This window comes from Macrosteles quadrilineatus, unplaced genomic scaffold (assembly GCF_028750875.1).
Source record: "Macrosteles quadrilineatus isolate MER2022 unplaced genomic scaffold, UCM_ALF_1.0 Scaffold_1__1_contigs__length_201487025, whole genome shotgun sequence".
NCBI lineage: Eukaryota > Metazoa > Arthropoda > Insecta > Hemiptera > Cicadellidae > Macrosteles > Macrosteles quadrilineatus.
Window position 1 is genome coordinate 13,088,177 of NW_026542594.1, and position 72,089 is coordinate 13,160,265.

At 34.7% G+C, this 72,089-nt stretch overlaps 5 protein-coding genes across 5 annotated transcripts; 2 read left to right on the plus strand and 3 right to left on the minus strand.

Annotated features, from left to right (window-relative positions):
- The first annotated feature begins 7,648 nt into the window (after positions 1 to 7,648).
- LOC128983595 (cuticle protein 5-like) lies at positions 7,649 to 10,008 on the plus strand. Its single transcript, XM_054402940.1, has 2 exons — positions 7,649 to 7,678; positions 9,385 to 10,008. The coding sequence occupies exons 1-2, from the start codon at positions 7,667 to 7,669 to the stop codon at positions 9,961 to 9,963; spliced, it is 591 nt and encodes a 196-aa protein (XP_054258915.1). The 5' UTR covers positions 7,649 to 7,666; the 3' UTR covers positions 9,964 to 10,008.
- Positions 10,009 to 20,041: 10,033 nt separating this feature from the next.
- Positions 20,042 to 21,064, minus strand: LOC128994683 (uncharacterized protein K02A2.6-like). Its single transcript, XM_054419403.1, has one exon. The coding sequence runs from the start codon at positions 21,062 to 21,064 to the stop codon at positions 20,042 to 20,044; it is 1,023 nt and encodes a 340-aa protein (XP_054275378.1).
- A 1,061-nt stretch (positions 21,065 to 22,125) lies between these two features.
- LOC128994688 (uncharacterized protein K02A2.6-like) lies at positions 22,126 to 25,209 on the plus strand. Its single transcript, XM_054419415.1, has one exon. It carries the CDS (start codon positions 22,126 to 22,128, stop codon positions 25,207 to 25,209), a length of 3,084 nt encoding a protein of 1,027 aa, XP_054275390.1.
- A 5,352-nt stretch (positions 25,210 to 30,561) lies between these two features.
- Positions 30,562 to 38,239, minus strand: LOC128982224 (uncharacterized). The gene is made up of 4 exons (XM_054401294.1): positions 37,907 to 38,239; positions 37,148 to 37,451; positions 31,344 to 31,732; positions 30,562 to 30,847 (listed from the first exon to the last, which is right to left on the minus strand). Exons 1-3 carry the CDS (start codon positions 38,219 to 38,221, stop codon positions 31,353 to 31,355), a joined length of 999 nt encoding a protein of 332 aa, XP_054257269.1. The 5' UTR covers positions 38,222 to 38,239; the 3' UTR covers positions 30,562 to 30,847; positions 31,344 to 31,352.
- Positions 38,240 to 44,983: 6,744 nt separating this feature from the next.
- LOC128994697 (uncharacterized) lies at positions 44,984 to 50,594 on the minus strand. The gene is made up of 4 exons (XM_054419427.1): positions 50,486 to 50,594; positions 50,058 to 50,195; positions 48,398 to 48,591; positions 44,984 to 47,365 (listed from the first exon to the last, which is right to left on the minus strand). Exons 1-4 carry the CDS (start codon positions 50,592 to 50,594, stop codon positions 44,984 to 44,986), a joined length of 2,823 nt encoding a protein of 940 aa, XP_054275402.1.
- Between the last annotated feature and the right edge of the window lie 21,495 nt (positions 50,595 to 72,089).

Below are 72,089 nucleotides of genomic sequence, written 5' to 3' on the forward strand. Positions count from 1 at the left end.
GATTAAAATTTACAAACTTATATTTAATATCTAAATCATTAGAACAAGAAAAATATAAAAAAATAATTGAAATATTTAGTTTGTGTGATGAAGTGAAATTACACACGTTTACTGACTGTGAAATCACACCAAATGATGTAAAATCACAGTCAGTTGTTGTATTTGATGACATAAATAGTCCAAATATTACACAATTTTTCTCAATGGGTCGACATAAAAATATTAACTGTTTTTACTTGTGTCAATCTTACAGCAAAGTACACAAACATTTACGTGATAATGTAAATTTCCTAATATTATTCAAACAAGATGATTTAAATTTAAAACATGTATATCACAATCATGTTGGTAATGACTTTTCATTTGACCAATTTAAAAATCTCTGTCATCAATGTTGGGATAAAACTAAATATGGCTTTTTCGTAATAGACAAAGAAAGGTCAAAGAATAATGGTAAATATAGATTTATGTTTGACCAATTCTATCAAGAGGATGGTAAGGGTAAATAAATAAAAGACTGGAGTTTTTTAACATTTGTATTTATTATATATCTACACATACAATTCATGTTTGATCAATTTTATAATGACCAAGCGCAAGAGTATTAATGCCATCTTCAAGAATAAACCTCTTGTCATCGTCAAAGGATAGTACTTTCTTGTTCATGGTCAAGGTTTGAAGATGATGATTTGTAGATTTAATTCTTGTCACATTCTCATAGTAATCTTGTCCAGTTGCAAGACAGTTCAAATAATGATGATGTCTTAGGAGATGTTTAACTGTGGCACCATCAGCTCCTTTAGCTTTCTTCACCTCTAAAGCTTGCTTGTCTTCTTCATATAACCATTTTAGAGGAATATAAGAATATAATTTTAGTCTTAAACCACAATATTCATACATAATATGACCATCTAATTTGTCTTTAAACTTGCCAGTGACTTTTTTATTTTTATCAGAGTATAAGAAATGGTCTTTACTATATCCAGAGGTATCAAAATAGTGCAAGTCGCATTCTATTTCCTTGTAAAAGTCCTCTGTAACTATAGAATACATTAAAGAATCAGTGTCTGTCATTAGAAATCTTTTGTTCTTAAATTTTGACATATAATTATAGTGGAAATCATACATTATTACTTTACTTATATCCAAAATTGTCATGCCTAAATATATTGGTTTATTAAACTTGACAACTAATTTATTTAAATGTATAGCATGTAAATTGTTATCGAACTTTTTACTACAATCAAACCTTGGATTAGTGACATATTTTGTTAATAGTGACTCATCCTTGAGATAAATGTCACGAAACTTTCGTTGATTCATAATTGTTCGACCAAAGAGACTATTATTTAACAATTTGTAAAAGTCTTTTTCAAAATCATTTTTAGCCCATTTTCGTTTTTCGATATTAAAATTAATATAGGGCGCAAGCCATTTACACTGTCTAAATTTTAAAACTCTGTGGTATTTTGTAACAATCAAACCCAATTCCTCATATTTTTGTAATGCTTTATAATGTAAAATATATTTAGTTTTGTCATTTAAATTAGGTATTAATTTGCCATTCATTTTCTCTGGTGCTAATGGATAGTCATTATGTAAATCATGTAAGCTTTTATCATATTTTAAATCAACTTCTAAAATGTATCCAAACTCATCATTTTGATTATATTTGTAGTCTATCTCATTCGTCCAACAAAATCCATCCATGGGTAGCGGCTCGCACATCGCTGTGGAGTATAGCGAGTTACAATCTAAATATATTAAATAGACACTCTCTTGATTGGGGTCATAGTGTTCGCCCATATATTTATTATTGGCTTTAGCGTAACGTGTGGAAATCATACTGACTCCTCCTCTAATCGCACTTTCTATAAACAAATGCATGTCAATATCTTTAAACAATTGTAATTTTATACCAGTCATTCTAAGACAGGCCTCCCATGTTAGTCCAGGGAGTGAATACATATGTACAGGGTCAAGTTTGTAATCCTTTAAACACAGGTCTCTAAATGTCTCAAAGACATCAGCCAGTAGCAATACATCTGTTTTAAGATATAAATCATGATATTCTTGTAAATTATTTATATTAAAATGGGTCCACACATTTTTAGCATGTTCATATTCATTGGGAGAGATATGTTCTTTAGTTAGAGTACTGTAAAATGCTTCTTTTGGGGGTAGAGACTCTGCAAACTTATCTGGTCCCGTCATATATTCATAGGGATATACACCTTTACATTGTAGTAGTGGATTTTGTATGAATCTAAATGTGTTTAAATTGGAAGCCAATTTATATAATGGAAGGGACAGAAAGTTGTATGAATCTAAAAATACTAAATCATCAACAAAGAATGATATATATTTTTCCATATCTTTAGCTATGCAATTTAATTTACGTTTATTAAACTTTCCCAAGTGTTGCATTATTAAATGTCCATCGTAATTTTTCAAGTTATGGAAGAATACTGGGATTTTCTTTGTTACTTTATAGTTTAAATTACAATCATTGTGGGCAGCTCCACGGTATCGGCCAGATGAATGGCAATGATCTCTCACCCTATCAAAATATAGGGGCTTTTCACAAATATGACAATGTGTTGAGTTTTGGAAAGATACCTCTTGCTCTGGAGTCATTACAAGGGGAATATATATCGACATTTGACTTTTAATGAAATCATAAGTCTCAAATAATCTTTCAAAAAACACATCCATAACATTTGTGCCACTATATAACTCTTCAGAAATAATTTTTGAATCTTTTACTACAACAAATGCAAAACCTGATGGAATATGTATATTGGAGTTTATAAAGCATTCAAAATCTGCATAAATCACAAATGGGGCTTTAAGTTGATATTTATAATTTTTAAATTGTAATGTATCTTGTTTAGACATTTCCACTCGTTGGGCATCAAAGTTTTTACAATATGTTATATGACGCTCCAATTTATCATTAGTGTAAAAATGTTGTAAACACAACTTACAAAAATGCTTCTTATGGTCGTGTTTTGTAGACCGCAGCATTAACCTATTAAAATCACGAATTAAACAATAATGTGATTTACGACCTTCTTGTAATAACAATAGATCTATATGAGTATTACTATTCAGTTTGGTTGTTCTTAATGGATATATACATTTATTATTTTCAACCCCAAATACATTAACACTTATACTATTTTGTCTCTCAAATTTATCTATATCAGCTATTTTCACAGGATAATTTATGTTTGTCATATTCAACTGACCTATGTAGGGTGCATAGCTAGAGACTCTTTTAGCATTTTGATGTGTATAATTCATTGGATGTAATGCTGCTAAAATTGACCAAAGGAAGCATTTATTGTCAGAATTCTTTATATTTAAAACTGCATGTTTTGATTGAATACTTTTTGGTGTGGGGATATATGACTTTGGAGTTAGGGGTTTATACTTGTAAACATGCAACTGCCAATACTTAGTATGGTCATATATCCATCCACTGCCTTGGGCTTGATATTTATGCATCGATGCGTCAATCTTTAAAAATGCATTTTCAATTTGTGGCTTTAAATCTCTTTTCTCAATAGTTAAGGTAGTAAGGCTTCTAAAATCTGCAATACATTCTTTCTCATTAACTAATTTTCCATTTTGATCCATTGAATATTTTATAAATTTGATTCTCCTTACTAAAGTCCATTTTATCGGCAGAGGACAAGACTTGAGAGCATTTTCAAGTTCAGCTCTAATTGATTCACCAACAAATTTTATCATTGTGTATGGACAATTGTTACAAGAATTTACGTGTCTCCTAAAATGTCCAACAACATTTTTTTTACAAAAATTACAAGTCTTGTGATTTTGTAATAAATGCGATTTTAGAGCCATGTTATTATCACAGATTAAATCACAAACTTTGCACAGTTTCACCTTCATTTTATGTTTCAACTTGTAGTGCCGAATCAAGTTACTTTTGGTGGAGAACGACACGGAGCACTGTTGACATGACGGCTTCATGTTTAAGAATGAGGTCTCCGACTGATGTCACCTCTATATATAGACTTTTTTGGAAAATTTTTAAAATTAAGAAATTTTTAAAATTTTAATTTTGAAAATCAAATTTTGTAAAATTAAATTTAAAACTTTAAAAATTAATAAATTAAGAATTTTAGAAATTTATAATTGAAAATTTTATAAACTTATAAATTTTTCTAAGTCCAAACCTTTTGACAGTTTTGCACACCTCAAAATTTTCTAAGTCCGTAAAACTGTTAAAAAACGCTTATATCTCGAAAACGGCTTGAGATACGGCAAAATGGTTGAAATTCTGGCACACATAGTGGGTGTCAACTTTTGATTTCAAACAATATTACAACATAAAAAAATCAAAAAGTCAAAAAAAATTTAACATTAGTTTATATGGGTACAATTAAAAGTTACCACAAAAATATTCAAAGTCCAGACTTTTGGACCATAATGATTTTCTCTAAGTCCAGACCTCAGAAAAACCATTATTTTACGATTAAATCACCAGAGGTCTAGTACTATGTGTTTCATGCCATTTAAAGTGATTCCAGCAACACTTTATATTTTTCTATATTTCGGGCCAACTTGGGTCCCTATAGAGTTTCGAAATCTGGTGCGAGGCGTTCCGCACGGAACGCCTCGCACAGCCGTCGTACCTCGAAAATTTTCTAAGTCCAAACTTTTTGACAGTTTTGCACACCTCAAAATTTTCTAAGTCCAGACTTTTTGACACCTCAAAATTTTCTAAGTCCAAACTTTTTGACAGTTTTGCACACCTCAAAATTTTCTAAGTCCGTAAAACTGTTAAAAACGCTTATATCTCGAAAACGGCTTGAGATACGGCAAAACGGTTGAAATTCTGGCACACATAGTGGGTGTCAACTTTTGATTACAAACAATATTAGAACATAAAAAAATCAAAAAGTCAAAAAAAATTTAACATTAGTTTATATGGGTACAAAGAAAAGTTACCATGAAAATTTTCTAAGTCCAAACTTTTGGACCATAAAGATTTTCTCTAAGTCCAGACCTCAGAAAAACCATTATATTATGATTAAATCACCAGAGGTCTAGTATTATGTGTTTCATGCCATTTAAAGTGATTCCAGCAACACTTTATATTTTTCTATATTTCGGGCCAACTTGGGTCCCTATAGAGTTTCGAAATCTGGTGCGAGGCGTTCCGCGCGGAACGCCTCGCACAGCCGTCGTACCTCGAAAATTTTCTAAGTCCAAACTTTTTGACAGTTTTGCAAACCATTAGCCGGGAGCGCGCCCGAGTTCGCGTGCAAACCTCATTCAATTTTGAGAATATACATGTGAATGGATGTGGATTTTAAATTTTAATGGAGTTGTACAATGGTATTGAACATTTATATAGGGGTGTACAGTCAAAGATCAGGATTTTTGAAAAAGTGGCTAAAAAATGATCCCCATGTTATTCTTATGGGGAAAACGTGCCTAAAGCGTCGTCTCTTTGCCCTATTGCCACTACTTGTAGGTACTAATACATGGTATCTCCAGGCACATTTTTCATTTTTTTGAAATTTTGATTTTTAATGGGAATTTTCCCATAAAACCCCATAAAATAACGGAAAACGGAATTTTCTCAAAAATGGCCCGAACGATTTTGATAAAAATTTAGTAGGTTGTAGCCCTTTAAATTCTGAACAAAGTGGTACAACTCCCGTTTACCATTAAAAACCCCTATAAAATAAGAGAAAAACGTATTTTCGAATGAAACCAGTTTAGATTGAAATTAGTATAAGATAATCCTTATAATTCGAAACAACATAGTGCAACCCCTATTGCTGTAAAAATTATGGTGCAAAAGTTAATGACACTTTTGTGATTTTATCTATTAAATATCATAGTTACTCTCATCGTTTACCCATGATAAAGGTTGTTGACAAGCTAATGGGAGAAAGTATGTGTCAGATTGCTGATACCGTTTATTATATACAGGGTGATTGGTACTCAGTGTGACAAAAATCTTTTGGTGTAAGTACAAAGTAAATGCAGTGTGATGATGCATATAAAAGGTCCCAAGTCTAAAAATTTGCTTACCAAAGAAATATTTTATGTTTTTCTAAAATAACTATGTTTTTAAACTTAGTACAGCTATTTCTCAATTACCTGTAAATGGATTTGAGTAGGTAATGTCATTTTCGTGTTCTACATTAAATTTTGAATAAGACGGGGGATCAGTTGTAAAAACTCCATCAACATTATAAAGGTTTTTTTGTTTTCTGGTATTCAAACCACTAAAACAAACAAAAGAATATCTGAACCTCAATAGTGTAGCATATGGTTGGAAAGCTTATAAAATGGCGCAGTTTTTAACATATTCAGATACTTTCTTGTATACAGGGTGTGAAAAAATGCAATAGACCAATGTCTTTTAAATGTTTATTAAACATCTTCATTTTTCCTTTGAATCTATTTACAATGGAGTTTTTACAACTAACTGATACTTCGACATTTTCTATTATTCTTATTCAAAATTTAATGTAGACCACGAAAATGACATTATCTACACAAATCCATATTCAGGTAATTGAGAAATTTTTTTATTAAGTTTAAAAACATTGTTATTTAAAAAAAAAACATACAACAATTTTTTGGGAAGCTAATTTTTAGACTTGGAAATTTTTGTCACACTGAGTACCAATCACCCTGTATATATATATATATTAGTTATGTTACACTGTTATCTACTCATAGCTACTTTATTTATATGACAGGTTACGTTATGTTAATGATTATATTTTGTAGACTTTGGGACACTTTCTCACGGATTTTTCTTTACACCGCGCGGAGTTGGACAGTCAGCGTTGACAGATTTCTGACCACTGTGCGGAGTTGGGATAAGCCCGTTATCATAAATATAATCTACCTAGTAATTTTATCCTAGTAAGCAGACATATTCCGATTTAAACCTTTTATACGGACTATGGACAACACATACTGTAATTTATATATGCATTATTTTTATGATCGAACCTGAGTATGCATAGAGTTGGCTATCCATGGGATATAAAGAGTGTCTGTATTGAAGTCATTGTCCAGAATTACGTTTATATATCGAGACTAGATAATCATTTAGCTGAGAGAATTGATTTATTATGAACAGATTACGTATGACAGATATTATGTATGTATGACGGAACAGATTATGTATTATGTATGTGATTGTGAACATAGTATGTATGGTTACTATTTCAGTGCTGATTGTATAAAAATAAGAAACCTTTAAACGGCAGATGTAAGTCTCTTGGAATAGACCTTGTTACAATTATAGAGCAAAGTAACAGATTTAAAATAAACTCAACTATACAAAACATAGCAAAATCAGTTTTTAAAACCAAAATAATCTAGTAACGAATTATCGATAAGTGGCATTCGTGGTTGCTATAGGTTGTCGTTGTCACTCTAACACTTGTACTTCAGTAGTATTGGCCTAATCTAGTTTTGATCTTGTATTGCTCGTAGGTAATCACATTCTGTAGTAACCATTTGTAGTCTGCTGGTATTGGATGTACAAACACCACTAGAGGACATCCTCCCAGGATATTGCCCATACCAGCGATGCTGCGTGTGTATATATACACAGCAGAGCTCTACACATACACAGAACAGGTCATCCTCTCACTACAACATGAACACTCTGGTAAGTAAAACAATCTTGTTAAACGAAATCATTTACCTCATGTTGACATTTGTAAGTAAGTTAACGGCTCTTATTAAATTAATACATTAGTCAACATCATATTTTAAAAAACCTCATTTTTTAATGAAACAGACAAAACCATGAATCGCAAAGTTCAAGGGATTAATTTTTGTTATAACAAAAACCAATAATGTATTTAAATCATGATAGATAATGTATATGTATTATAAACCAAATCAGTCAAAACCAGAAAAATAGTTCCTGTAACATTGAATAGCATGATAACTTGTGTTTCTACTGTAAGGACTTTTGTATTTTTTAATTATAAATTACCTTTTACCAATAAATTAATGTTGAAGATTTGTTGAGTCATTCATGATCATTGTACCTCATCGTCACAAGGATAATAAACAATTGCTTTAATGTAAGCCTACAATTTTGGAGAAGATCCTACTCTGCCATTAACTAAAAGAACAGCTGGTTGCATTTATTTAATTAGAATGAAAATATTTGCATAACTATGTGGCTTGAAAATTAATTGGTGTTTATCTTAACTACATAACACTTTTTTGTAATCGTTAAATGAATTTAAAAATAAAGATGTACTCTATTTTTTATTTAATGTTTTTAAGGTCGGTTTCTCAGCAACTAAATAATAGTAGGTTATTTAATGTGCTCAGAAAATCAATGTCAAAGGAACGATTATTTGCAATTTTTGAGTTTCACCTAATATTTTAAGGGATGGCATCTGCCTTCTTCTACCACTAGGCTACTTTATGATCATTTTTTTATAAAGGGTGCTCAAGAGAGAAGATTAGAAGTGCTTGTTAAGTTCAATCACTTCCATTCCTAGGCTAATAAAAATTGCAAAATATCATGCAATTTTAGATGAGTATGTTGTTTTACAATACCAGTTCCCGTTTTTGGTGGATTATGTAAAATCTAATTTTATGTTAATGCGTTTTATGTTTTTTTCGTAAATAAATGCATACTATGAATATATTGAGAATAATATTGAGAAAAGACACTTTTATGTGAGTACATTCTGCTTGGTTAAAACATCATAGACACATACAACTGCTTAAGTCATTTGAGGGTTATAAGAACCACAATAAAACATCGTGCAAGGTTGTTATGTCACTTAATGTTACTTTAAGATAAGACATAAAACTTCATAATAAAGTTATGAGAGATCTGACAGTACTATTGGAAAATGAGGTTTAAGCATCTAAACCAGTAAACCCATGTAAAAGAAGATACAGCGGGATTGGTTTTCTGGCTAAAATATTATGTAGGTGGCTTCAGAGTGAGCAGTACGACGCTTCTGATAGACGACAGTTAACGTTGTAAATAATAAATTCTCTCTTAGTTCAATTAACTTAAGTGGTCACATATGTTTCGTGAGCGAAGCCACGATGGGGTAAGCTAGTTCTCTATAAGAATAACTTGGGATTGTTTCCCTCCAATAACCAATATCCGCACGATGCGTTTCAATATTTTAGCGCTAATAGCTTCTTTTTCAAAATGATTTACTGTAGATTTTTTTTTTTTTTTTAAACAGCTTGGTAAATAAACATTTATTGATTAATTGAAGATCTGTACGTTTTAACTAAACAAAACCATAATACGTGATTTATAAAATGGGGGGGGATATAAGTAGTTTGATAATACTTTACTTGTAATTCAGAAATTAATATTTTTTGCAGGCTCGTCTTGTATTTCTGGCTTTGTACACAAACAGTGTGTACTGCAGCTATTACCACGGACCCATCGCCAAGCCTGTCGTCCTCCACAACGGCTACCTGGCAGACACCCATGAGGTAGCAGCAGCCAAGAACGCTCATCTCGCCGCTCTAGCCAAGGAATCTCACTACGGAGGAGACTACGAATACAGTCATGGCCAGGAATACAGTGGCTCTTATGACGGACATCATGGAGACATCAGGTACCACGGTCCCACCGCCATCCCACACGTCCTGCATGACGGACACATCGCAGACACTCACGAGGTGGCCGCTGCTAAGGCTGAGCATTTTGCCGCCGTAGCCAAGGCCAAGGCTCACGGAGGCTACGGTGACCACTACAGTGGCAGATACGCCTCAGACTACGGTGCTGACCATGGACACTCACATCATGTGGCGCCTTACCATGGACCTCTCGCCAAGCCCGTGGTGCTCAAGTCCGGATACCTGGCAGACACTCACGAGGTCGCTGCTGCCAAGCACCATCATCTGGAAGCTTTGCATAAGCACAGTCATCATGGCCATTACGACTATCATTACTAACTGTTAAATTTTGGATTTCTTGAAATATACGTCAAGAAACGTCAAGCATATTCTTTTTTACACCTATTTACAATAATCCGAAAAAGTTTCCAATGTTTTTTTTGCTAATCTCGATTAATGCCCCAGAATGTACATTAATGTGGGAGATTTACGCACTACTTTCCTTCCTAAACTATTTTCCTGATCAACTGTTTTTACAATAATTATAGTTTCAACTCATAAGTAAGAAAGAAGGTACAGTAAAAGGAATTTAAAAGGGTATTACTTGTTTTGTAATGTATTCAGTACAGTACAGTACAGTAACAATATCTGTTACGTAAGCCAGTACATTCCTAAATAAGTTGCCTATCGTGTTTCAGTTTCTTTTCATACCAACTCCAATTTACATTGTGTTTTAACTCTATGATACGCTAACAGTAGCTTATAGATTAAATAGTGATGCTCATTTTTAGATAGAATAACCTTCTTGTTACATATGTTATATGTTATTAAGATTCACAGATGTTCAGATTTATTTATTATTATGTTTGTTTAATTCAATTGTGAGGGAATTTCTGTGTGTGTGTCGATTTCGTTATCTTATCGCCAAAGATAGTTCAGCAGTGCTGGGTTTAATTTCCAGGGGTCGATGTGAATCAACAAAATATTGTTGTTCTGAAATCCCACTCAATATTAATTTCGTTTCGAATAATCTAAATTATCAATCGTCTGTGTTTAATCAAAATCCTTTATTGAAAATGATAGGGTAACTCAGTGAAATGTGCGAACCAGTTGTCGCTATTCACTCATCATCGTTACCCTACCAGACGCGGAAGAAAACGTTGTCGTGTATAATCTATGTGTCGTGTTATCTGTTAATTCAATTCTCGCGTTAGAGTCTATTTCAAAAATTAGGTTCGATAGCTTGTACAGCTAGTTAGGATGCTGAATGTTCTTCGAGCAAAACTAGGATCGGTATCAAAGGTTATAGGATCAAACTAAACCTTGCTACGCTCCGATCGTTACCCTAACCCTACGCAAATGTGCTCTATACAACCAAGAGGTTAAGGATAGATAGCCTGCACAGCTAACTAGGATGCTGAATATACTTCAGCAATCTAGGATAGGTTACGGTAGGTTAATCGTTACCTAAACGCCCGTATGAACCTCGGTCGCTACCCTCAACCCCACGTAAATGCGCTCTAAACAACAAAAAGGTTAAGGGTAGATAGCCTGCACGGCTAACTAGGATGCTGAATATTCTTCAAGCAATCTAGCATAGGTTACGGTAGGTTAATCGTCACCTAAACGCCCGTGTAAACCTCGTTCGCTACCCTAAACCCACGCAAATGCGCTCTAAACAACAAAGAGGTTAAGGGTAGATAGCCTGTACAGCTAACTAGGATGCTGAATATACTTCAGCAATCTAGGATAGGTTACGGTAGGTTAATCGTTACCTAAACGCCCGTATGAACCTCATTCGCTACCCTAAACCCACGCAAATGCGCTCTAAACAACAAAAAGGTTAAGGGTAGATAGCCTGTACAGCTAACTAGGATGCTGAATATACTTCAAGCAATCTAGGATAGGTTACGGTAGGTTAATCGTTACCTAAACACCCGTATGCACCTCGTTCACTACCCTAACCCCACGCAAATGCGCTCTAAACAACAAAAAGGTTAAGGGTAGATAGCCTGCACAGCTAACTAGGATGCTGAATATTCTTCAAGCAATCTAGCATAGGTTACGGTAGGTTAATCGTCACCTAAACGCCCGTGTGAACCTCGTTCGCTACCCTAAACCCACGCAAATGCGCTCTAAACAACAAAGAGGTTAAGGGTAGATAGCCTGCACAGCTAACTAGGATGCTGAATATTCTTCAAGCAATCTAGCATAGGTTACGGTAGGTTAATCGTCACCTAAACGCCCGTGTGAACCTCGTTCGCTACCCTAAACCCACGCAAATGCGCTCTAAACAACAAAGAGGTTAAGGGTAGATAGCCTGTACAGCTAACTAGGATGCTGAATATACTTCAGCAATATAGGATAGGTTACGGTAGGTTAATCGTTACCTAAACGCCCGTATGAACCTCATTCGCTACCCTAAACCCACGCAAATGCGCTCTAAACAACAAAAAGGTTAAGGGTAGATAGCCTGTACAGCTAACTAGGATGCTGAATATACTTCAGCAATCTAGGATAGGTTACGGTAGGTTAGTTTGGATAACTAAGACCCCCACTATCCTTTAAAGATCCCAATTAATCAACAGGCTAACGCTAGCTATGCGAGCAATAAAACAGCTATCCTCATAGTTAATTCTGTTTCGTAACTCTCTCTATGTTTTAATTAAATACCAGAAATTCGTTAAGCATACAATATAGGGTAATAGGCTATAGAATGGCGTACACTGCACAAAGGATGCTGCTTGTACTTCAGCAAAAGGAGGGATGTTTGGAAGGCAACATTGAGTTTATATGACGTTATATTACACAAGCTTAGGCTATTGTCACCCTCAAATTATATAGTTCTTCAATAACAACTAGGCTAAGGCTTAACCTATTAAATCACTCCTTAACTGCGATACAAGAGGGTTAGGTAATTGAGTAGCGTATTCCGCCCAAAGGATGCTGCTTGCACTTCAGCAAAAGGAGGGATATTGGAAGGTGACACAGAGGTTATGTAATATAAGATGTGTAGGTAAAAATCCTTTAAAATACTCAATTGGCCTTACTAAGCCTTTGCTTTCCTCAATAGCCTAGTGTATGCTAACTCGTTTGGATTTTATATTGCTAGTCGGCAAAATTTCTTTGACTTCAAACTAATTATTTCACAATTTAAAATCTAAATTAAATTGCAAAAAAAATACCAATTGATCACTGATCAAAATCGAAAACCTCGTTTATCGTGAACAAATTATCGCAAATCAATTAATCAATATCGTTCGTGAATATCTAAACGTAAAACAACTAGTTTCCCTGAATCATAAAATGATATCAAGTAGGCACTATACCTTAGAGAGAGACGTGTTGATTGGGTCACAAAATGGCACAGACTGTCCGGCGGCGCCCGGTCCCAGTGGTTTTGTTGCACGTCTGGGCCGGTCATGCGCAGAAACCAGTTTTGGCAGTCCGACTCGGCCTCGGCGGCGGCTACATCGGTGCTCGCGCTAACTACTTGAGCCTCGCCTCGCCATGCTTAACCTCAAAATCGTTGATCGTTCGTACTACTATGATGATCCTCAAGTAAAAACATTTTTGTCTTCCGATTTCAGCCGTGATATGATAAAAAAAGGTGAGGTGTAAAAAATCAACCCTTACATCCTCCACTCACTTCGCGGAAACAAAAAAAAAGAAACAGAAAAGAAAAAAAAAACATTCTCATCTTCTTCTAACCAAAATTCAAATTCTTCGAAACTAAAACACAAATAACTTCAATGTCCTTCGATTTGTAGATCCTACTCCTGGGATCTAAAAATATTTGCAATCTTCTACGGAGTAAAGAAATGAAACTTCTTAACATCAAAACAAAACTGAGCTTTCTCAAATGGCTCACTTCCACGCTGGTGGGGGACAAGTCCCAACTTTCGAATATTGATCCTCTTGATCTCGTTCGTCCCGGGTATCTGGATCTTCATAGTTCGTCTTTTCCCTCGTCTCCTTGCTGGGCGATTGGGTCGATTCTCATCGGACTCGGCTCTCGGAGTGTTCGTAGGGATCACTTCAAATTTCGTTGGCGATTTCTTCTTCGGTGGGGGTGCAGGGGTATTCGGGATGGCCAATTTCTTCCGATCAAATCGAGTAGCAGCAGTCTGGTTTGGATGATCTTGACTAACCACTCGAACACTGTAAGCACAAGAGGGTTCAGGCTCCAGCCCACAAACTGTGGTGTCTTCTATCTCGGCTCGTTTCCCTGACGGCTGGGTAGAATCGTTGACACTTGGAACAGTCCGGCATGGGCCTAGGAAATCCTCTTCGATTTTCACGGCTAGTATGTTCAATTTTCTTATCATGTCCATGCCCAAGATTATAGGTGTGCCTAATCTAGGAAGGTGGACTACTTCCAGCTCGTGGTTCACACCTCTTATAGTGGATGGCAGGGTAAAACACCGGTTCAATGTCATTTCCGAGTTGTTGGCCATGACAACCTTGACTTCTTGATTTTCTAGTTGCACCTTCCGTTCAATAAAATCAGCGACCTCGTCACCTATTAGGTTTATCGTGGAACCAGTGTCAATCAGTGCTTTAAAATCTCTACCAAACATCGAAACCTTTATGTACGGCCTCAGGTCTTTCGTTACTCTTTCTGAGTTATAACAGTGAATGGTGCCTAACTGGAAGTTGGAGGTCGTTGCACTAGGTCGGATCTCGGACTCCGGCGACCTCCGTGGTCCATCGTCCGTCTCTCGTTTCCCGACTTCGAGCAGTCACAAGTTGTTGTCCTCGCTCCTGGCTTCTTGCAGTTAAAACATCTAAGTATTCTTGGTTCCTTGCAGAAACTGAAGGTATGTCCTGTCTTCTCGCAGTTCCAGCATGTCCTCGAATCGGCCGATCGCCTCTCATCATCGCAGTATCGTCGATTCTGATACTCTCTTTCATTCATGGTCCTTGCCGTATATCGATTTGCGTCTGCAGGTTCACCTCTAACTTGGTTGCTGGCCTTAGATTCAACTGTTGCCGTATGATGCGAGAATTTCGGTGCCAATCTACTACGTCCATGGTAGGCAGTTTCGGGTACCAACGCCTGGGCTGGATTCGGCGGGGGTACATATTCATTTCGTTCTCGCAAGCAGGTCTCATAATCTTCAGCGACTTTGATCAGACTTGGCAAGTTTACAAAGTCTCGTCTACGAACATACGTTTTATAGCTCGGGTGCATATTTCTATAGATCCGATCTAACTTTTCATGCTGCGAGTATCCTCCTCTCCTTCGAATCAAGGTCGAGATGGCTACAACGTAGGGTTTGAACAACTCTCCTTCTCCTTGTGTTCTCTTCCTAATTTCGTCATCTAAGTGAAGTAGATAGCCGGGAGGTAAGTACTGAATTTGAAAATCCCTGACAAAGTCCATGAAGTCACCCCAAAATTCTCGATTATTCCTATACCATAGGATTGCACTGTCTTTCAATAGCTCGGGCAACGCTTTCAACATCAACTCAGGGGTCACACTATACGATTCCATCAATTCATTCAAGCGCTCTAAGAAAGAGATGGCATCCGATTCTTTCCTTCCATCGAATCTCAAATTCCATTTCCTAACGGTATTACAAAGGGAGGCAGTGTTCGACAGTCTTGGTGAATCTACGTCACCTGCCACCGTTGGCTCTTCGCGTCCACTCGTGTGGTTAAAGCCAAAATCCAATTGTTCTGCCAAACCACCCTCATCGTTTGATTGAGTGCGTGTGAAGACTGGGGCATAAGACTTCATCCTTACCGGAGTAAGCATCGAGGTTCGCCTGTCGGGAACCCCCACAATTGAGCGAGTTGTCTGGTGTGTAGTTGACAAGGTCGCTTGGCGTGGCTTTGAAGCTTGTGTCATCAGCCGTCTGACCTCGTTAAAATCAGCATCAGGTGGGAGACCCAGAAGTTCTCGGATGCTCACGGCTTCTAACTCTAAGGATGCACCCGCTGGTGCTTCTTGAGATGCGTGGTGGAACTCATCATCCTCTTCAATCGCCTCCTTTCCAGCCCGTTGTCGTAACCGTCGAACAAGTTCTGCTCTAAGCTGATTAGCGTTCCCTTCTGGTACAGTTCCCAGCTTGCCTAGCTCGTCTTCAAGCTGCGATCTTGATAACTTGTAGACCCAGCTGACCCTTACTTCTGTATCCGAGGGTGGTCGTTGAGCTGTTCCAGCTGCCGTAGAGCTAGCAGTCGTAGTAGTGGATGTCCGTAGGTCCGCTCCTCCAGACGAGGTCGTGACCGTAGCGATAGGTTGTTGCTCGCCTCCTTGTGACGAAGCGCTCCCGTTGTCACCTTCTTCCATTATATTCGATGCCAGGAGAATCTTGAATGGTCTAAGGAATCTCTCTACGTGATAGAACATCGTTGTTCCTCAAATAAATGGTCTAAAATTCAAATTTCTACTTTTCTTTCAACAATTTCCAAATTTTCGTCGATAACTACTTATTCAGTAGTCCCTGTTCGGGCGCCATAAATATGTGAGGGAATTTCTGTGTGTGTGTCGATTTCGTTATCTTATCGCCAAAGATAGTTCAGCAGTGCTGGGTTTAATTTCCAGGGGTCGATGTGAATCAACAAAATATTGTTGTTCTGAAATCCCACTCAATATTAATTTCGTTTCGAATAATCTAAATTATCAATCGTCTGTGTTTAATCAAAATCCTTTATTGAAAATGATAGGGTAACTCAGTGAAATGTGCGAACCAGTTGTCGCTATTCACTCATCATCGTTACCCTACCAGACGCGGAAGAAAACGTTGTCGTGTATAATCTATGTGTCGTGTTATCTGTTAATTCAATTCTCGCGTTAGAGTCTATTTCAAAAATTAGGTTCGATAGCTTGTACAGCTAGTTAGGATGCTGAATGTTCTTCGAGCAAAACTAGGATCGGTATCAAAGGTTATAGGATCAAACTAAACCTTGCTACGCTCCGATCGTTACCCTAACCCTACGCAAATGTGCTCTATACAACCAAGAGGTTAAGGATAGATAGCCTGCACAGCTAACTAGGATGCTGAATATACTTCAGCAATCTAGGATAGGTTACGGTAGGTTAATCGTTACCTAAACGCCCGTATGAACCTCGGTCGCTACCCTCAACCCCACGTAAATGCGCTCTAAACAACAAAAAGGTTAAGGGTAGATAGCCTGCACGGCTAACTAGGATGCTGAATATTCTTCAAGCAATCTAGGATAGGTTACGATAGGTTAATCGTTACCTAAACACCCGTATGCACCTCGTTCGCTACCCTAACCCCACGCAAATGCGCTCTAAACAACAAAAAGGTTAAGGGTAGATAGCCTGCACAGCTAACTAGGATGCTGAATATTCTTCAAGCAATCTAGCATAGGTTACGGTAGGTTCGTCACCTAAACGCCCGTGTAAACCTCGTTCGCTACCCTAAACCCACGCAAATGCGCTCTAAACAACAAAGAGGTTAAGGGTAGATAGCCTGTACAGCTAACTAGGATGCTGAATATACTTCAGCAATCTAGGATAGGTTACGGTAGGTTAATCGTTACCTAAACGCCCGTATGAACCTCATTCGCTACCCTAAACCCACGCAAATGCGCTCTAAACAACAAAAAGGTTAAGGGTAGATAGCCTGTACAGCTAACTAGGATGCTGAATATACTTCAAGCAATCTAGGATAGGTTACGGTAGGTTAATCGTTACCTAAACACCCGTATGCACCTCGTTCGCTACCCTAACCCCACGCAAATGCGCTCTAAACAACAAAAAGGTTAAGGGTAGATAGCCTGCACAGCTAACTAGGATGCTGAATATTCTTCAAGCAATCTAGCATAGGTTACGGTAGGTTAATCGTCACCTAAACGCCCGTGTGAACCTCGTTCGCTACCCTAAACCCACGCAAATGCGCTCTAAACAACAAAGAGGTTAAGGGTAGATAGCCTGTACAGCTAACTAGGATGCTGAATATACTTCAGCAATCTAGGATAGGTTACGGTAGGTTAATCGTTACCTAAACGCCCGTATGAACCTCATTCGCTACCCTAAACCCACGCAAATGCGCTCTAAACAACAAAAAGGTTAAGGGTAGATAGCCTGTACAGCTAACTAGGATGCTGAATATACTTCAGCAATCTAGGATAGGTTACGGTAGGTTAGTTTGGATAACTAAGACCCCCACTATCCTTTAAAGATCCCAATTAATCAACAGGCTAACGCTAGCTATGCGAGCAATAAAACAGCTATCCTTATAGTTAATTCTGTTTCGTAACTCTCTCTATGTTTTAATTAAATACCAGAAATTCGTTAAGCATACAATATAGGGTAATAGGCTATAGAATGGCGTACACTGCACAAAGGATGCTGCTTGTACTTCAGCAAAAGGAGGGATGTTTGGAAGGCAACATTGAGTTTATATGACGTTATATTACACAAGCTTAGGCTATTGTCACCCTCAAATTATATAGTTCTTCAATAACAACTAGGCTAAGGCTTAACCTATTAAATCACTCCTTAACTGCGATACAAGAGGGTTAGGTAATTGAGTAGCGTATTCCGCCCAAAGGATGCTGCTTGCACTTCAGCAAAAGGAGGGATATTGGAAGGTGACACAGAGGTTATGTAATATAAGATGTGTAGGTAAAAATCCTTTAAAATACTCAATTGGCCTTACTAAGCCTTTGCTTTCCTCAATAGCCTAGTGTATGCTAACTCGTTTGGATTTTATATTGCTAGTCGGCAAAATTTCTTTGACTTCAAACTAATTATTTCACAATTTAAAATCTAAATTAAATTGCAAAAAAAATACCAATTGATCACTGATCAAAATCGAAAACCTCGTTTATCGTGAACAAATTATCGCAAATCAATTAATCAATATCGTTCGTGAATATCTAAACGTAAAACAACTAGTTTCCCTGAATCATAAAATGATATCAAGTAGGCACTATACCTTAGAGAGAGACGTGTTGATTGGGTCACAAAATGGCACAGACTGTCCGGCGGCGCCCGGTCCCAGTGGTTTTGTTGCACGTCTGGGCCGGTCATGCGCAGAAACCAGTTTTGGCAGTCCGACTCGGCCTCGGCGGCGGCTACATCGGTGCTCGCGCTAACTACTTGAGCCTCGCCTCGCCATGCTTAACCTCAAAATCGTTGATCGTTCGTACTACTATGATGATCCTCAAGTAAAAACATTTTTGTCTACCGATTTCAGCCGTGATATGATAAAAAAAGGTGAGGTGTAAAAAATCAACCCTTACACAATGTTGTTGTTTAGTTTAAGCTAACATTATGAAATGATTAAATTGAGTTTTATACAGTTCTTGTTAATAATTGTATTTAATAATTGGCGACGAGGACAATTAATTATTTCTACGTTTCTATTTTACACTTATTACATTTACTAGTACAAATAATTGATTATGGCCTCCTTACAAGGAAATGAAACATTGAGTGAACTGAAGAAAGCAAGGGCTGTTGTTAAAGGTCAGTTGACTAGAGCTGGGAGAATGCTGGAAGAATTGTCTAGTATTAAAATTGATAGTATCAGAACAAGACTCTCAGTGAAACATGCTTATTGGGAACGATTCGAGCAAATCCAGCACAACATTGAAGTAAAAACAGATGAAGAAGAACTTGACACTGAAATCACATACAGGACCGACATGGAGGATATGTATTTCAAAATAGTTGATGTATTACAACTCCGATTAAGTGAATTGGAAAGAGTCAACGAAACAGAAGAACTACAGCAGATCAGACCATACAGTGTTGATACTCAGAAATTGCGACCGCTTACATCAACAATTTCGTTCACACCCTTTCAAGATGACGAGACATTCAAGAATTTCATAAGACGTCTAGAAGTCTTCATTCACTTACATGGACAAGGAATGCATCCTACAGATAAGGTATACACATTACTTCATTCTTTAACCCCTAGCCTACATCAGAAGGTTTATGATTTATGTGCTCCAGAAGTACCTCTGGATAAGTCATATACAGAATTGGTGAGAATGTTGACAGATTATGTTGATCCACAGCCAAGTACTTGGGCTTTACAGCACAAATTCATGTCTAGAGTACAGGAGCCCAATGAAACAGTTAAGATTTATTCAGTTGAATTGCAAAAACTTACATCTAATTGTGAGTTTAACTGTGAGTCTTGCCAGAAATCAATCGCTAATACACTTTTGCGAATGCAGTTCATAAGGGGGTTAGTTAATAAAGATATTAGAGCCAAATTGCTTCATGCTTCAGGATAATTCATTAGTATCGTTTCTGTTGTGCCCTTAAATATATTAAATTAAAACCCATTTTGTTAGAGCCACTTCTTTCATTGTATTTAATAACAAAATCCAAAACTTAAAGTAAACATGAAACAATAATATATCAAACCAGATGACAAGCAAATAAACAAACTATTAATGTAGACCTCAGGACATCTCCCTCTTAAAGTTCTTCTATGAACCTCTTGGCAGGTTTAACAATTCTGGTAGGTCTGTGTATGGTTGAAGAATGATTATGTAGGTTGGATCTTGGTGTATGTGTCTGTCTTGGAGGAAGTGTCTGAGTATGGGGGTTTTCTTTATCAGGATTTTCTCTTTCTCCAGAGGAGAACATAGGGAATAAGAATTTTGCATTCCTGATATATCTTCCTCCCTTTTTTGTTTCAACGTTATATTTCCTGTTCTCTAACTTCTCCTTGATTACCCCTTCTTCTCTTCGGTCCGATACCCAAACTTTAGCGTTTTCTGGGTAATCCTTGACCTGGGTCACTCTATGTCTTTTATTGAACTGTTGTTCCTGTTTCCTCTTTTCTTCCCTTTGTCTAAGTCTATATCTATTGTGATTTGGAGTGGCTGGAAGTAGAGTTGCTTTATTCACTGGTAGATTTGTTCTTAAAATCCGTCCCATTAATAGTTGTGATGGGCTATAACCACATTCCTTTGGCGTCGTATTGTATGCCAATAAGCCCAGATGTCTATCCTTACACTTCTTTAATATGTTTTTGAAGATTTTCACACCACTTTCAGCTTGACCATTGCACTGATGATGGTACAAACAACCATCACCATCGTTTGTTGGTGATGGTGAACTAGTTTCCACTGTGAAGTCGTATTCTGATTTGAATAGTTCCCATTCTTCTGATAGAAATTGCACACCTGAGTCTGATCTAATTGACTCGGGGATGCCATGCTTTTCAAACGATGTCTTCATTGATTTAATCAATATTGCCGTTGAACAGTTAGATACCTTATATACATCGATGTATTTGGAATAATAATCCATGAGAATTATGTATTTATCATTGTTGAATTCACAAAAATCTACTCCGATTTTCTGCCAGGGTCTTTCAGGAACCTCTGTAGGAATCATAGGATGGCGAGGAGGCACTCTGTCAGCAATGCATTGCGGGCAATAGGTTACTTTTTGTTCGATGTGATGATTAATTTTGGGCCACCATACTGACATTTTAGCCCATTCTTTACATCTTTTAATACCTTGATGACCTTGATGAATATTATCTAACATTTCTTTTCTCAAGGATGGAGGAATCACTATTTGATTATTTCTCATAAGTATATCTTCATTGATCGACAATTCTGCTTGATGATCCCAGTATTCTTTTAATCTTTCATTTAATAGGTTCTTATTTTTAGGCCATCCTTGAATTGTAATATCTAACAATTCCTGTAATTCTTCTCTTTGATTTTTTTATTATTACATCTAATTTATTAGATGATACTGGGATTGATTGAACTACTGTTCTTACACATGCTTCTGCTTCTTCTGCAAGTTTCTCAATATCTTCCTCTTCAGTTTTGTTGATTGGCGCTCTTGATAACGTGTCGGCAGTTGTTAATTGTTTTCCTGGTACCCACAATATGTCGTACGAATATCTCATTAATCTCATTTTAAATCTCTGAACTCTTAGCGGCAGTTCATCCAAACCCTTACTACTTAAAAGAGGAATCAGAGGTTTATGATCAGTTTGAATTTGAAACTTCAATCCTGTTATAAAATTTTTGAAACGTTCACATGCCCATACTATTGCATAAGCCTCTGTATTTATCAATGAAGCCCAATGTTGCTGAATGTTGTGTCATTTTAGATGTTTGTCTTCTTACTGTTATATCTGAGTTTTCTGAGTCTGACATTGTAATGCAGCATATATATTAGACACCCTGTTACTCAATTTATTGGGTCTTTACCGCTGCCACCATGTTGTGCCCTTAAATATATTAAATTAAAACCCATTTTGTTAGAGCCACTTCTTTCATTGTATTTAATAACAAAATCCAAAACTTAAAGTAAACATGAAACAATAATATATCAAACCAGATGACAAGCAAATAAACAAACTATTAATGTAGACCTCAGGACAGTTTCAAGATGTTGTCAAAGCAGCGACAGCGATGGAAATTGCAAACCACGAGAGTGATCTATCTGAATACTATGCAACTAAAACTAATAGGCCTAGTACAGTACATCAGATTGAGGATAAATACAAAAATGTATCAACTAAATCGCACATGACGTCAAACCAGAAAAAGCCTTCACCTCTTTTTGAGAGTCTTAAAGGAAAATGTTACAGATGTGGTTATCAAAACCATAGGGCCAATAACTGTGAGTTTGCTTCAAAGATATGTAATAAATGCAAGAAACAGGGACACTTAGCCAGAGTATGTTTAGGATCTACAAGAACAAAAATTCACCAAGCCGAAGAAGAAGACTGTCAAGATGAACAACACGAGATTTTCAAAATAGATAGAAGAAATGGAGATAAAATTATGCTTGACTTATCAGTTGAAGGTAAACCAGTTCAAATGGAACTTGATACCGGTTCTGCTATAAGTACTCTGCCTTACTCTACATTCAAGAAACTTGAAATTAATAGGAAAATTTGTCATACACAAGTGCAGCTACGAACATACACTCGAGAAGTCTTCAAACCAAAAGGAGTTGTTTTTGTGCATTGTACATACAAGGATCAGAAATTTACAGGCAAACTTTACATCGTGGATGACAACCTTGACGCAATATTTGGTCGCGATTGGTTGCGAGAAGTACAGTTAGACTGGGCTGAACTAAAGGCAGTACAACAATACCCAAAAGTAGGTGGTCTTGACAATCTTTTAGAGAAGTTCAATGATGTGTTTGAGCCAGGTATCGGTAAGATTCCAGATCAACTTGGACACTTACAACTTGTCGATGGGGCTCGTCCGGTATTTATGAAGGCTAGGCCTGTACCGTACGCATTAAAACTGAAAGTGGAACAAGAACTTGACCGCTTAGAAGAAGCAGGAATAATTTCTAAAACTCAAGAATCTGAGTGGGGAACACCAATCGTTCCTGTAGTCAAGCCTAACGGAGATGTGAGAATATGCGCGGATTACAAAGTGACAGTAAACAAGCAGATCCAAGATGAACATCACCCTATTCCCAAAATTGAAGACATATTTGTCAACATGAATGGTGGAAAATTATTTTGTACACTAGATTTAAGAAATGCTTACCTTCATTTGGAAATGGACAGTGATAGTGCAAATATTCAAACCTTAAGCACGCATAAGGGACAGTACAGGGTACATAGATTAATGTTTGGTATTAAAGTTGCTCCTGGAATTTGGCAGAAAACAATGGACAAGACGTTGGCAGGCATAGAGGGGATACAGTGCTTCTTTGACGATATAGTCATTCAGGGAAATTCAGAAGAGGAACTACTTCTGCGTTTGGAAAGTGTCTTAGGAAAACTAAGAGAAAAAGGTTTAAGACTCAATCGTGACAAATGCAAGTTTCTCCAGAAAAGAATACATTATTTGGGCCACGTCATTGATGAAAAAGGTATACATAAATGTATGGACAAAGTAGCTGCCCTAACTAAGGCAAGAAAACCTGAGAATGTAAGCGAACTCCGGACATTTTTAGGTTTGGTAAACTATTACAACCGATTCATAAAAGACCTAGCTACTCTACTGAAACCATTACATAAACTTTTACAGAAAGGGAACAAATACGTTTGGAATGAACAATGTGAACAGAGTTTTGAACAAATCAAGAAAGTTATCTCCAGTGATACTGTTCTTTGCCACTACAGTCCAGAACTACCACTAGTATTAGCTACAGACGCATCTCCTGTTGGGTTAGGCGCTGTTATATCACACCGTTTTCCTGATGGGACCGAGAAACCAATTGCTTTTGCCTCTCGAACGTTGACGAAGCCTGAAGAAAAATATAGTCAGATAGACAAGGAAGCAACTGGCATTATTTGGGGCCTAAAAAAGTTCTTTACTTATTGTTACGGTCGCAAATTCACCCTCGTAACCGACCACAAACCACTAGTCACAATCTTCAACCCAGAAAAAAATCTTCCATCCATGTCTGCAACTCGTTTGTTCAATTATTCTCATTATTTATCAGGCTTTGATTACAGCATTGAGTTCAGAAGATCAAATGAACATGGAAACGCTGATTTTCTCTCTAGATTTCCTACTGAGACACAAAATAGTACCTGCATTGACCAAATTGATGTTTTCCTAACAAGTCAGATCAATCAAATGAGTTTGGATCATAAGTTGGTAGCAAAAGAAACTTCCCATGACACGGAAATGAATAAGATAGTACACGCTTTACAAAATGGCCAGTCTGTTGAAAAACTTGGATTTCACGATGGTGAACTGAGTCTTCATGAAGGTTGTATCCTCAAGGGATGGAGGGTTATGATTCCGAAGTCTCTTACTAAAACTGTTTTGAATGAATTACACTTTGGACACATGGGTGTATTGAAAACGAAAGCATTAGCCAGAAGTTTTTGTTATTGGAAAGGACAAGACAAAGATATCGAGGAGATGATTGCATCATGCAGAGCGTGTAGAGAAAAACAAAATGCACCACAAAAAGAAGTGAACCATCCTTGGATACCAGCTACTAGACCTTGGGAAAGGATTCACATTGATTTTGCTGGCCCTACAAATGGACTTTACTTCCTGTTAGTCATTGACGCATTTACCAAATGGGTAGAAGTATTGCCTACGAAATGTACTACAGCTACTTGGACAGTAAAGGAGTTGCGAAAAATGTTTTCTACTTTTGGATTACCAGATCTTCTTGTGTCAGACAATGGACGACAGTTTACTTCCTTAGAGTTTACTAGCTTCCTTGAACAGTGTGGAATTACACATAAAACAACTGCACCATATCACCCTTCATCTAATGGGCAGGCTGAACGTTTTGTTCAAACTGTAAAGAAATCACTTAAATGTATGGAAAATGAACCTGGGACCATCGATGAAAAATTACATAGATTTCTAATGCAGATCCGCCAAGCTCCTAATTCAACGGGAACCTCTTCATATTTCCTCATGTTTAATAGAAAGATTCGCACTTATCTAAGTCTACTAAAGCCTCGGGGAAAACACGAACCTACCTGTCCAAAAGGTATAATGCGAAGATTCAATCCTGGGGACCGCGTACAAGTCAGAAATTATTCAGGAAGAGACAAGTGGGCCTTGGGAACAGTTGAAATTAAAGATGGTAATCTTCATTATTACGTTAGAATGGATGATGGTCAAACTTGGAGGCGACACGTCGACCAGATGCTACGCACAAAACTTTAAGGGGGGGACCACTGTTACATATGTTATATGTTATTAAGATTCACAGATGTTCAGATTTATTTATTATTATGTTTGTTTAATTCAATGTTGTTGTTTAGTTCAAGCTAACATTATGAAATGATTAAATTGAGTTTTATACAGTTCTTGTTAATAATTGTATTTAATACTTCTGATGAACTTTCTGCTGACCTTGACAGTTAAAATGTAGTATTCGAATCTGCAGACTAAATCAATTATGAGTATTTGACTATTTAGGTATAATACAACCGTATAGTTCAGACAAAAGTATAATCCAAGTTGACGAATCTAAGAACTGCCAACTTTATAATGGTTCAAATACCCGATAATCGATGGTATTTTTCGCACGGCAATTAAAAAAAATAGTAAGGGGTTTAAAAGAAAAGAGAACACTTAAAGCTTTATATCTCAGTGCTTTAAGTACCTTAACACTAAAGTCCAAGTATTTATATGGATTTATTGGAATTGTAAGTAATCAAAGTCAATAACAATTCAATGTAAATAATTAACTACAATTATTATTATATGAAGTAACGTCTTCACGAGATACCTTTTCCTACCGGTGATGATTACCCCCCTCCTCCTCCGCACCAAAAAATAAGGGTTTTTTTTAAATAAATACATAAACCGTAATATCAGTTTGTGATTTTAATTTTTGTTGTCATGAAGATATTAGTGTTAATAAGACTACTCAGTTTTTGTTTGGTATTGAACTTTTCATCAGCAGAAATTTGAATTGCGTTACGAACCTGGAAATAACGCCCGCAAATCGAGAATCGCAAAATGAATGGTGTACTCATATTGCGTCAGAGGTAAGTCAGGCGCGGGCAGTGGTGTTGAGGCATTTGTATCAGTTTTTGTTTAAATTTAAAAAATCATTTAACTTATACGGATGATTATTTCAGTCTGATCGAGTTTGTGTTTTATTTGTATGTCGGTGGTGCTAGTCAAATTATATTGTTGTGTGTTAAAACGGTATAAAGTGAACCGTTGGAGCAATCCAGCGACGGCGAATTTCTGGTTGTTTGCTTTATTGCTAAACATCGTACAATTAATGGTTGCGAAGAAAATTCCAAAAACAAAACTGTGTACATATTTTAAAATTCCATGTTATTCCTCTGGAGAAAAGTAATCTGGTATAGTTTGCTAGTTTATGGATATTTATTTATTGATAAGATTTTGCAAATTTATTTATTTCATACTATACTATTAACATTATCAAAAAATGTGTTTTTTTGTACGTGTGAAATTGTCGTAAACATGTATAAATAGTGGTTATATAGTATAAAATCAATAGTATAGTGTAAACATAGCTGAGTGATTGAGTGTTTATAGTATTCGCCTTGCATTCAAAAAGTTGCTGGGTCGACTGAGAAAAGTCAAAATTATTTAATGTTTCGAAACACTGGGTCCAGCTGTCCCTGAGAATTGGACGATAAATAAACTGAGTTGTTCTAACAGTGCTTCGCAAAGGGGAAAATGTGGGTCTCTAAATCTACTTTAAAAAAGTTACACACACTTACCATTCAAATTAGGCATTACTTATTTTATTGAAAGTTTCTTGTGATTTTGCGTTATACTGTGTGGCAGGATCAAAACTAAACACTCATTGCCCTTTAAGGTTGTAATTCCTTTCTAAAGAGAACTTTCCATGTACCTAATGTTAAAAATACCCCAGCTGTACCTATTTGTTTGTTATCCTTTCAATTTATTACCTTATTAAAATCAGGTGTTTATTTGTTTGTTGTGATTATTACTGTATTCTGTTTTGTTTATTTCAGCTTAACTTAACCAGCCAATAGTTTTATTAATACTTATGAAGTCAAAAGGGGTGATAATAGAGATCGATGGGTGATGCCCGTGGGTAACAGCTAGTCTATAATAAGAATCAAAAGGCAAACTCAAAGAAAAAGTTAATGAAAACAACTATAAATATAAACAAACCCAACCAACATCTGAGTCATCTTCTATATACCGGGTGTCCCACGAAGGGGTTTAAACGTTTGATTTTATATTACGTGCCCATTCATGCACCAAACCTTTTTAAACTTTTTAGATTTAAACGTTTACAAATTAGGTTTTAAAAATATTCTGGAAAAATTTCAACTCCCTAACCTTAGTAGAAACAAAATGGCGGCTTATTGACAAATTTACCAATGTGCTTTCTATAAAAACTACTTTCATGATTTATTATTAGCTATTTATTTATTATTATTATTTATTAGTTATTTGATTAATTTTTTGTTTTCCATTTGGCTATGTTCTAATTTTTTCTTTTTTTAAAGTCATATTGCCCTGGAAAGTAACAATAAAAATATTTTATAAAACCAAAAATACCTTTTTTAATGTTTTAAAGTAACTTTTTCAATATGCCGCCATTTTGTTTCTTCTAAGGTTATGGAGTTGAAATTTTTCCAGAATATTTTTAAAACCTACCTTGTAAACTGTGTAAAGTTTCAAAAAGTTCGGTGCATGAATGGGCGCGTAATATAAAATCAAACGTTTAAACCCCTTCGTGGGACACCCTATATATAATACGCTAAGCCGATTTTTGTAAACAGACCTCCTCCCTCATTTTTGGACCGATTTTGATTATTAAAGTGTCAAAAAAATTGCCCTGATCTGTAGTTTTGCAAAGTGTTTTTAGTTTTTTGATATCTTTATTAGTTTGGGCAGGATCTTCCATCAAAGTTGGATTTTCTCCCATAAGATTAACATGGGGGGAATCTAAATATTTAATTGGAAACTATGTCTCCACTAATTTGAGAGAACGGCTGGGTGTAGAAACTTGGTGTAGGTGTCCAAAGAAAGGTCTTGGTCTGTAGATGAGTTATCAAAAGAAAAACGAAGTAAATTCGATTAGGTCTCTGTCCCAGAAGCCTTTAAAGATCCCTCTACAGATTTGTTTACATTTTGGTCAAGTGGATAATACTTTTTAATAAAACAGCTGTTAATTTTAAAATTGTATTTTAAACAACACACATTTATTGGGAGTTACTGAATAGTCCAAAAGAAGTATTTGCAATGTTATTTTCTGATTTTAAACTGGATTTTCTTCTGTGTCATGTCATGTGTTGCAATATAAAGTTCCATTGCCAAATCAGTGTAAAATCCTTTTATCACAATAACTCTTACAATAATTTCTTATTGAACTATCTTATATCTATTTTACGGGTTTGTGTTACGGCCTTTTTCACACCTTTTCCCTATATTTTATCATATTATTCTAGACAGATCATCATAGGTTCATGAGATTATTGCCATACATGCTTTCAATCATTGGAAAAATCATCGATTGTGTAATACAATACAAAACAAAATAATACAAGTGCAGAAGGGCACGGTGCCCATTTGAGCCGTGTCCACATTTTGTTAAATTTATAGTGGTTTACAGCAACCGGATAAAATATTTTACAATATTTATGTAGAAATATGTGCATGATTACATATTTCATATGTGCATGAAAGTCATTAAGCTGGATAACTGCAATATACTGCATACTTTTCAGAGAGGTTACTTTGATGTATTCATTCATATTAGTGTAAACATAATATAGTTATGTATACAAATAAGAACTTGAACTCTTAGGAAGCTTTGAATTTTATTAGACTAACGAAAAGGGTTGTGCATGTTTACTAGCGCTACTCAGCAACAAAAACAATGTAATTCATCTCTAAAAAATATATTCTTAAGTGCACTAAGCAGCAGCCTAAAAAATACTATGTAGCTTCCTCTAATAGTTACAAAATACTCAAACTCGCATTGTCACATTTATGATTCAGCTTATATTTCTCCAACTTCATCTGAAGAAGAAGTTCAGTGTGCTCTTATCGCGTCTAATAACATCCAAACACAAAAACCTTGCCTAAAATGGTACCTATCTTGACAAATTAATTTTTTGCAGTGACCTATATTACGGACCGTGGATCACTGCGTTGGTAACATTATTGAAAGTATCACAATATTTTGGCTGTAAGAGTAAATACTATTTAAGCAGCTACTGTCACGACAGAAAGGTCATATTCTTTTTAAACTAGATCACATTATCGTTTATAAGATACGTTGATTAACAATGCATGTAAACGTCAATATTTACGTAACAGCCAATTTACAGTATGTTTTTCTCTTTGGAAATGGCACATTGCTATTTCATTTGCATTATTTGTTGCCAATGAAGCCACACGGCCATATAAACGAGGAGGCCCCTAACCGTCGATTTCGACGGGTTTCACCTTGTTTTTTATATTTTAAGTGTGACTAAATACAGTCCTTTGAGGTTGAGGGGGGGAGGACATATATCTTTCGGGGAGGTTTCTCATCAAGACCTTTCATCCAAGTATGCTGTTGATAGGTGTGGGGCGTTTGGTTTTCTCAATACTGTTTGTTGTCCTCAGGGGGTGTCCTAGTTGGACACCCCCAAATAATATTTTAATCAGTCCCACCAATAAAAACAAACTGCGCATATACAAAGTACATTTTTGTTGGTATTTTTGGTGTGGTACCCAAAATAGTGTATTTTAGGGGCAGCTCAGGCATTTTAAATGTAAAGAAACATAAAATTACACCCCATTTTAAAGGCCATTCGTTAAAAAAAATATTGGCTAGAACTAGAGACGTTCATAAATAACATCAATACTCAACACAAAATGGCAGCTTGTTTTGTTTCTCTCATCAGCCTGAGAGACCCCACTTGAAAATGTACATCAATATACCCTTTTAAAATTTTAATGTGTTGGAGCAGGATAACTAGGAACATTTGTGACCAGTGCTATATATTATACAGTTTTACGACCTTTATTTGATTTTCATTGGCTAGGTTTTTTTCTTCCATCAGCGTGTCTTTTTGCGTTAGTAGTGGAAGTTTTCAAGTTTAAGAGCTATCTGGTGTCATAGGAGAGAGTCCTTAAGGCTTTTAGGAAAGTCACCAGGGTATTACAATTGGTGAGAACAATCGTCACTAATCTGAATCGATACATCAGTAAGCCCCTTCTTAACTTGATACCTTTTGGAGCACCGTTTTGTTTGTTTCGAAACAGTACTCGTTTTGTGGAGTCAGTATAACCCTTTTGCAGATAGCACTGTTATTATTGTTTAAAGTTTCACTTAAATTCAATTGATGATATATTCCCTAAAACCATAAAAGATTTCACAGATACAGATTGTTCGCAGCTACTGGATGTCGGTATGTCATTGCCTACGTACAATGGAAAAATAGCAGATTTCTCTTTTATACATAGTGTTAGATCATCTCCCGTCACCACGGCAAAATGGTCATCTCCTACAATACGGCAACTTCTAATATAAAAAATAACTAAGGAAAAGGAAAGAATGCATTCTTTACAAAATAGAAACATCTATTTATTATGTATAAAGCAACTAAGCACAGAGTGAGAAGTCTGTTAATGGCAGCTATGTATACATCTTTGGTCTGTCTGTCAGTGGACCTGAGACAATAAATATTATATACAACAGCAAGCCCGTATGTACAACAAGTGGCAAGAAACAGTAACAGTAACAATAAATTATGTAACAATAAATTAAGAGAACAACAAGACTGAGTATTGGCGTACTGGCTGGTCTCCGCTGGTCCGGAGCCGGCTATGGTGGGTTTGGCACGGTCTGGAACAACAAAGGTTATCGTAAATATATGGGAATATAAGGGGGTAAGCAAAGGTTAACAAGGACTATGTATATTATATAACGGATATTATAGTTACTAGTAGCATACAACTGTTTGAATTTTTGAAAGTTCAATACATCATAAAACTCCAATATCACATCATCTTAAAGGCAATCTAGCTTTTAATGCCTTTCCTTTCCACTAATCAACTTATTTTTGGTTCAAACAACTTCAGTCGAGAATTTTTTTATTTAGTGATTAAATAAAAGTACCATTATATGATTTTTTTTAATGTTATAGAATCAACACTTATAATACTTACCACAACATAGATTAGCTTTACAATAGAAACATCACAATATCTAAGTGGACATCTCATTTTGCAAAGCTTAGTTTTAGAAAAATTGGCACCAATATCTTTGAAGACCTTTGCCGATTAAAATAACTATAACATTATACAATTACTAGCAACAGGAGAGCCCAAAGTATACGTACATGGTATGTTTACTGTTTGGCAGGTGCGTACGCGTTGTAGGCAATGTCGTGAGCGTCCGCAGACCGCCCCCAGCCGCCGTGGCCACCACCGCCTCCGTAGCCGCCGCCGCCGATGTCGCCACCTCCGCTGCTGAAGCTGTCGTGGCCGTGGTGCTCGTGGCTGCTGGAGTGATGTGGGTGTGAGACAATCTCGTAGGTGACGGTCTTCTGCTGACCGCTGAGGAGCTTCTTGAGTGCGATGATAGATGCCAGTAGCAGAGCGATCTTACCGATGAGGAGAGCCTTACCAGCGATCAGCGCGATGGCACCGAGGATCAGCGGCAACAAGGCGGCGGCCTTCAGCTTCATCATCAGCAGGAGGGGCAGCAGGATCTTGCCACTCTTCTTGACTGCAACAGACAACGGCTAGATAAGTGGATGCTAGCAGTGTAACGTCAACACGATATAAGTTATGCCAGTCTTTAACAACAGGAATTAGAAAATCTTAAACTTTGGAATAAACTGCAACTAAACTGGAGGGCTTAAAGATGAAGCAGGATTATAAGTATATTTTTTTATTTACCATAGTCTATTTAATATAGCTTGAAACCTTTGTTGTTACATTAAGTTAGTGTGTTTAAAATATGTTACTAATACCGTTGAGTATACACGTATAAGACGGGACAGATAATGCTAATAATTGTGAGTGATTTTGGTGACGTAGTTTGGACCAACGACGCTTGGGTCGCGGTAGTCGGTCAGTGTTTCGATATGTGTATACTCAATGTTAATACTTATTTCTGCCACGGTATTATTATTTAAAAAATAATATTTGGCTAAATCGTTCACCTTTTATCAACATTATCGATAAGTACTGAGGAGGCTACTGATCACTATTGATTAGCGAGACCAAGGCTACTTCTGACCAACAAGACCACTAATACATACAAACTTGGCATTTATAATATTATCCTACAGTCTTATTTTGGAAACCTATTTAAAACATGAGGTTTGTTATTCACATCTAGTTCCCGCCCATCATGGTGGTTGGGCTGTGTGCTGTGTAACTACTATTCACGCATCACGCACTCCATGCCTGGGACGTGAGTGAAAGGAAGTCGCTGTAATGTACGTGTTAACTACTTTCACGATGTATCTGTAATTGCATTTACTGTACCCTTAGCCTGGAAAAGCCTTTCACGTGATTGTTTCAACCAAGGACCGGAAAGATGTTCTGAACCAAGGAAAATTCCGTATAAAGAATCTGTATATCACTTTCTTTTATTCACAGTAATACCTCAAAATTTCCTCAGACCAATTCAATTTTAATACCACTGCATTGGTATGTTTATGTGATTAAAAATTGTGGTACAAGATAAACCATAACTACTGTCTGTTCTCTGTTCAATAGCTTTACGCGTTTTAGAAGGGTAAGCAAAAGGAGGACAGTTTGTTTTAGATTTTATTATAAAAAATTATATCATGTATTTACACATTTTTACGTTTTATAGAAAAATGTTCTTAACTATCGAATATTGATGGGGAATTTTCTTGTAATCCGTGCTAAATACATTGAACTAAACTCAGTTCAGTAGCATCACAAGAGACGTGTCTAGACTTGTCCACGTATAAGGTGTGTCCAGGTGTCCAGATCCACTCCTTGACCTAGGGCCTCGTGGCCGGTCGGACGTCGGACGGATGCTGACCCACTGCGGCTGCAGATCGCGGAAGTCAAACCTGTTCTCAAGTTCCGAATGTTGGAAATGGAGTTGAGTCGTCCCACTTCCCATAATCACGATTATTATCCATCGTGGTCCGGGGTCACCGGTGGCCATGTCATGTCAGTGTGGGAACTTTCCTTCCATTACCGCTTCCTGTCCGTAACATAGCTGAACTACTTTGTGGAAATTAGAATGTGTGTTCTCAATATCATCTCAAATTATTCACAAGTGCCTCTTTTAAATCGAATGAAGGCGTAGAACTGCCCTTATATTCCCCCAACTAAACAGTCAGAATTAATCTTTAAGTAATTTGAAAACATTCGGTCTATTCATTTAGACTTTAGCGTAAATATTTTACTTTATACAAGGAAGCAAACTCATCCCGGATAAACCAAAGAACTATTAATTTGTCTATGACCAATTATTATTGAAACGAGGTGAAACAGTCTAAACATTGATGCACACTGTTTAGTGTAAAAAACAATATGTCAAAGACATGATCTGATTAACAAACAGTCCCGTAGCTCATAAGGCGTATGTATACAGCAGATGAGTCATACGGGGTGAACCAGAGTAATGGCGGGTGTAACATGTTCACAAAGCCGAGTGCACCGTCACTCTCACGATGTTCAACGGTACATTCGATACAGTGTGCAGAGTGATACAGCCGATCACTCACATCTCGACCCAGATCACTAGATTAGCCTCCGATGGGCGATGGGCGTGCCACAGACCACATACCCGGCTCTCATTAGCTCAAGTGGGCCACCGATCCACCGATCGTCTGATCCACGCACACCTCCAACCAACTCCCGCCACTTTCCACCGCCTCCATGACCGATCAATAACCGCGGGAATGTTACATTGGTAAACATTGTTTATTCCATGGTTGATTTGAAATTACGAGTCCTCTAAGAAACCCAATACCCCAATTGGATCCAGTGTCACGTAGGCTCAATTGTGTTTTGATTAGTCACGTACATTACCTGAGTGACTGCAGGATTCACGGGTGATATGAGGAGGGTAAATTGAAAGTATTGTCCGATTCAATTGAATCGCAATAGAACGCGATTCAATTTGTATACAAAATTCTTAAGAAACGTGTTAAAACTGTTTATCTCAGAAATGTTCTATGTATTCTGTGATGTTAAATGTTTAAGTATTTTACCGGCCACCAACAACAGTTAAGTCATTATAACACAACTATTCAACATGACAATGCAAATGTTATGTGAAATAATAACTCGCCGAAGTCAGGAGTACTATACAAGCAAATCCATCATGGAGTAAAAGGACAACTGATGTTACTGAATCATATTCATATATAAAATTGGAGCAAATAAATATTTAAGTTTTACCTTCGCTTTCTTCATTTAAAGATATATTTATAAGGTTCATATTTTATGTAGGAATTCAAATTTATTTGCTGTAATAGTTTTAAAATAATTAGTAAGATAGTTATACCCTATCTCAGGTAACCTCAGTTTCTCTCTTTGCTGATTTTCAAATGTGCGATTATTGGCCAAGACGAATGTTCGCAATCAACTCCCAGAAGGGGCGAAAGCTGCAAGACCAAGCCGGTTAGGAAGTAGGCCTGCACGAAGTCCATAATGTAACGTTTGTATTTGGAGAGAGAGTAGCCATAAATTGTGGGGAGAGTTCGATGGTACGATCGCGACAAGGTAAAGGTCGGGCGGGATACGTCAAGTGAAAGTGGAGATATACTGAAGGTCAAGAGTAATGAAATGCTGTTTGTTCTCCGCATGGGTACGAGATCAAGATTTGACACACATTTTACTGTATTGGATAGGTAAACCAAACTGACTCACCCTGTAGAGGTATTTAGCATCCAGGATTGTTTGAAATACTTTGGTAATTCTTTTTCAAACGCCTATATTTATCATAGCATGTAAATCTCATTTTATTTTATATAACAATAAACCTTTTATTATGACCTATAAATAGCTAATTGTAGAACTTTCTTAGTAGGCCTAACTCTCTTACCATTAGTAGTTTTAGTTGTTCTTGTTTTATGCGCAACCCATTAGGTACAGCTTGAAGCATATTTAAACAAAAGCTTCATACTCGGATTTAATTGGCATAGAGGGCGGAGTTTAAAATGGTGTAAAAGGTTAAATGGGTTAACACTCCGATTTCGTATTCTGTAACACTTTATCTGGAGATAAAACCCCTTTAACTAAAAGTGGAACGACGCCCACCAGTCAAAAATCAACACATAAAATATAAGACCAGTCCTACGACCAAACAACGCATGAAAAGCAACGGAAACATAATAAGTGTAATTTTCCAACAAATAATAGAGGCATCCAGTTAGTAATTCCTTGATTTCAATATCGTGCGCTGACAACAAGATAACGAGCGGGCAACAAACAACCAGCAACCAGACCATAACCGTGACAAGCAGATGCGTTACACCGGCACTGATCATGTGCCCCTTATATCTATAGCTACAGGATCCAGGATACTTGAGACCGGGTATCACATCACAACTGGACCATCTGGGATAACTAGGGTGGCATAGAGCCTAAAGCTACAGACTTGAACTTTGTGACAGATGGTCGACCTCATCCCAGAGCGGAGCCGTTAGTAGTCTAGTCCTCGCCTAGTCTGGATACTATGGACTGACGCTTATAGACATCCTCTTATAACTGGATACATTTTGTAGTTGACGCAGTCTTGCTACTTCTAAATATTCTAAATGCTACTTCTAAGTCTTGCTACTTTCGTCTGTGGTAATTGGTTTTTATTTTAAGAATTAACATTTATCTTTTTATCTTTAAAGTTTTTACAAAAACCATATTTTAATCTCTCATAAATGTAAAGGTTGGGTGCACAATATCTTTATAACATTATTTTCATTTTCAGACTACTTAAAATCTATGTCTAATCTTATCAATCTCATTAAAATTATGTATTTTTTCAGTGCAATTGTTGGTGTTATTTACTGAGTTGCAGAATGTAGGAGTTTTATTCATTCATCATATACAATGCTTGTTAAAGTGTTTAAACGTCTCAAAAGTTAAAACATACAACACCCAGACTCCAATTTTCAGATTTTTTATAAGAAAAGTCTCCATGTGTGTACGTTTTTATGAAAAGTTTAGTGACTTATTGTGTTAATCCAAACCTGGCATCAAACATGAAAATTCGTCTCAATATGTTTAGGGTTTTAGCATAACTTATTTTTTAGAATAACTCTGAGATGTATATATAGCCTGTATAATCTATTTGGGATTTTATAAAGTAATATTTAAAGAAAAGTAGTTATAGCCATTTTGGTATGGTTTTTTGTTATAAGTACTGTAACGAATTCGTTATTATAACGTTTAACTCCTTTTTTGATTTACTCAAAATGTGCTACCCAGAATAGTGTTTATTTATAGATGCAACATCAACAAATATATATATTTTTTTAATAACTCTTGCATATCATACCTTTGTATTTATTTCACTAGAATTCAATGTGTTTTAAACAACAAAAACAGTATAATAAAGGGTTTTAATCAAATACGCGGTGTATTATAAGTGCTTTTGGTCTAATATTTAAGGTTTTAAAAAGTATATATTTTATGTATTAATTTATGAAAGCTGAAGGCTTTCAGACTAGAGGAGCATTAAAGTCTCCAGAATAAAAATTTACTGTTGTTGAAAAATTAGTATTAATCAAAATGTTAATCAACCCATTTATTATTTTTATTTAATTAAATAATCCCAATATTTTTGTTATGATAGATTAGTTGTTCATTCTTTAAAAAATATTATAGTATAATTTCTTTTACAAAATTATTCAATATTATATTTTTAGTAAACTTCATAATAAATACGTTTAGCAGGTTCACTGTTGTGGGTGTCGAAAGATTATCTCATACAGGCTTACTCCTTGCACATACGAGTTTTAATATTACTATTGATCCAAGAACCAAATAACTCGGCCCATACCAATAGCTATTTACGCTAATTATTTACGATTACATAAACAATATACCTTCGTCCGAGTGATAGTTTACAGTGTTTTAGAGTCTACCAAGCCCAGCAAACCTCTTTTGAAATAACACTATCTCTCATTATATGGATGGTACTCACTCTTCTTCCTGCCAGTTTCCTCGGCATCGTCATCGCTGAGCCCCAGAGAGTCTGCGGCGTCTCCGAGAGCTCTGCCAGCTGAAGACACAGCGTTCAGCACGTCACTGCCCTTCAGGTCGATCTTGACAGTGTGGGTCTGCAGGAACTGTTCCACCCTGGAGGTGACCATGGACTCAACGTCAGTGTTCTGGGCGTCATCAGGGGTGAGAGCTCGAGGGGCTCCGTCACCGACCACGGCAGCACCCGGCGTCTTCACTACAGTCACTCCCTCTGTCAGACTGAACTGTTCCTTGCTGCTCAACACCTGGTGGACCACACACAAACTTATAAACCTCAGTCCTCACACCTTAGTGAAGAGTATAAGAACTACAAAATTTAGCTTCAGAAAATACTTTAATTATTTAATTACAATTTGAAAGGACTTCAAGCTTTTAGTTTGCATATTTATAATCCAATAATACATGCAAAATCCAATATATTTTCGCTTGGATTTATCAACATTTATTCGTTAGCTGTTTTTCTGTATTCCGATTCTCCAATCCATGATCTCACAGATCCAAGAGTGTATTTAGATTGGGTAGCTTTTTATTCGTTTACTGTTTTATTCTGAACCTTTATAATGTTGCTTTAGCGTCCAATATTTCACACCTTATTTTATAAATCAAAAAAGTTGACTGATATGTTTGTTGTTTAGCGTAATGATCTGTTGAGGCTGAGCCACAAGTGTATGTAAAATATTTAGCTGATTGTCTAACCCACCTTGTCGACGAAGGAGAAGAGTTTGTACTTGACACAGGAGACCGACCCCTTGTTGAGGCAGTCACTGTAGATGGAGTCCATGAGGTCATCGCCGGTCTGGATGGAGTTTCGAGAGTTGGGCGATTCCAGGGAGGCGGAGGGTAGACCAGCCACACACCCTAACACCAGGGCTAACACGAGCACCAACGGCGACGACATCCCGGCAACCACGAGTAATCCATTGAGTGGGCCTCTTGACGCTTTTATAATCCCCACTTGAGGAGCCCCCACCACGGGGGCCGGGTCTGGTCTGGTCTCTCCAAGATGTAACCCCATTACCCCCTCCGAGATCAGGGTCAGACCCATTCACACGAGGCATCAATGGACGACTCTACTACGTACTACGAGCTCATAATTACCTGTACCAACAACTGATCACCTATCGCCGATTATGTTTGCTCATTCATTCATTACTACAGTCGCCGAAGGCAAAGATCGGAATCACCAGGTACAACAAGTACTTGTTGAAACTATTGCAGATATTGGTAGTATTTATGGCGAACAATGTGGTTGTAATGACGGTCTATGAATACCTTTGCTTAATTTTATATTTAACGCTAATCTCACTTTTGAAGTGGAAGACTAGTAAGATTGTCTCAGTGGGGTTCTCGGTGTTCGTGAGATTCATCCATACTTATCGACATTAGTCATTTTATTTATAAATCCATTTTAATTAATGTCAACATGATTCATAATTAAAACAAAACTATTATTTAATTGTGATGCTATAAATAAATAAGTAATCATTCAACAACAAACAAGTAACCATAAAGTGGTAATAAATTATAATTCCATCCTTTTTCAGGTTAGAATAAGTTGTAAACCAAAACTTATATCCTTAATTGAATGGGTTGGACAATCTTAATGAGTTTTACCATTTTGGCAAATATCACATTATTAAGCCGTGTATGAAAATTGTAAATATAAACATAGCCCATTTGCACTTTGTTTGATGTTTTTTTTTATGCATCGCAGAGGGTTATTGAATACTGATTTTGTACCCGTGCGTTGTGATGGGAAGAAGACACGAAATAGTAACATTTTGATCTTTACATCTGTTGTATAAAATAGTTACACAGCCGACAACGCTTTTAGAAACAAAATTCAACCTTAATGGCCCTTATAGAAACGTTTGTGGCTTTTAAATCTGGCAAGTAGTGAAACCCGTAATTTTGGTTTTGATTAATTTTAAATTTTGTGTAGACTGATATGAGAAAAACTTACCAAATGTTCGTATATCATTATCACATACATGATTTACCTTCATCTCCCTTATTAACGTATTTTATTTTTATTTTTTACATTTTAAATTTAAATTTTGATGTTTCAAACAACTAATTATTAAATTTAAATGAACATTTTTTTAGGTAAATCTTCTTCAAATCCCAAATCTTTCATCTTCACTCACAATAAATCAATATCAAAACTAACATCAGCTGTTGTAAACTTTAGAAAAATTGTTGTACCTTATCAATAGTCTTTTGAAATATTAAAGAAACGATATCCATAATATAAAATGTTGTTAGTTATTATTAATTTCGCTCGTATAAGTAGTAATGCCAATAGGGATTTATTTTTAATAAAATAATAAACAAAACTTTATTTTTTATATCTTTAGTAAATATTATTTAATTTACAAATTAAATTGAGTATTAAATATGGCACACAGAGCTAATATGATTATCAAAAAAACAACAAGCACTACAAAATTTAATAGTAGCCTAAATACAGTATATGCTTCATTGCATCTCTGATTCTACTCTACAAAAATATCAACGAACAACATTATATTATACAAGACAGTTCTTTTACAATTACTAAAAATTCTTCCCGGTCGGTTCAGTAGTTTTTGCGCTTATTAGTAATACACATACAGATAGACACCGTTTGATTTTTATATAATAGTATAGATAAATTAATATGGATAGGCCTAAATATTGTCATACATAATTGTATATAGAAACAACACAACAGCTTTATTATTACTAAAGCGGGGTATTACTTTATTGTACTTGGGGGATCATTTTCATAGCTCGGTAAGAATTACAGATCTTTCCCTATAAATTGATTTTGGTTTTATGTATTTTTTATATAAGTGTACTTTCATCCGATATAAGTTTTATTTGTATTAGCTTCAACTAAAAATTAAACCGTAAAATAACTGTATGTAGTTTTTAATTTATCATAAACTTAACCTTTAAACATTGCTTCGCGAGAGTAGTAATGAAATAGAATAAAAGTAAACATAATGATATACAGTACATCTAGTGGCAACATTAATATAGGTAATTTGTATTTCATATGATAAACAAAATATGTTTAGCAACATTAACTATACCAAACGTTTATACCAAACATCTAAACTTATAAATTTGTCAGTTCTCTTTGTAATCTATTTTAAATTGCCGTTAAAAAACTAAGACGAAATGTGAATAAGTAGGTTGCTTAATGGTTACACCTTAAATCCTGACATTCTTGAGGGGAAGGTAAGCTGTGCTCGATACTTTTAATGACAATTCAACTATTTCAAATCGCCTCGAGAAAGAATGTGGTGTAATTATGCAAATAACATAGCTTAGGCCAATAACGGACTATCATTACTAAACCAATCTTGGCTTTGCAATAATAAATACACAAGAATAAATAATATAGTAGTAACTTTCTTTGGCCCTCATAGCAAGTTTGTTTTAAGGAATAAGCATAGCTTGGTCAGAAATTTTACAATGGAAACTGTCTAAGACAGTAGGGGATATAGCAGGGGATTGTGGAAGGATACTAGAAAATGGGGTGCTGATAAACTAATTGAAGGCGCTAGGTGAAAGTGGCAGTACTAATCAATGCTATTAATGTGGCTGCTGTGCGGGTTGCATCGCTGCCAGTCCTGTGAGCTCACAATCATTGAGTATCCCAAATGGGGTGCCGATGTTTATCAGTGTTAGGTGACATTTTGTTTCAAATTTAGATTGTGAGAATCCCGATGAATGGTCTGTCAATGCTTTGTATTTATCAGTGCTACGCAACATTTGGTTTTAAATTTAGCCTTTGGTAACGAAAACAGGTTAACGATGCACCTTCTTATCATTGTTATTTAACTTTTTTTTTTAAATGAGTTAATATTTTTATAGTGACTACTAAACATGGTTTTGAATGGTTTAGACTGCCAGGAGTTTGTTATATATGTTCAGTGGTAAGATCTTAAAATAACACCAGTTTCTGGTTTCTCCTTTAAAACAATATAAATCGCTAAACAGTAAGGATGAGTGAAAACATAATTAATCATCTCAATTTTACGTTTGACACTACTGAATATGCAAATGGTTTTACCGCTTAGACTTTTTGAACGTTATATGTGTTATTTTTCCCACTGAATTACCGAGGTGTAAAACTTACATTTGAGAGTCTAAGGACATGTAATTAACGACCAAAACAGAGTTAACTTCATTAACGTCTTACAGAAACCTCCTGCAAATTAAGCTTGTCATTATGAAAAATGCTTCATTGTATATCTTGTTTTAACTTTATGCCAGTAACACTTAGTATATTTGAAAGGGCACCTAGTGGTCTGATTACAGTCTAGCGCTTTGTTGACTAGCAGTCTAATTACAAAAACCAAAAGTCATATGTTGCAGAGTTAAAAAATTCCAGCTTAATAGTGAGCAGAATGAAAACATGTTTGATCATGCTAAGAAATTCCATCATTAAAATTTGATCTATTGAAATCAACAACAAAATATGTGGTAGGTTTTAGAAAATAACATTCCAACATGTTTTCCTTATAAATTGTTTGTTTACTTGATCACAAATAACCGTTATAAAAGCATCCAATTCATTATACATAACACTCATCTTGTATTGATTCGCAAAAATCATGCAATTAATTTCACTTACCTAATAATGTTTAAAGATTTGTTAAAATTTAACAGTAAGAATTGTATTATGCATTCAAAACATACCAAACACGAAATGAATATTTATAAAATAATTATTCTTTAACAAACTAATGATTGTTAAAAAAAACTTCAATGTTTAATGAGCTGTGTTTATTTTACATCATCATACTTATTTTTAGTGGAAAACAAAAAAGCCTGTTATTCAGCTGTAAGTTTCTTTAACATTTTAATTTGTTTCTAAATTGCACGTGTAAATTATGCATAAAGTCTGAGTTAGTAGTTCCCTAAGTAAACACAGTTTTTTTATAAAAGTAAAATATTTACTTAAGGAGAAGCTTATTACTGAACAATTGAGTTAAATAAAAACACTATCTTAGTCATTTGCTGTACTATGAGAATTTATCTCACATAAAACAGTTGTTACAAATAATTCTCAATTTCAATATTGCATTACATTTATAAACCACCCAACAAAACCTTAATAGCTGACACTGTAAAGTTTTGTGATCAGTACATTACTTATAAATAATAATGAAGTTAACTAGAGTTGTATCTGTTTATCTTTTTTACCATAATAGTGTTTTTTTAATTTCATGCATGTTTTTGGAAAGCTGAACAAACAAACAAGCTATTTGCAGTTTATACTCAGAGTATGTTTAAATGAAACTGTGTATATATTTTTAAATTGTATACAGAAATATCCAAATTGGGTTATTCATACCTCATACTTCTACTAGGTTGGGTTTTTTTTTTAATTTCAGATACACAATTAAACATTCATGTTATTGACGTTGGTGTTACACTTTTTGAAAAAGCTATTTTATTTACATTACTTATAAACACTTTTAATACAACTTCAAACTTTATTTTTTAACTGTACATATCATTTTTGTATGTTCCCTTACGTTATATCAATTACGTTTGACATATTTAGTAAACTCAAGCAAGTACAGTTATGCAAAAACGTAAAATTTTTAATAAACTTCCTTACACAAGTAGAGAAAAATTAAGTTTTCCTTGGAACAATATATGGTTGAAAGATTATCTGTTCATTGTTTTTCAAGTCATTTCAATTGTTCAGAAAGTTTTTTTTTAGACATAGCTTTTTAATAAGAAAACTATATTTTAACTGAAAGAAGATAAACCAGATGAAAGAATATTGTTTTGATAAAATTTAGACCTATCAGATAACTTAGTTTTTAATTAGAGTGATCTGTATCAGTACAAAAAAAAATCTTTTAGGAGTAGGAAAAGAAATATACCATTTTGTTTAAAAATTTTACATATATTTTCTTTGTAACACAGAAATGCACTATAAGAACACTTTCGTTTTAAAAGTTTACAAAACCTATGTCATATTTCTCATTAACACAATATCAAATACTAGACAAATCCTAAGTACTTTTTTTTACACATACTAAATAATAGTAGCACTCACACCTAACACAAATGAAAGATTTCAATGTTAGCATTTTGTTAATGGAATGTTCTAATACATTTATAGAAAAAGTAAACTAATACAGATAAAATCATTTAGTAAAACTTTCCTTGTTAGCTTTTTTTATATACAGTAATTAAAAAATATTCTTTAAGATGCCTGTTTATTTAAATAAACCAATAGGAGTTTAAATTAGGATGGGAAAAATTATACAAGTTTTATGCAGAATAGAACATAGTTTTAATGTAAAAACCTTTTATGACCATGGTTAAAAACATTGATGATTGAGGTATTATTATACAAACGTTTACAAACATCCCTCTTTTTTTTATTTGATAAACACATGAAATAAATATAACCATAGACTAAGGAACCAATTATTAATTATTGGTTATGATTAACCATTATGGTGTTTTATTATCCGTGATATAACTGAACAGTGAGATATTAAATGATCTTTCTGTTTAAATTGCAAACCTGTAAAAAATGACTTGCTCACATTTTTTTTTTTACTTTATACGTGTCGTTATTAATATAAGTTATATGCATAAAACAGTAGATTCCGTTTAATTAGTGAACCAAACTTGTAAAACATGTTTTAATTGTTTTTTTTTTTATTGAAGTAATGTTTTTTTTTTATAATGAACAAACTTAACGTTGAGAAGAAATGTTATTTTTATGTCTATATAATTAGTTTTATATCATAATTTATAGATTTCCAATATTAGTTTAGTATAGAATAGTATGAACCTTCTCATGTATATATAAGTTACAGTAAAAAAAGTTTTAACTAAATGCATTATGTTACATAATTCACGACGAAATTCCGTTTATTTGCTTACAAAAATTTTTTTAATTTTAGTTATATACAAAAATTACTTTTAGTTTTAATGAATATTTTATATTTCACAGTATTAATATTGAAAATTAGTAATCAAAAATACATCGCTAGTTCATTTATCAAAAATATAGTTTTGCTAATTACTTTTTTTACATTCAAAATAATTATTACCAGGTACCAAACTTATTGTTTTTATTGAATGTTAGGTAACAAAGAAAATACGTTTTCACATGTTTTTTTTTTATTTTTTACTTATGTACATATTAAATTTGTTTTCATTTTTTAAATGTTGTTATTAAAATAAAGCGTTTTTGTTATTTTCTGTACTTTTGAAACGTTTTCAAAATAATAACCTCAAACATTGCTCATTAACAGACTAAAAAATCAAGGAACAGTTTTACAAACAATTTTCAAGCTACAATAACAACAGTAGTTTTATAATGATATAACAAATCTATTCAAACACATAAATCTGTAACAATATAATGAAATTATAACTTAAAAAATGGTAACACTCATGTTCATGAAAAAAAAACATTTTGGTAAAATGTAAACTTTTAAAGATAGTAAAAATATTCCTTTAACATTTGCTTGCAATTAAATATAACATGTTTATTGTACGTTAAACGTATTTATTTTTCTTACAAATAAACCAACTACTGATATTTCATATTAATGAACATACAACAGAATTTAACTAAATAGATTTTAACAAAATATAAAACAAATATAAGAGTTTTAGCTGTAACAAATATATTTTATTCAGTAAATGTAGATGACATACAGATGAAAGAAAACTCAATCATAGTTACAAGGAAAACAGAAAAGAAAAAAAACTGATTACAAACAATCAACAACAGGTGTTGTTATCACAGTTCTATTTTATGGTGACCATGGGGAAGAGTGTTAATATTATCCCTACAAAGGTATCTTTTCATGTCATAACCACTAAGAGATAGTTTATTTTCCCATCTGGTCACAACATCATGTTTGTAAGATCGGAATGTTGAATTCATTGTGTACCAATCATTGTTCTCCAGGATACATCGCCGGTAGTCTTCCACTCGAAGAGTTTTAGCAACCACTGGCTTAGTGACACCCTTACACTTCTTTATTGGGTCAAACATATCATCCTCTTTCACGATTGTGTACACCTTGGTTCTGACACCAAGGAATTCCTGAATGTACACACCATTCAGTTCATCCTTGAACTTGCCAAGAACCTTGGCGTTGTTAGGACGATATGCCGGATTGTCCTTTGGAAAGCCACTTGTATCCAGGTGATCAATGATTGGTACAAAACTGTCATACAAGTCAGGTGTGATTACTTCAAAGATTAGACTGTCTGTGTCCATGTATATAAGTCTTACATTATCTTCACCATAGTGAGGGATGATCACTTCATAGTAAAACTTATACATTAACTCTTTGCTAAGCTCCAAAATACACATACCTACATAAAGCGGCTTCTCAAGAATGATACTCTCTTTAGACAAATTAACGCCAACCAATGATTCGTTAATAATGGTTCTGTGTAAAAAGTTTGGTTTGGCGATGAGTTTTTCTGCTTTTACTTCATTACTTGCCAATTTGTAGTTCATACGTTTCCTCACGTTCTCCATGGTTTTACCAAACACAGAGTTGTTGTATAATTTGAAAAGGTCTTTTTCAAAATCATTCTTGGCTGCTTTACGAAGGTTTGTATTAAGGTCAATGTAAGACCTTAACCAGGAAGACTGATCAAACCTCACAACCCTGTGGATTTTCTTCAGTTTCAATCCATGCTTCAAAGCTTGTTTTAGGATTCGGTAATGAACAATATAATTTTTCTTGTCCTCCAGGGTTGTGAGTAGCTTTGCATGTTTTGTGTTTGGTGGAGTCTTGCGTTCACAAAGGAATGGGAGGTCAAGGTGTTTGTTGTGCAGGGTCTTTGGATACTCAACATCAACCTCTAGAACGTACCCTTCATCACTGTCATCGGGCACGGACTCCACACTAAGGGACCTAATTTCATCTGGAGAGAGCCAACGGAAACCACCTGTTGGGAGATATTGTGATTGAGACCATCCATACAAGTTGTTAGCATCCAAATATGAAATATACTTGGAACGCTTAGAAGGGTCATAGCCTGCACAGTGTTTATTGTTAGCTACAGACCTACGTTTCATACACTGTGAGATTCCACCACGGATTCCATTTTCGAAGAAGAGGTAAATGTCATGGTCTTGGATGGTCTCAAGTTTAACGTTTGTGTTTTTCAACATGCAATCCCAAGAGTAGGAGGGTAGGGTGATGTAATAAGCAGGATCCAGCTGATGTGATTTTAGACTCGCATCTCGGAAATGTTCGAAGATGTCTGTAAGAAGGAGGACGTCAGTAAGAAGGTACAGATCAGAATACTGGCCTAAATCTTTGATGTTGAAGGTTTTCCAGACATCTTCAGCGTGTTTAAAATCCTGTTTGGAAATAGTTTCTAAAGTGAGTTTGTTGTAGAATGCTTGCCTAGGTGGAAGTTGGGTTTCTTGAAGTTTCTCTACTGAGGAGATGTATGAGTATGGAAAGACACCTTTGCGCGTGAGAAGTGTAAACTGAGTGGAATCTGGAAATCTACGTTTAGTTTCTATAAAACATTCATTAGGAAGGTTGTCTGCTAGTTTAGAGAGGCTAGAAGGGAGGAAGCGCAAGGTATCAACAAATCGAAGTTTGAGAACTCCTCTGTTTGCTTTCTTATAAGAGATATACTTGGTGAAACTAATATATTTCTCTTCAGAATTAGCAATTACTGAAATTTCTTTATCATCGTAACCAAGCTCTTTGATGATGAAATGCGAGTCATAGGTGAGGTTATGGAAGTAGCAGTTAATTGTATTTTGTTCCTGATGCCTGATATTACAGCTGGAATGGGCGGCACCTCTGTAAGAATAGGGTTGGGAATGCATGTGGTCCCTAACCTTGGAGTCTTGAGAAGTGAAACCCTGGCCACAAATGTAGCATAGGGTGGCAGCGAAATGGGCTGCCTCCTCTGCAGGAGTAAGTTTTGGTTCCATTTGCCTTTCATTATACAGAGTGTCACCAATCTTCAGCACATCTTGGCGAAGAGACTCCCCAAAGTGTTTTGCTGGATCAGGACCTCTGTATTGACGTATGACAGGATTAGAGTCGTTCTGTGAGTCTTTGATCAGGTAACAGTATGAATGAGGGATATGATTGTGAGTGATTGAATCCTGATCAGTGTTTGAGGAATGGTTAGGCTGAAGGGTACATTCAAAATCAGCGTAAACAGTAAAACGTACACGCTGACTTCTTTCGGGATGTTTAAAGGTGATGTATGGTTCAGATGAAAGATCAAGACGGAGTGGTAATTTTTGTGAACAATACCTTTGGTGTTCAGTTAGTCTTTCATCACAAGTTAGACCCAATTTGTTTGGTCTGTTTCTTTCAAAATATGCGAAACACTTCTTACATACTACAATTGAATTCTTAGTTTTAGTCAGCTGTGATTTGATAGCCTTGTTGAAGTCTGAAATGTACACATAATGGGTTCCTAATTCTTTATTTGTGAGAAGGAGGAGGTCTCTATGGTCTGAAAGTTGATTTTCACAAACCTTTAGAGGATACAATTTGTTATCTTTGTCTAGGCCAAAGACACTAATACTTATTTCATTATCTTTTTCAAATTTTGGAATGTCTTTTAATTTTACTGGAAACTCTAAAGATTGCCAATTGTATTTTCCCTCCAGTTCAGGTGTGTAGCTGGAAGGATATCTAGCATCCCCTTGTATTAACTTAGCCAAAATACTATACTTAAAGCAAAAATTGTCATTATTGTAAACATTTACTATGCCTTCAATTCTTCTGGGCAGGGGGATATGAGACGCTCCTCTCAGTGGGTTATATTTATTCACTCGAATCTCAAATTTTTTCACCTTGACAAAGGTCCACCCTGATCCTTTGAAATCACATTCCTCCTTCTCTTTGACTAATTTGTAAAATAAGTCTGAGCAAAAATCTTCCAAGTCTGTTGTTTTGAACAAAGCGGTGTTGTTGGTTTTAAAATTTTTCAAACAAGTCTCACCTTTTGTGTTGATGAATTCACACTCTAAAAAAAGATTAATCTTTATACTATTGTATGATGATTGCACCTTTTTCAGTAAGTTGATCACGTGGTCAAATACAAATGTTAAAAACAGCTGTAGAGTAAATTGTTTCAAAAATTTCCGTTTTAGTTCGTAAGTAACTAGGCGGGACTTGAAAGCTGTGTCTGTGGTCACAAATTCACAAACCTCTTCCTCTGTCTCAGACTGTGGATGGGAGGTTTGGTCCATGGAGTTGCTTTCTGATGTAGTAGGGTTGGACTCATTGTCGAATGGGGTGAATGCGGACCTCTCCCTGTTTTTCTGGCAGGTGAATCTCTGATGATGTGTGAGATTATCCTTCCGGGAGATGACAGCTCCACATTCATTACAAATGACTGATTCTACAATAAACAAATTTATTAGTTAAAATTTCACACTAATATGGAGGTTTAAATATAGTATAGACGACATTTTTTTAGCTCTAACTGTATTAGACTATGATAACCATGTTTAACACAGATCTTCTGGGTTGGATTTGAAAAACTGATTTAAATAATCAACAGATAATACAATTAAAAGGAAAAATCTTTTAACATGATTGTTTTAATATACAAATTATAAAAACAACTATTTTAGTTACAAAGTGTTAGTTTCAAATGTAAATTTTTTTTAATTGGTTTTATAAAAAAGCTCACAATGTTTTATAACTTCTTAAGAATTTAAATACCTATTCTCGACTATTAAATGCTTAAGGATGGAGATATGAAATATTATTTTTATTTAATTAGAAAGTAAGGTTGATTTCTTATACATAATAACTAATTTTTGATCATCTAAAAGAGTACGCATATTTATTTTTTAGTTGGAAAATTAATTAAATATTTTTTGTGGGTAAAACTTGAAAAATTAGACATTTTTTTAAATTAGAACCTCCCAACTTGAACGGATTTCTTCATTGTATTTTGTGTAATTTATAGAGATAGTTAAGTAATTTTAATATATTTTTTAAATACACTATCATCATAAAACAAATGTACAAATAACTGAATGGTTATTGTATAATTTACAAACATCTTAAACAAATTATAATTTTATCTATACCTAATTAAAATTTGGTCTTAATAAGAAAATTATCAGATGTGAATAATACCAAATTTAAGAAAATCAATCTTATAAGGAAGAAACTTTTACTCCACTTCAATAAAACGTCTTTTTTGAAGTCATCAACAAATTAAAATTCTTTATATTTCTGAGGAACGTTAATATTAGAAATAAGTACAAGCAACGATAGGGTTCTTTTAACAAATATAACTGTAGAATATGTGGAAGATTCCACAATACGTAAACATTTCAGTCATGTAATGAAAATTTGATTATATTTTATTAATTCTGTGTAATTAATTTTCATAAAAATAAGTATGTGTACTGTGAGGTGTGAATAAGATTCATGCAATAAAATAAATTGACTTGTAATGAATTTCTTTCTCAAAGCTTTTCTGACCAAATAATTAAACCAAAACTCTTATAAATATATAAAGATCATAAATAAGATTTATTTGTTGAGCAGAGCAAACTAAAGTTAAAAGATGCTTCAACTGCAAGGGTTATTGCACACCCATCCTAGTATGAATGACTTTAGTAGGTGATACATGCAAGTTAAGACTCCCCCTGCGAATCGTTTATGTAGGCCAATTTTTGACAGCAGTAAACATCATTATTTATCGTAGCTTGTTTGGTGGGGTTCAAACCTAGGAACCAAATTTCCGATTTATACATTGCACTAGGCTCCCCAACTAACAACAGATAAACTAAAGATAAACAAGGATTAATGTAATGCAAAACTTGGTCAAACATAGTCAAGAATTACCTGAAACATGTGTTTTCATGTGCCTGCAAAGGTTATTTTTTAAAGTAAACTTTTTGTCGCATTTGGTGCAGTTGAAGAATGGTGCAATATCTTTCGTCTTCAAAGCTTCCTCTGGTGACAAATCAATCTTCCTACGCTCTATAAACAAAAAAAAATTGTTGTTAGTGTAATGATAAAACAAAATCGGTTCCTTAATTATACAAATAATGTACAAAGTACGTTTAAAAGCTCATTATCTGGTGGAAGATTATTTTCCTGAGAATAGTTTTATAGATACAAATAATGAAGATAATTATTTGTCAAAACTATTTTATATGGCACAACTAACCCATTTTAAAGAGGTTAATTTTTTAAATCTTTTTGAATTTTGTGAAGCTTGTATACAAATATATAAAAAGTATAATTGTAAATGGTTTTATTTTACTTACTAGAGTGCACTTGCAAGTGGCATTGAAGCTTGTCTTTTCGAGGGAACGTTTTGCCACACTCATTACATGAGAAAGAGTCAGCATCAGATACATCTTTGTGCTTCACCATATGTCGTATCAGACTCTTCTTATGTGAAAATTCAGTGTGACAAATTTCACACTTAAATGCCATGTTTTAAACTGATCTAGAAAAGAAAACAAATACCTATTAATAGTTACATACATACAAAACATACATTTTTATTGAGTAACAAATTATTTACCTTGAACTATCTTACACAGTTATGATAAGTATTAGATGAGTTATTTATCAGCTGTCTTCAGAGTATCAACAACCTTACCAATGAAAATGACTAAGTATACGTTAGGTTTTTTTTTAGCATTAGTCAAGTTCAATCATTCATCTGTTGTACCATGCAGCTCAAATATTATATTTAATACAAACCAAAGTTCATGTAACCTAAAAGATCATTTATATAATTACGTCCCTTTTGTGGTTTGCTAAGTTATAAATAATGCTTAATCGTGTAGTAATATATATATTTTTTTATAGTTAACAGTTTATCCGTTTAAAACACGAAAGTTGCTTTTCATGTAAAGTTATACAACTTTTCGCATTCTTTTCAGTAAATACTTATCACATTTTACTACAAATAAATTTGAAAAAATGAAATAATACACAATACTCTCCATATTTAATAAATATTTTTTTTGCAAACTATTAGCGTTTATGTAGGTGATTTATTGTTTTCCATACAAAGTAATAAAAACTAATTGTGTATGACTTAGTTGAGCAAATATGTTATTTGCTTTATTTTTAAATACATTTGTATAATAGATTTAAATTAGTGTAGTCAAACAGATAAATGTTTATGTTACAGGATCAATATTTAGATGTACATGTGTAAATAATTACACCTTAGTATACTAGAAACACATTAAATAACCCTCAGTTATTCATTAAGGTAATTAGACATTAAGATATTACCTATGATCATTTTAAATAAACAATTGCTATTTGCATTGATTTTGATATTTCACAAAGTTCAACAGATTTCGTTTTCTTGAACTACTGTAATGTTATACATTAACATTATTCTGAAATAGTTTTTTGAAATTTTTAGAATTATTTTTATACCTAAACACTGTATATTTTATTATTAGAAAATATATTTTTTTTCTTTCAAGTTATTAAAGCGTTAAAAATGTTATTGCCGTCAAATATTTTTTGTTTACGTTATAGACTAAGTTCAAAAACTAAAGCTAAAGAATACACATTAAATTTACCAAAATTAAGTATAAACTTACTTTGTTCTTTCTTGATGACACAAGTACGGTAATAGGAACTCTCAGCGATGCGTTGCAAAGGGTGGATGGTTCCCGATGTTGACGCTGACGACTGTGAGAGTGAAAGTGAAAGCAATTGCAGCTATTTATGTACAACCCCTTAGCAGTGTGGCCACAATTATTGTTTTGAAACTTACTTCCCCTATTTTGCAAGCGCTGGGAATTAATAGATGTTTACTCCCAGAAGAAATATTTCTTGTGAAAGTATTATTTTTGAAACCGTAAACAATAGATTCGATCTTGGAATGTTGACGTATCAGGGATTTAATTTATCAAATCTAGTAATATCCTCAGACAATTCCATAGAACATCATGTCATTTTATGTCATATTTATACTTAAACGCATTATTTGTTTATAGTCTTTCAATTAAAATGTAGTTTTCTTATTAAAAAGCTATGTCTAAAAAAAAAACTTTCTGAACAATTGAAATGACTTGAAAAACAATGAACAGATAATCTTTCAACCATATATTGTTCCAAGGAAAACTTAATTTTTCTCTACTTGTGTAAGGAAGTTTATTAAAAATTTTACGTTTTTGCATAACTGTACTTGCTTGAGTTTACTAAATATGTCAAACGTAATTGATATAACGTAAGGGAACATACAAAAATGATATGTACAGTTAAAAAATAAAGTTTGAAGTTGTATTAAAAGTGTTTATAAGTAATGTAAATAAAATAGCTTTTTCAAAAAGTGTAACACCAACGTCAATAACATGAATGTTTAATTGTGTATCTGAAATTAAAAAAAAAACCCAACCTAGTAGAAGTATGAGGTATGAATAACCCAATTTGGATATTTCTGTATACAATTTAAAAATATATACACAGTTTCATTTAAACATACTCTGAGTATAAACTGTAAATAGCTTGTTTGTTTGTTCAGCTTTCCAAAAACATGCATGAAATTAAAAAACACTATTATGGTAAAAAAGATAAACAGATACAACTCTAGTTAACTTCATTATTATTTATAAGTAATGTACTGATCACAAAACTTTACAGTGTCAGCTATTAAGGTTTTGTTGGGTGGTTTATAAATGTAATGCAATATTGAAATTAAGAATTATTTGTAACAACTGTTTTATGTGAGATAAATTCTCATAGTACAGTAAATAACTAAGATAGTGTTTTTATTTAACTCAATTGTTCAGTAATAAGCTTCTCCTTAAGTAAATATTTTACTTTTATAAAAAAACTGTGTTTACTTAGGGAACTACTAACTCAGACTTTATGCATAATTTACACGTGCAATTTAGAAACAAATTAAAATGTTAAAGAAACTTACAGCTGAATAACAGGCTTTTTTGTTTTCCACTAAAAATAAGTATGATGATGTAAAATAAACACAGCTCATTAAACATTGAAGTTTTTTTTAACAATCATTAGTTTGTTAAAGAATAATTATTTTATAAATATTCATTTCGTGTTTGGTATGTTTTGAATGCATAATACAATTCTTACTGTTAAATTTTAACAAATCTTTAAACATTATTAGGTAAGTGAAATTAATTGCATGATTTTTGCGAATCAATACAAGATGAGTGTTATGTATAATGAATTGGATGCTTTTATAACGGTTATTTGTGATCAAGTAAACAAACAATTTATAAGGAAAACATGTTGGAATGTTATTTTCTAAAACCTACCACATATTTTGTTGTTGATTTCAATAGATCAAATTTTAATGATGGAATTTCTTAGCATGATCAAACATGTTTTCATTCTGCTCACTATTAAGCTGGAATTTTTTAACTCTGCAACATATGACTTTTGGTTTTTGTAATTAGACTGCTAGTCAACAAAGCGCTAGACTGTAATCAGACCACTAGGTGCCCTTTCAAATATACTAAGTGTTACTGGCATGAAGTTAAAACAAGATATACAATGAAGCATTTTTCATAATGACAAGCTTAATTTGCAGGAGGTTTCTGTAAGACGTTAATGAAGTTAACTCTGTTTTGGTCGTTAATTACATGTCCTTAGACTCTCAAATGTAAGTTTTACACCTCGGTAATTCAGTGGGAAAAATAACACATATAACGTTCAAAAAGTCTAAGCGGTAAAACCATTTGCATATTCAGTAGTGTCAAACGTAAAATTGAGATGATTAATTATGTTTTCACTCATCCTTACTGTTTAGCGATTTATATTGTTTTAAAGGAGAAACCAGAAACTGGTGTTATTTTAAGATCTTACCACTGAACATATATAACAAACTCCTGGCAGTCTAAACCATTCAAAACCATGTTTAGTAGTCACTATAAAAATATTAACTCATTAAAAAAAAAAGTTAAATAACAATGATAAGAAGGTGCATCGTTAACCTGTTTTCGTTACCAAAGGCTAAATTTAAAACCAAATGTTGCGTAGCACTGATAAATACAAAGCATTGACAGACCATTCATCGGGATTCTCACAATCTAAATTTGAAACAAAATGTCACCTAACACTGATAAACATCGGCACCCCATTTGGGATACTCAATGATTGTGAGCTCACAGGACTGGCAGCGATGCAACCCGCACAGCAGCCACATTAATAGCATTGATTAGTACTGCCACTTTCACCTAGCGCCTTCAATTAGTTTATCAGCACCCCATTTTCTAGTATCCTTCCACAATCCCCTGCTATATCCCCTACTTAAGACATTATTGAATAGGGAAATAAGCTCCAACACAAAGTAAAAAAGCAAACCCATAAAACTCACCTCAGCCCTTCCCTACAATTTTTACGACTGATTAAACAGTGGGCAAAAAATAAATAAATACTAACTTGTCATCATACACTTATTACATTAGCAAATCTAACTGTTCTTTGTTTAGCTGAACGTTGTTTAATAGGAAGTCCCTCTTCTAGTGGGTCTTTCTTATGCATTTCAGGACCTTCGTTGTGTTCAGCCAACGGACACGCATGTGCGTCTGGTCTGCATTGATGATAAATTCTTCAAAAATGAGAGATAACAGTTAGTCTTACAAGCACCATGGTATGTCTCAAATGGTGTTGTGCCATTTCATCCAAGTGCTATCTCGTCCAAGTGCTATCTCGTCCAACGGACACACATGTGCGTCTGGTCTGCATTGATGATAAATTCTTCAAAAATGAGAGATAACAGTTAGTCTTACAAGCACCATGGTATGTCTGAAATGGTGTTGTGCCATTTCATCCAAGTGCTATCTCGTCCAAGTGCTATCTCGTCCAACGGACACACATGTGCGTCTGGTCTGCTTTGATGATAAATTCTTCAAAAATGAGAGATAACAGTTAGTCTTACAAGCACCATGGTATGTCTGAAATGGTGTTGTGCCATTTCATCCAAGTGCTATCTCGTCCAAGTGCTATCTCGTCCAACGGACACACATGTGCGTCTGGTCTGCTTTGATGATAAATTCTTCAAAAATGAGAGATAACAGTTAGTCTTACAAGCACCATGGTATGTCTCAAATGGTGTTGTGCCATTTCATCCAAGTGATATCACGTCCAAAAACTTTTCCTATTGCTTACTTGTCAGGTCCATTGACCATTGAAATGTTTTTACTAAAACTATAATAATAGTTTTATAATTGTTAGAAAATCTCAAAAATAGGACATTTAAAATTCCTTTGTTATTCTTGTGGAGAAAGAGAAAACTGTTTTAGGCCTAGTTCGCTTATTTGTGGATATAGTTTGATCAAATTTAGCAAATGTATTTATTTTATTCTATAGCCTACTATTAACATTTTATCAAAAAATAATTTTCCCCTTCCCGTTGAGACAAATGTAAGTATTCATTAAATCTAACGTTGTTTGAATGAGGAAGTATTCTAGAGATAAATCTCAATGTTGTATCCGTTAAACAAATATCGCCTTTACTGTTCAGGCTCGTTTTACCATCTTAATTAAATAATGTAATTTACACAATTTTGTTTCAGAATAACTTTCAATTCGTTATAAAAAAAATTACAAAAGATGTTGTACACAATGTGATTAAATTATTTCTCAATAATAGTATTCAATTGCACCACAGACAAGGGAAACAAAGCCTTAGTCAATGATTGCACCCAGCATCACAAGTTATTGAAGTATACCTAGAAGAGTTGTTATGTTGTTGTTGTAAACGAATATCATTGGTGAATAGAGCGTAGTTTCTTTAGTCATTGATTGCAGATGCAACTGATTTCTAAAGGATGTATAAATGACTACACTTTATCATTGACTTTAAGTTAAAGATTTTAAATTTTAAAATCTGCTGCCATTGCAAAGCAAGGGTACACTCGCCAATTATAAATTTAATTGACAGAACATGCACTAATTAGTGTTAATATCTTTGACCATTGTACATGTTTGGCCAAAAGTAGGTAGTATTCCTAGATGGTCGTCTCTACTATCTAGAAAGACACAAGTAAGTCAATTCCCATTCCCACGTATCTAATTGTTGAGTGTAAGATCTCACAAACCCCGAGTCCCCTACATTCTACATAGTCACTTAGTGTGGAAAAGAGAATCCACGTATGCGAGATTCCAAAATAGTTTTAAACAAGCACAGCTTCAGGATTTTCGTTCAGGAATAATTTTCTAATTGATTCTCAATAATTTTAATTAATACTTTATAGGTAAAAAATACACGAATTAATTCCATTTTGCCTTGTATGGTTACTAACCACAAATTCTACATTAATTCAAGAAACATTTTAATCTTTACATCTGTTGTATATAATATTTACACATCCGCCAACGCTTTTAGAAACAAAGTTCAACCTTTATGGCCCTAGTAGTAACGTTTGAGTTACGACTTTTAAATCTGGTAAGTAGTGGATACCACCATTTTGGTTTTGATTAATTTTAAATATTTTGTAGGCTGATATGAGAAAAACTGACCAAATCTTCGAATAAAACTTTTACATACATGATTTACTTCCATCTCCTTTAATTACATATTTTTTCTTTATTTCCGACATTTTAAATTCCAAATTTAAAGTTGCAAAAATACTAATTATTAAATGTAAAAGAACATTTTTTTATTTCACTCTTCTTCATATTAAATCACAAATCCTTCCATCTTAAGTTTCTTCACTCACAATTTAATCATTAGCAAAACTGAGTCAGCTGTTATAAACTTTAGAAATATTGTTGTGCCTTATCAATAGTCTTTTGAAATATTAAAGAAACAATATCCATCCTATAAACAATTTTAAACAAATAATTTAGCATTAAAGACAGCAGACAAAACTAATATGATTATCAAAGCATCACGGACTAAAAAATACAATAGCAAATACAGTATGTTTCATTTCATCTCTGATTCTACTCTACAAAAATATTAACAAACAACATAATATACAAACCAGTTCTTTAAATCAGTTCCATCGTCCATTGCCTTTATATTTTCAAACTTACCATTAAGTAAACATACTAACAGATATTCCATTGATTTTAGAAACAAAAGAACACTGTGTAGAGCTTCAGTTTTATGATATTTTCCTTGGTTTAATTTAATTAGTGGTGTGGCAAAACATAAATAATAAATTTATCAAATAAAGTAAACTAGTGGTCGTCCTGTGGTCGAAACTCGACCAAAAATAATTAATGTACAGACTTCTCTATTTTCTCCCCACACTGTAAATAAAACATGTGATTGGGATTTCTTCCATTTGTTTTGATTTTCTGTTTACATTTTGTTGTTATTTCGTCCCCATCATGGCAACCCAGTTGGTCCATGTTAATTTTTTACCTCCGCCACAGCAAACCTGTCGACTAAGCGAATTTCCATTTGTCTTAATTGATTTTCAATTAAATTTATTTAAATAACATTAGGTTTAATGAGTAGGTACCTAGGTTTGTTGCTACAAGGAAACTAATAGTGTATTTTATTGTAAAATATTAATAGCTTAGTATAAAATAAATAAATTTGCCAAGTTTGATAAAAAAAAAGCAAAATACAACAGTTTACAATATTCTCCATAAGAATAACATGGGAATTTTAAATTTACAATTTTTTGACTCTGTTACCAATAACCGTCCAAAAACACTTTTATATACTAAATTATTGGTTTTTTTAAGCTCTTTGAAAAGGTCTAGAGAGAAATTGGGTAATTTTGTGTTTTGAGGGTCAAAAATGAGAAAAACCATTTTTTACCCCATAAAACCTCCCGTAAAACCCCGTTCCCATGGTCCGATCATGCTGGTTCGCGAACTCATTCAAGTTTATCCCGCCTTACACCTTTAAACCAAATTTCATCAAAATCGGAAAAAAATTACTCAAGTTGTACCCGCGGGCTTTGCCCCGTTTAACTTCATACGTGAGCTCGTTCGCATGGCTCAATCACGTCCTGGTTGAAGTTCGTTCGCTACGCTCACTCACCTTTGGGTTGGAGCTCGTTCGCTGCGCTCACACGTCCTGGTTGAAGTTCGTTCACTACGCTCACTCACCTTTACGGTTGGAGCTCGTTCGCTACGCTACCTCGCCTCCGGGTTGAAGATTGTTCGCTACGCTCACTCACCTTTTGGTTTCAAATTAGCTGTTGTCAAATATTAAAAAAAAAAATTATAGTGCTGCACTCTGTTGGTAACTTTAATGCTATTGAACATCATAGAACAGAACCAACTTGTTTAATTGAAACAGCTGTTATGATTCATTAATTCCATTTAAATATGAGTACTCATTAGGTTAACATGGGAAACTCCAGAGCCACTGGGGCGGAGCCCGAGAGTCCGATCAGAATAAAAACCACTTAGTTTTCCTATTTAATGCCTAAAGAATCAGTGTACCAAATTTCAGCCTCCTAGGTAAGTGGGAAGTGGGAGAATTAGTGATGAGTGAGTGAGTCAGTCAGTCAGTGAGGGCTTTGCCTTTTATATATATAGATACCCCCGCCGCAGCAAACCTGCAGACTAAGCGAATTTCCATTAACCTGATTGGATTTACACTAAAATGCCTCCATAAAAATAGCACATTTATTTCCTATTTAAATAGAAGAAGTTTAACGAGTACTTAGGTTTGCTGCAACAGGGAGGATAAAAAAGATTTTTTTTTTTAAATTGATAATAGTTTAGTAAGAAATAAAAGTATTTTCCAAAATCGATCAAAATATGTTCATAAACAAGCAAACTACAACAGTTGACTTATTCTCCATAAGAATAACATGGGAATTTCAAAATTACAATTTTTTTGAATTTTCTCCATAACAAATAGGCGCATAATAACGCTTCAATATACTAAATTATTTGTTTTTTTAAGCTCTACAAAATGGTTTAAAAAGAAATTGTGAAATTTCGTGTTTTTAGGGTCAAAAATGGGAAAAACCTATTTTTACCCCATAAAACCCCCCATAAACCCCCGTTCCCATAGTCCGATCATGCTGGTTCGCGAACTCATTCAAGTTTATCCCGCCTTACACCTTCAAACCAAATTTTATCAAAATCGGACAAAAATTACTCAAGTTATCTTGCGGATGGACACATATATATATATATATAAATTTGAACGAATGGTGTTTTTGGCCTCTGGGGACATCAAAATGAAAAAGTAAATCGGTCCCGGGCTTAGGTCTTACCATGAGACCTACGGTAATAGCTACTTCCCTATAGGGAAATTCGCTAAAACAGATTTTATAAAAAAAAAACCAACGCCTACACTTTAGATATTGATGATATTCTTTATTTTAATTTAAGAATAGGTTTAGCAAAATACAATAAGTAAATTTACCAAAATATACATATAAAAAACAATGTGATGAGCAAGTTATGTTAAGTTAATCTAACACATGTTAAGCAGTTCGAATTTTTTTAAAGTAGCCTCCAAATTCATACAAAACATCTATACATTGTAATTTTCTCACTGTTTCCATGAAAATATATCAATAACATTATTTTCATAACAGTTAAGACACTTTTAAAATCGAAAGCAGAGCCTTGAGTTGATACAGCAACGCTTTTAGAATATTTATTTTATTTCTATAATCATTGGTATAGTTTTTGAATAAATGATTTTTGATAAATTTTTTGATTAAATAAAACTACATAATTTTGTGAAATATTATATTTGATTTCATTGGATCAGCATAGCATATAATACAGTCTAAGATATGTAATATATTAAATGATATATGTAATAACATTTTATCTTGTCAAGTATTGGTGCTGTATATGTTATACAGAACTTTTTTAACAACCTTGTCGTCTCAAGTGATTGAACACCATTGTATATAAACACAATTTTGTGTTAGGCCTACATAAAGTAGCCTATTATCTAAACCAATGAATTCTACTTATAAATCTACTCTCAGAAATGTATTAAAATGCAGTCTAAACTTAAACAAGAAAAGGTGTTAAACTTGCACATAAACACTATTGTTGAGCTAAGATATGGTTTTAGACTAGATAATACGGTTTCAAAGGCTAAATTTAAGGGTTTGTAAGACAAAAATATCAAAGCCTTTACTTTATGCTCTAACAGTCTAGAGCCTTTGTTTTATATCATTTACATGAGTGTCATGAGATTATTGTCATACTAAAACATATTTAAAATAAGTATAAATAAAAATACATGTTAAAAAAAGTTTATTTGGAACTCTAGTTAACCTATTAAGAAATCTTATTTATTACTTTTGCCTTTAATCTTTTATTTATCAGTTTAGCTACGATTAATTAAGTTGTAAATTCGTCTTCGGTACACATTCCCTCATTCTTAATTTACCTATCTAACTTGTTTCATGTAGACGAACAATCTATATTGAACATTTATACAATAAACTGCAATTTAACAACTCATGATACATAACATCTGTTGACCATTATTGTTGTGATGTGTTGGTCACTGGGATCACGGGACGTCGCAACTAATGATGGGATCGTGGAAAAACGTGCTCATTCAGGCGGCGCATCGTCAAAAACTACGATCTACCATAGCCATAATGTTCTACCACTGCCTAGCTTTTTGTTGCTAGTTGGTTCAAATGACATGTTGTCATAAATGCAACAAAAAATTTATAGTGCTGCAAACTGTTGGTAAGCCTTATAACTTTTTAATGCTATTTAATATCATAGAACCAACTTGTGCTGTTGAAACAGCTGACAAAATTCTTTTATCCTTTTAATTATGAATACTCAACATGGGAAACTACAGAGCCACTGGGGCCAAGCCCGAAAGGATTATTGAGATAAGAATGTGTCTATATGTTAATCGGGGATGTGAGCTGTTAGTATTATCATACCATATTTCAGCCCAATCCGACCAGTATTTTTCTCGTTTACTTGACACAAACATCCATCCATACATCTAAACTTGCTCAATTATAATATTGGTAAGATTTAGATTCTTGTTATTTAGTTAACTTTCAATTAACTACTATTATACTATAATATGAGTAACGTTTGAGCACAATGATTTTAAAAACGGTTCCTTTGATTTCCTCCAAATTGTTAGACATAGATATCTAAGTTTTAGGCTAAAAACAAGATCCGTACTAGGCTCCGTTATGAGAAAGTTCGTTAGATTTAAAATGAAATTGTTATACATTTAACATCAGTCCTATGGACTGTCAAGTAGATATGGCAGTCTTGCGAGAATGTAAATTAATAAATTTTGTAGCATATGCTTGTAACAAACCATGTACAGTACAGTAGCAAATTACTAAGTACAGTACAAAAGAAAAAAACATGTATTCCTTGGAATGCATTTAAACATTGATTGAATAACACACTTGTGGTGTATGATTAATAACAATGAATACAGGACTTAATACAAAGAAATATGGTTGTATTATTCTCAAAAACGTAAAGTATTTTACCTCAAAACAGTATACACTAACATTGTAAACGTAACGGGAAAAGCCAAGAACGTTTCGTAGTTTTTGACGATGCGCCGCCTGAATGAGCACGTTTTTGAGGATAATGAAAAAGTTAAAAAACAATAGAAAAATTATTGTAAAAATTAAGTAGTTTAACTATTTTGATTTTAATACCACATAGTCCCCCCTCATAATCATTATTTCACTGAATTATTATATCACTGAAATATTTAAGTGCTACATTCAGCACTTTGTACCTCATTTTATTCTTAAAGTGAATAAGTTAATTATTGCAGTTTTATTTTCATGTTTTTGTATTATTTATTTAAATATTTATAGGAATTTCATTACATTTCATTAAGAACACTCATTTTGTTGTTGCAGAAAACCTTTGTAACTTTTTAAACATTGTGCATTTAAATATTGGTAATATAGGCCTTGTTTGAAAAGATGCAATAAATAAACTATAAGACGAAAGAAATTTCTTGGTAGGATTTCTACTGCGGTGGCATTACTTATTTAGGGTTGCATTCAATTTTCTTATTTGTAAAATTATACTATCCCTGACAAAATATATTTCAAAAATTCAGAAGCTTATTTTTATCTAGTTGTGACTGTGTTTAATATACAACTTGGGCGTATTACAACAACCATATAGTAAAACAGTGGCTAAATTTTTTAAGTGGATGATGAAAGGGAGAAATAGGCCATTCCTTGTCAACCTTTGTCAACCCATATCTTAATCCTCTCCATGAAAGAACGACAGAGGGTCCCCGTACTAATGATGGTCAATTGGGGACCCTCTATCCTAGCTTACCGTGCGTCTATCCGTGCTTTAATGAGGGATTTTCAGGTATGTTTTGAGCCGAGGACTCTCTGACAGTCTCCCATGTGGAAGAGGTTTTGGTGATTCGATTGGAACAAAACGCGATATTTTATCTTTGCAGCAGATTGTCGAATAGCTCATATTTTCTTGCTGGTGGTAAGCTGCATCTTACTAAGAGGTTTGGATAATAGCTAATATTTGGTGTTAACAGAGTATTTTAATATTGTCCAATAATATTACCCCTTAATATTATTACGAATATTGTAGTGGTTCCGAAGGAGCTACAGTTGTTTGGTGATGTTAGTGGTTCCTCTGAGAGTGATGTTATGATAATTTATCTTGTAATATCAAATTATCTCTGTCACAGATAGTTGTTTACTAGTGTCGGTGTTTAGTTGGGTGGGAAGGAGGTCAGTTCATTCTGAGGGCGAGGTTTCCCTAATTGCACGCTGCTGCTCCCGACTTGTGATGCCCAATTAACTGAAGCTTCTTGGCTAATTGAAAGCATTACAATCGTTCTTTTCTTTCCAACCCTGACTGTCCAACCAGTTAGTTTTGATACTATAATTAAGAAGATGCGTTTTTCAAAACAAAAAAATAATCACTTCTACATGAGTTGAATTACATTAATTTCAGTAAGAAATATCAAACAGCACATTCAATGTAATATTTTCTTTTTTAATATGAAAATACAAAGGTTACCCTTTTACTTGTCTAAAAAGAAAAGGTTTGTAACCTTTTTATAACAATAATGTACACTCTTTTATTCATGAGCTTTAATGTTTGATATATATTCTATTTATTTTAAGGTTGGCAACACTTCACAATTAGTAATCTACATTACTAACATATATCATTTTATCAATCATCTGTTTAGAGGACACGTCATCTGTGAAATAATCATCAGTTTGTGGAATAACGGCCCTTCATTCAAACTGTCACTGGTGGATTTACATTAAAAGCTGTAGCCCTATAACGTATATAATAGGGCAATTGTTTCTAATCACGTTTTATAAGAAAACCCAAATCAAGTGAGATTAATATCATTTTGACTTAAATTGCATATTTACTTATTCGCAAGTACGGTACAATATTGTGTAGCTTCGCCAAATTCACTACAGTATTGGATAGTCAAAGGTAAAACTATTTAAGAACTATCAGGAATGTAGGTAGTGACCAGGAATTGCGCTGTACTTGGTTTTTAATGTGGGGAGAAGACTGTGAATCGTAGGTCTCAGTTTTGAATGTGACTGAGGAATTTAAGAATGAAATGTAAAGAGCAAGTAATGAAATACATCTCTAGACTTGAGTTTAAATCAGAATAGGCAGATTTATTACGAGAAGGAAGCGATATATTGGCGACCAAAAACCTCTTGTGGCTTCAGTGGCCACGGCAGTAAATGGCTTCAGTGGCCACGGCAGTAAATGGCTTCAGTGGCCACGGCAGTAAATGGCTTCAGTGGCCACGGCGGTAAATGGCTTCAGTGGCCACGGCGGTAGGTAATCGGACAGTAAGCAATGGAAGGTGAAGGCTTGTGGAGGTCACATCGACGTAGTTGCAGTTTTACTGTAAAATATTGTAAATTAGATAAAAATGTATGGATAGAATCGAAAAATGTTTAAAATGTTGCTTTCCCGTGCGTAGGTCGGGTATAGGCCTACAGCTGGTTTAGCTCTAATCTCGTATGCGAGTGTTATTCAGTACTATTTTCCAGAAGCAACTGATACAGAACATCAACCATTCTTCATTAGGAGCTTCGTGATCAATCGCACGCATTTGAGTGTCATAAGTCTCTTCAGGCATACCAGTACTTCGAAACAGTGAAATCAGAAGTGTGTGAATGTCTGTGGCGCAACTAAAAAACATACAAGAGATACCAGTTGCGGCAAGCGAGAAAGGAGAAAGACGTAGTGAGTGACCCAGTGAAGACCAAGACCACTTTCTTCGAGAGTCACGGACGACCAGTCCATGCACCAGACATTCCTGCCGTAGGGGTCCGTTAGACACCTGTGGTGACCACACACCACACACCACGATACAGTCCGCCTATCATCAGTATGTTACACAGTAAAGTCTCAGGTCCATGCACCAGACATTCCTGCCGTAGGGGTCCGTTAGACACCTGTGGTGACCACACACCACACACCACGATACAGCCCACCTATCATCAGTATGTTACACGGTAAAGTCTCAGGTCCATGCACCAGTCATTCCTGCCGTATGGGTCCGTTAGACACCTGTGTCGACTACACACCACACACCACGATACAGTCCGCCTATCATCAGTATGTTACACAGTAAAGTCTCAGGTCCATGCACCAGCCATTCCTGCCGTAGGGGTCCATTAGACACCTGTGGTGACCACACACCACACACCACGATACAGCCCACCTATCATCAGTATGTTACACGGTAAAGTCTCAGGTCCATGCACCAGACATTCCTGCCGTAGGGGTCCGTTAGACACCTGTGTTGACCACACACCACACACCACGATACAGTCCGCCTATCATCAGTATGTTACAAAGTAAAGTCTCAGGTCCATGCACCACACATTCCTGCCGTAGGGGTCCGTTAGACACCTGTGTTGACCACACACCACACACCACGATACAGTCCGCCTATCATCAGTATGTTACACAGTAAAGTCTCAGGTCCATGCACCAGACATTCCTGCCGTAGGGGTCCGTTAGACACCTGTGGTGACCACACACCACACACCACGATACAGTCCGCCTATCATCAGTATGTTACACAGTAAAGTCTCAGGTCCATGCACCAGCCATTCCTGCCGTAGGGGTCCATTAGACACCTGTGGTGACCACACACCACACACCACGATACAGCCCACCTATCATCAGTATGTTACACGGTAAAGTCTCAGGTCCATGCACCAGACATTCCTGCCGTAGGGGTCCGTTAGACACCTGTGTTGACCACACACCACACACCACGATACAGTCCGCCTATCATCAGTATGTTACAAAGTAAAGTCTCAGGTCCATGCACCAGACATTCCTGCCGTAGGGGTCCGTTAGACACCTGTGTTGACCACACACCACACACCACGATACAGTCCGCCTATCATCAGTATGTTACACAGTAAAGTCTCAGGTCCATGCACCAGACATTCCTGCCGTAGGGGTCCGTTAGACACCTGTGGTGACCACACACCACACACCACGATACAGTCCGCCTATCATCAGTATGTTACACAGTAAAGTCTCAGGTCCATGCACCAGACATTCCTGCCGTAGGGGTCCGTTAGACACCTGTGGTGACCACACACCACACACCACTATACAGCCCGCCTTCCATCAGTATGATACATAGTAAAGTCTCAGGTCCATGCACCAGACATTCCTGCCGTAGGGGTCCGTTATACACCTGTGGTGAACATCATGCACTTTACCGCCTAAAATCTTGGGAGGTAGAAAGCTGGTGATAGGTTGTCAAATTTGTCAGAAATTACAAGCTAAATTATTTCCGGTTAGCGGGTCGAAGCTGGACCTGCGGCAGTAGTGCGTTCGTGCCTTGGAATAACTCTTATTCAAAAACCTATTATTGTTGTATGTTCAGGCGGAGGTTGGGAGATGGTCTAGTCAAAACTTCAATTACACGCCAATTCTTTTTAGGACAGTTTGGTGAAAGTTGGATAAGATTCTCTTAGCATTTTTATTTATCCATAGTGGGCAAATGTTATTTAAGAAATAACTGTTGCCAACAGTATGAGCTATAAACATACACAATATTTTATCCTTACAAAGTTTCCAACTGAAAGTGTCCACTAATCCAACCACAATCAACAATATAGGTGATCAGATGTGGTCGTGATAACACATGTAGAAAGGAGCTTGGTGTGTTGTGTACCGGTGTGCCGTTTAGCCCAGGAGTCACGAACTGATCTCATCAAATCACGCACACTTTCTTCCTCTTTTACTCTCATCGGCTACAGATGTCTCTATGCACCAGCCAATGATATCAAGGCACGTCTGCAATAACCTATGTATTCGTCACCGTCGACGCCACCATACAACAATTGGTTGACAGATCGCTCGATGTCAGACGGTTTCCCCGTACTTGAGAGAGCTCCACCACGCTAGGTCTACCTCCGAGGCATCTGTAGTTAACATTCCTCGACAACGCTGACCTCACGGCAAAATCGACTCCTTGAAAATTTTAAATGTTTAAATGTTAAATGTTAAATCCTAATGTTTAGATTTTTTATTATGTCAGCTACTACCCCTCCACTGGCATTGTATTAAATCAAAATATATTTTCGTTATTGGATTAAAAGGGATTAATGAAAAATTATTTCTGTGAAGTGGTCAATTGTTCATGTTGCCATAGTAAATAGTGCAAAATTACCTCGTATTAGACGCCTACTTATTTATTTAGCTAAACATTTGACAAACCTCGCTGGTTTGTCATTTTGTAGGGGCGGTATGAATTACTACTGACATTGGAAAGAAAATTTAAAAAATGGTTTTAAATCAAAAGGATTTTATTTAATCGGTCCTCAAATATTTTTAAGTGCCATAATATTTGAGCATCAATACACTTTCCTGTCATTGCTCTTTGAGATGTAAAAGAATTTTTTTTCAAATAATGCAAACTCAACAGACGTTGCGATTTATCAATTTATTAGGTAGTACCGGGGGACCAAGCCTTGCTCGGTTGTATTTAATTGGGTTTATAGTCCATTCATTTTAGGGTTTTAGGTGGAAATAATTTCCTAAATGATGAAACTTTGTACATATGCAGTACTATTACCAAATAACAACATATCAATAATCAACATTCGTGCATGCTGTGCTACGGCCGCCATCTTGGCAAATGACAGCCGATTTTCACTTTTTTGACCATATTTCACAAACAGTTGGAATTACAGAAATTTTGTTATTTCACAAAATAACGCAAAACAAAAAAACACAAAAATTAAATTTTTTTATGAAAAAATTTGTTCTATCTCTAGAGCTTTTTAAAATTATATTAAATTTAAAATTATCATGTTATTCTTATGGAGAATAAGACAAATTTTGTAGCTTGGTTATTTATGGATGTATTTTAATAAAACTTTGCAAATGTATTTATTTTATACTAAGCTATTAACATTTAAATAAAAAAAAACACATTTTATAACCCTCCCTGTATCAGCAAACCTAGGTACATGTTGAATCTAATGTTATTTAAATAGATTTAATTAAAAATCGAAAATTTGAGAATAAGAAAACTGTTGAAGTTTGCTTGTTTATGGATATATTTTGATAACTTTTTGCTAATTTGTTTATTTTAGCCTCAGTATTTCGGGGAACTTAATTTTGGTGGGATACGGCTACGTAATAAATCAGTATTTGATCTACACTATTTTCCTCTATATCGAATTATCTTCAGTGTAATCTTTGCTCAATAGTTACAACTGATGTTTTTTTTTCAACAGCTGCGTTTGCGAAACTCCCTTCTCAAGCAGGTGTCGGGTTCCTTAACGCTCTTCCTGAGAGACTAAAAAACCTGGAGAGTTCTCATTTGTTCAAAACAAGACTGAAGAGAGAGTTTATGAATCTTGTGATCTACGGGGTGGATGAGTTCACTAAATACCGTTGGAGTTGAATTGATTACAAAATTTTCTTCCCCAGGGGTTTAGTTAGATTTTAGTCAATGTTTATTAAAATAATTACTGTTATTTCTTTTGATAGGAGTTTATTTACTGTTATTAATTAAAAGTTTATTCATTTACTGTTTTTACATAGCATATATATACAGATTTTATAAAAAAATACCTACCCAATTTCCGACCTTAGTTTACACAGCTACATATTATATTTTATCTTATTTGTTGCTATTTTTGTATTGACTGACGTTTGCTATACAATGTACAATTGTCAAAAAGCAATAAAGAGATTATTATTATTATTATTATTATTATTATTTTTCCTTTGTACTGTATTTTATAATTTGCTAGTGTACTGTGGATGGCTTTGTTAATAACACATGTGGCAATTCTTTTGTTTACTTTTTCCTTGTTATTTTGTTCAACCAACATAGTTACTTGGCAAACCATAAGGCCATGTTAAATTTTAAAATTTTCAAATGAGTTGTGAATAGAAATACGAATTTTACTGAGTAGTGGCTGTCACCAATCACATTTTTAGGACTAAAAGTCCCTAATTCCAAAATTTAGTCAAAATCCTTCTGCTGGATTTCGAGATATATATTACAGACAGACAGACAAACAGGCATTGCTCGCATTAGAATATAGGATACACCTGTGTTTGATAATATATTTATAATTCCGGGGGAGAAGCAGCTTTTAATGCACCAGAATTGGAAATATATATCATAGTATAACTTTAATAATATAATATAAATGTCTACAATTTTGTACAATATATTTAAATAGAAGCACGGGTGTTTTCTGATAATGATATAAACTTACGTTTTTCGAACATTCAATCCTAGCCTAAGTTGAATTCTTTGCTTCGGTATTGCACGAAAAGAAAGTCAGGTATCGGAAGAAACTCGCCTCAAAATCAACTGAAATGTATGCATTAGAGGGAAATTCGTGAGGCTAAAGTAGGCCTTCATCTGCGGAGTGGCTGCGATCTTTCCGTGACCTTTGCCGAATATCGGAGGTGAAACTTGGCCTCCACGTCCCACAGTCGCAGACAAGTCATAGCGAAATTGGTCGATTAATGTTATTATACTTACATATAAGTGATTGCACCACGATTGAGCAAAGTTTACATGTCACCAACACATCAGACCGACACATATTATCCTCACTTTACAACATAAACTCTCTGGTAAGTACAAAATGGTTGTATTAACTTCAGTTTTTGATTCTTTGTTTGTGTTTCAATCTGATGTTAGATTAATTGATAACTAATAATAGATTAATTAATTGGCTTTTTTATTTTTATTTAATAGTTTAATTTTTTCTCTTTGCTTTACTACTGTTAACTGTCCTGTACACCAACAGCGTGTACTGCAGCTACTACCACGAACCCACCACCAAGCCTGTCGTCCTGCACAACGGCTACCTGGCAGACACCCATGAAGTAGTAGCAGCCAAGAACGCTCATCTCACCGCTCTAGCCAAGGAATCTCACTACGGAGGAGACTACGAATACGGTCATGGCCACAGGTACACCTCATACCAAAGGCGCCGATCAGGGGTAGCAGAATTCTATCCCCCTGGAATTTTACCCCAAGAGCAAAACTGAAGTCACAGCCATGGGGGTAAATTTTTGCCCGCGAACTTTGAGTTGCCCAACATGAGTAAAATTCCGGGGGTGAAATACAAGGAATTGAATTATTAACTAATTAAATGGGAATGAAAGGTTATAGTGAATTTTATGGGGTAAAAATTGTGTTTTCAATTTTTAACATACGAGATTGCAATTTCTTTCCAAACCGTTTTGTAGAACTTAAAAACTAATAATTTACTATATTAAAACGTTATGCGCTTGATTAAGGAGAAAATTCCAAAAAGCTGTAAGTTAATTTACAATTCTCATGTTATTCTATGGAGAATAAGTAGTATACTGTAGTAGTTTGCTTATTTATTAACACATCATGACCAAATTTGTGAAGTGTATTTATTTAATATTTAAGTGTTAATGTTCATATCATTACCTTCCCTGTAGCAGCAAACTCGTTAAACTCATGTCACTTATATAAAATAGAGAATAAATATTACATTTTAATGAGATATTTTAGTGTAATCCAAATGGAAATTCGCTTAATATGTATGTTTGCTGTGTCAGAGTATTTACTTGTTCTTATAGTTAGGCTATTATAATTTTGCACATTGGCCATATTAATACATATGTATATGTATATATACACAATTAATTGATGTTGTTTTTAGCCTCTGGGCTATCGAAACAAAAACAAAAATCGGCCCGTGGTCTAGGTCTTACCGTGCCAAATATGGTAATAGCTTACTGTCAATATGGAAAATTTTCTAAATACTAATGGTGTAGATAAATACAAATGAAAATCGAATGAACAACGAATTTGTTCTTACAATTGTTTCTTTCACATGTTGATATAGTTTTCCTTTTAGTTTTCGGACCTAGGTTCTAGATCCAGATTCATGAACGATGAATCCCTATGAACGGTGGTTCCCTATACTGTATATGGTATACTACTTTATTTTTAAAATTCCCAATACTCATTGTTGGAATATAAAAGTACGAAAATAGAAACCTAACTTGCATCAACCTATAACTTTCCAAAGCTTAACAAGTATTTTAATCATCTGGAACTGACCTACTTTCTCACAGGATGGTACTGTAATTTAAACACAACCATCACAATTCGTCATTATCAAGCTTTTGGTGAAACGGACGTCAAGTATTTTAAACCCAACTGTTATAGTGGTAGATCAGTGATTAAATGCTTTCAATTAATTCCTGTGGTAAATCGTATCCTCAATTAAAAGAGCAAAAAGTCACTTGTGAAGCGGAGATGAAAGTGGCTGCTCGTCGGACATCAAAGCGGCGGTGGCGGTGACGGCAGATCTGCGGGTCCTTAGTATCGCCTTCAACCGAACTGGGCTGATTAACCACCAGCTTTTGTATGAAACTGAATTCAAATACAAGTCTATATGAACGCCTATAGAAGGGGTTGGTTGAGGTCCATTTCGCTTTCAGATTGTTTAAAAATAAACTCCCCAAATACTACAATATTTCACGTTTATATTATGGATTGTAGAACTAGATTGTATTCTAGTGTACTGAAATGCATCAACACTTTGGAATGATTAAAAAACTAATTAAAAAATGCCTAAACACGAATAAACATTTAATAGCGTAAACGTTAGTCCCGCCTCCTGTCTGAGCATGGCGTATTTTCACAATAAACCAACGTTAGTCATTAATGTTTTAGATAATTGATTTTTAGCGAATTTTTCTTGTGGGGAGTAACTACTATTACCGTAGGTCTTGAGCAAGACTTGAGCCCATAACTTGAGCCCAGGACTGATTTACTTTTTCATTTTTATGTCCCCAGAGGCCAAAAACACTATTTGTTCAAATTTTTATATATGTATATACAGTACACAGGGTGATTTTTTAAGTGTGCCACCATTGGGATCTCAGTAACTAATACTTTTACAGCAAACTTTAAATGGGGAACATTCCCTTGTTTTTAAAGAGGTTCAAAAATAATTAAATAATTTTTTTGTGAATGGCCACCATTTTCCAATATGGCGGTCATTTTTGAAATTTCTTACGGAACACCCTATATTTTATCATGTTTTCGGATAGAACATACAATTTAAAAACCTTTTTACTCTAGACATTTTTTCGATAAACCCACTCGTTTAGGAGTTTCAGCCTATGGAAAAATGACATCCGGTGTACATTTTACATCATGTAGCTCCTAAACAAGTAGGTTTATAGCGAAAATGCGAAGAGTAAATAAGTCAAATAAAATAAGGATGTTCCATAAGAAATGTCAAAGTTGACCACCATATTGGAAAATGGCGGCCATTTACAAAAATTGTATTTAATTATTTTTGAGCCTCTTTAAGAAAAAGGGAATGTTCCCCATTTAAATATTGCTGTAAAAGCATTAGTTACTGAGATGTGTGTGTGTGTGTGTGTGTGTGTGACTTTTTTTAATATGTAATGCGGATAAACTTAAATGAGTTCGTG

What these genes read in the sequence shown, in the direction of transcription:
- LOC128994688 (XM_054419415.1), top strand. Translation starts at nt 22,126, where the DNA reads ATGACGTCAAACCAGAAAAAGCCTTCACCTCTTTTTGAGAGTCTTAAA.
- LOC128994697 (XM_054419427.1), bottom strand. Translation starts at nt 50,594, where the DNA reads ATGGTGAAGCACAAAGATGTATCTGATGCTGACTCTTTCTCATGTAAT. An exon ending in CCACTTGCAAGTGCACTCTA is followed by an intron (nt 50,196 to 50,485) that starts GTAAGTAAAATA and finishes TTTTGTTTATAG; the next exon opens with AGCGTAGGAAGATTGATTTG. An exon ending in AGTCTGAGACAGAGGAAGAG is followed by an intron (nt 47,366 to 48,397) that starts GTTTGTGAATTT and finishes TGTACCCTTCAG; the next exon opens with CCTAACCATTCCTCAAACAC.
- LOC128994683 (XM_054419403.1), bottom strand. Translation starts at nt 21,064, where the DNA reads ATGTCAGTATGGTGGCCCAAAATTAATCATCACATCGAACAAAAAGTA.
- LOC128982224 (XM_054401294.1), bottom strand. Translation starts at nt 38,221, where the DNA reads ATGGGGTTACATCTTGGAGAGACCAGACCAGACCCGGCCCCCGTGGTG. An exon ending in TCTTCTCCTTCGTCGACAAG is followed by an intron (nt 37,452 to 37,906) that starts GTGGGTTAGACA and finishes GTGGTCCACCAG; the next exon opens with GTGTTGAGCAGCAAGGAACA. An exon ending in GGAAACTGGCAGGAAGAAGA is followed by an intron (nt 31,733 to 37,147) that starts GTGAGTACCATC and finishes TGTCTGTTGCAG; the next exon opens with TCAAGAAGAGTGGCAAGATC.